We start from the raw sequence: 72,089 nt of genomic DNA, 5'->3' as shown, positions 1-72,089 counted from the left end.
ATTGAGGGTCTGTGCACCAGTCTTCGCTTGGGACTACATGCTAGAACAGCTAATGATTGTGTTCCTATCCTTGAAGCCATTGAGGGTCAATGACACACAGTTTGTGTAATGTTGCATTGGCCCACTTCATTGATACGCTGTCATAGGCTGAGGCCTTTTATTCAGTGGAGTCCTGTACAATGTATCATCATGTTGTCTTATTTATCCTATGCCACACAGTAATGGTCTATCAATTATAGGTCTTTTTATACTTTAGGTGTTTGAGTTATTTAAATGTTTGAGCAATTTACTTACAGTAATATTCATCACAAAGCAAGTCGCTATGGGCAACAAAACATATCATACATCAAACATGTCATATGGGCCAGGAGTTTAAGGCCACTGCAATAGAGGCTTGATCCGATCACTGGGTTTGATGAAACACGCTGAGAGTTTGCCTTACAAGAATAAAAAGCCACTTAACTATTCTGCTTGTTGGTCTCTGAGTCTTGCTGTAAGTTGAATTATGACATTTCAGAATGACTGAAGAATGTGCAACCTGTCATTAAATGAAAGCCCATTCTGGTATGTAGTGTTTGTTGTACAAACAACAAACAGAATTTGTTCTGATGAAATAGTTTATCAAAACTTTTGCCTGAAACACGCCATCATCCAAAAAGGCTATCAATGTCACAACAATCACAACTATAGCCTCTAGTGATACACCATGATTGATAATGATATGCTTGACATTTGCAGTCCAAGAATCTATTTTGTTGTTCCATTAAAGCTTAATCCAATTACCATACATTCTTTGTCCAACAAGTCCATTTAAAACCGTTCTGGCATTGCTCCAGCCAGTGGTGTGGTGAACTTCACAGTGCATAATCCTTGATACCTGCGGAGAATAATCCCTTCTCCTCGTAGTATCAGTAGTAGCTCATTCAAAGCATGGGAAGCAAAGCCTTTAAAGTCCACAGCCACATCTTGCCACACAGTTACAGATTTCTACAGACAGGGGTGGGCCAAGGGCAGATCACTGGTGATAGAGAAACTAAAAGGCAAAAGCACCCTAATGGTGGAAAAATAATAACACGAGCGCTGGGGATTTCAAAAAGACTCTGTATTTCTATCTCCTCGCTCGGCTCAGAACACAACCGATAGAACACATCAGCCTGTGGCTCTCTGTGTGGACCGTACGGAGTGATTAGAGCATTCTAAAGATGTCGCTGAAATCAAAGGCATGTCATGCAGGGCCCCGTCTCTCCTCGTCTCCGACAAGAGAGGGAGGAGAGGACGGCTCCGTGGGGCTCGGAGGCAGATGGACGAGGCAGCGAGGGCCGGGGTGGACCCTCAGGCCCACAGAGAGCCTCCTGGGCCGCCGATGGAAGCGGACCATGGTAATTAATCCATCCTCAGTGGCTCTCTGTCCCTCTCTCTCTCTCTCTCTCTCTCTCTCTCTCTCTCTCTCTCTCTCTCTCCTCCCTCCCTCTCTGTTTCCCTTTCTCTCTGTCTCCTGCTCTACAGGGTGTGCCCACTCCAGGCAGGAGTCACTGCATGGATTCTCACACAAACAAAGAAGAGAGCACCCTGGAAAAATAACACTGAGGGCATGTTGCTGTTGTTTTATTATGGATACCAACACATTGTGTTGTAGTCACACTCAGGTTGGCTCATGAGCTTTTTGAGTATAATGCCATTTTTCCACTTTTGTGTAGAGACAATATCAAACAAATCAGACTGTGATCAAATCAGTGTAACATTTAAATGTAAATGTACTCCTAAGCTAATAAACATTAGTATTTTGGTAGAGGTGGTAAAACTTGAGGATTCTTTTAATATTTCTCTATTAAGAAACATTTTATCTTAGTAAAACCAGTAGCACAAAAATCACCTATTTGCATCATCTTAGAAAAGTATGTTGCTATTAAAAGTATGTATTGCATGAAATACTGGGTTAGAAACGTATGATTCCAGAGTGAGCATTTTAGCTCCCGGCATGAATTTCTATTTGTAACCAGGTCTTGTGAACGTAGCAGGTAGACAAGCTTACATTTTTGTCACCAGACAAACAAACAACAACAAAAAAGAAACGATGAACAGCACCGACAGACATCAAAGCAATCTGGTAGAAAATCTCCTCCAAGTACTCTGCTACCAGCTGCTCTGTTGTCGCCTCTTTGTTGCTCTGACAGAAGCTCAGCATTGTGATGGCGTCTTTTGAAAGATTCACTCACTGTCAAGTGACTGACATTTGTGGTGGTGGCACAAACAGCTTGCCATTTGCACCAAATGACACGCCACTCGGCTGCTCCGCTTGTTTGATGTCCCCTCTGCCCTTGAACATCCCCTATAACCTCCATTCACCTGAAAATGTTTGCATAGATTTTTTTTTTTTTTTTTTTTTAGAGATGTTTGCCAGCTGTTTGTTTGAGGCAAATAACAATTAGGCTATGCACTGCCTGGCTTTGGCTCAGAGAGCAGCAGTCCCTGACCTTGGACCGCCCGCTACGGTTATTGCACGATTGGCTCAAGGGTCATCTTACGGGGACCACATTTATAAATGTACTGGCGTTTGCAAAAGAACACATCTTCAGAAACACATTGAGCCATGTCTCTGGCCTATACTAGTAGAACACAAACAAATGGCCATAGGGTAACGCTGATTTTTTTCCCCTTCTTCAGCGTAATTTGGTTCTGTCCAGTCAACCAATTTGTACATTTTGTGTAATTATGTACGAATAGGCGGCATATGTCTGAACACTTTAGATATGGCAGTAGATGTGTCAGTCTTTAAACATGACTCCCCTTCAGCTATAGAATTAGTGTGTCTGATTCATCTTCACAAGCTGTTATATACTGTTTCTGAAATCACAGCTGGTAGGATTAAAGGATCTGAGGCATTTAGTCTTGGCTTTTTAACCGTGCTGCTAGAACAATGGCCAGCGAACACAGGGCTCCGCATCCTCTGTGCATACTAACTGAACACAGGGTCCACAAGCCTGCAGGAAACCAAACACTATTTAGTGGAAATACCTATTTAGGGATATAAACCCAGGACATAAGCATAATTAGATACCGATTATAATTCCAAGTGTCTTCAAAGTGTCTCTAAAGTTGTGTTGAGATGTCACTGTGTGTGTGTGTGTGTGTGTGTGTGTGTGTGTGTGTGTGTGTGTGTGTGTGTGTGTGTGTGTGTGTGTGTGTGTGTGTGTGTGTGTGTGTGTGTGTGTGGTGCATATTAACTCTTAGCATCTGTTGTGGCTACTCAGAGTTGCAATACTTATTATGGCAAACCCCCTGCTTAAAGCAATTCTTTTCATTGCTCATTAAAATGAGCCTCTTTGGCAGGAGAGGTTTTTGCGATAGACTCATGTGAACCCCATATCACTGGAAATACTTTTGATGCAGGATAAGATTAGATAAGTTCATATGGACTCCGAAAAATAAGAAATTCAAATGCTACAGTACAGCAGCAGACTGTAGACAACATTTAACCACTGAACGTAAACAGTTCAAACAAATAACACACATGACCACACATGACCACACATGGCGATGTAACTGTTTCTATCATTGAAAAGACAGATGCCGGGTGATTTCGCCTAGGATCAACCTGCAGTGATGCTGGTATGGCTAAATTCCCAACTGGACTTGTTCAATCTGGCGCCCTAATCATCCACCAATGTAATTGGCTCATTTATTCATTCCACTCTACGCATCAAGTTGGTGTGTGGTGACTGTTCTGGCGCATAATGGCTACCATGCATCATCCATGTGGGTGCTACACATTGGTGGTGTCGGTGATGTTGTTTATAAAAAAAATACGCACACACACAGACCCTGGGGTCAGTGGCTTCAGTGTGGGTGAAAGTTCCGGACTGAGTGAAGCGCTTGGCTCATTGGCGACATGAGTGCGGCACACTTCACTTTCGACATTCGATTCAAATTCATTGTTTTCAATACACGTCCACACCCCAACTGTCACACTTTGCCGCCGCCGCCCTGTAGATTACTGTACGATTCAGTTCTATTTTGTCGTCGCTGCTAAATCAAATTAATTGTTTATCGAATGCTTGCCAGTTTAAAATGTTGTCACTGATGTATATGACAAGTGACAGAGCATGCTTGTCGGTGCCTATTTGAGGAGTGCTTGAAAAGATTGGAGAATTTTAAAGGTGCACTAAGCGATGTCACACATTTTTTATGCAAAAACATTTGTTGGCAATTACAGAAAACATCGCTTCACCATCTGCAAGCTGTCTGTGCCCTCAACAGACTGTTAAAAAACACGGTCTCTGTGGGACAGTCCAGGCTTCAAAAAATGGCAACAAAAACAACCTGGGCCATAAAAGCATGACAAACTGTTCCAGCAAATTACTGACAAGATGCATTTTTAGGAGAGTTTCGATTGAAAGGGAGGGAGGAGGAGGGTGTAGTGAGCTACAGTAGCTCTCTGTTTTGTTTGGACATCAATGGAAGTGATGCCACCCAGCATGGCTTATAGTGCCTTTAAGACATGTAGGCCTAAATATGCTACAGTTTCTCTCTCCCACAAAAAACATAGTTAGAAACACAACAACCCCGGAAGACCTGCACACACTCGCAGTACCCTGTACGCACACCGGATATTGGAACAGTAAAAGTGACCCACTAGTTCATTGGTCTTCCTTGTGTTAGGCTGGAGGCCATTCAGCTCGCACCACTCTGTGAAGTTAATTACGAGACCCCTTTACTCACTTTAAATCCACCAGTGATACGGCCGACAATTGCTGTGTCGTCTGAAAGTTTTTGGATGTGACAGCTGTTTGAGAAGTCTGCAGACAGTGTCCATAGCGAACATAAATGGAGCCAGAACAGAGGTGTGTGCAAATGTGCAAACATCATCAGATATCAGCCAACTCTCGCAACAATCACAACAAACCAGCTGAGCTCTTATTAGCTTAGTTCTTCATGAAAGTAGACAAGCTTATTAGTGAAATCACCCGTTTTAGGTGGACAGGTACAATGCTTACTTTCTGAAGCTGGGTTTTCCAACCGGGACTTGCTCCAGGAATAGTTTGGATCAAAATAGAGTTTAGATATTTCACAACACACTGTGTGAATATGTGATTTATAGTCACAGAATAGTAACAAATTAAGACAATATGTTGAGGCTTTAAACGTTTGTATTTTGATCCATCATCATATCAGCAACCTTAGATCAAGATCTACTAGTCGCTTATTAATAATTGACAACCTTTTTTGATTTGCTGAAGAAATTGCTGAATAAAGACCTAATTAATGTCTAATGACGCTTACACAGACCTTATGGTGCACTGGTACATACCGATATTAGTCATACTCATGTATTAATGGTTAACATGTGTTCCCCAAAAATTAAGTGTCACCGCTCACCATATTATCTCATCAACCTTCACTGATGAGCTCTTCTTTAGAAACATTACAGTAGGTCACACATCTTACAAAATTTATCTTGATTAAATATGAAAACTAAAACTAAACGTGATTTATTGATCCACGAGACAAGTAATACTGTATTTTGCAACAATTCCTCTGTTTGATAAGAAAACAAGATTCTGCAACCATAAGGAAAAGAGCTAAAAGTGTGTTTAGTTCTCTGCTTCCAGGAGGCGCCAGGTTGGCTTGGCGCCATGTTTTCCAAGAAGGTTTACAGCAGCTCACGCACTTGTGGAGCCAGAACAGTCGCTCTAGAGCGGAAACTGAAACAGTGGGTGAAGCAGTGGGGAGAAAACGTGCTGGCTCAACTAATTCATCTTTACATTAGCTCATTTAAGCATTAAGTACCTCTCTGATGTATATCATTGGCAGACATTGCGTTGTGCTTGGCCCTCAGGCCCATGCTGACATTATGTGAATTTGCTCCAGAAATTCTTGAGTATTAAAACAGGTGGATAATATCTGTTGAACCTGTCCAAAAAAAATATAGTTCATCTCAAAATAATTCTAAAAAGGAATGAATCTTAAAGAAATAAACATACCTAGGAAGTCTTAGACTAGCAACAAACATTAATCATGTTATGCTTGCAATGTCACAATAGATTATTGTGCTATTTATTTTTAATTTATTTATGATTTACCATTTAATGGCAGGTTGCTTCTCTATTAAATGGTAAATGAACACTTTTCTACTGCTCCGAGCACTCTGAGCAAATACTTTATGGTTTCATATTTACCCATTCTCTCTCACACACTCTCTCTCTCTCTCTCTCTCTCTCTCACACACACACACACACACATTCACCAATGGAGGTCACCATGCATGGCGCCAACCTGCACATCGGGAGCAGTTTGGAGTTCAGTGTCTTGCTCAAGGACACTTCAACAGAGCTCAAACAGCAACCTCCTGGTTGCTCAATGGCTCATCTACCTCCTGAGCCACCCCATTTAAATATATATATATATATATATATATATATATATATATATATTAGGGGTGTCAACAATAATCGATTCGGCGATGCATCGCAATGCGGGGCATGCACGATTCAGCATCGATGCGGCAACGTGCCATAATCGATTACGTCACTATTTATTTTCTGGCCTCGACTACAATAAAGTTGACATTTCAATTAATTCCGGAGGCATTTCCAGAGCAATGTTGCAATGACATGCGCCGCCTGTAGCCTAACAGTGTTTCCCGCACATAGACTAATTTGTGGCAGTGCACCACAGATTCAACACGGCCGCCACATATGCGTTTTCTTATTCATTATTTTTTTTAACGCAATTTAAAACACGCATCGTATTCGTAAAGCTGCATTTCCTTCCCCTGCTCTCCCTTCGTCTCATACTCACGCACACACAGCCACAGCCCCTCCCCTCAGTGCACACCGCGTCTGTCTCCATGAAAGATTTCCATTGTAGACTATGCGTGCAACTTTACTGAACAGTAGAAGTAAAGCCCCTCTCCACACTTTTTTGGTAAACAAGCCTACTCATAGCGCTTTGATGTAGTCAGATCTTTCCATAACACTTGTTGTAACGCTAACAAGACTAGCCTAAGCTAGACCTACATGATGCCAACATTATTTTTTTATTTAGGCCTGTAGGTCATTAAGGAAACGTAACAAATGTGTTGCTGTTTGTGTAACCCAGACATCAGTAACTTTCATTTTATACGACCAATCACTTCTCGTGGCAGCTCCCTGTACTCACGACTGCACTTGTGCTTTTTTTTTTTAGCCATAGGCTACGTCAACAATGAATGAGAAATTATTATCAATTCGCGCAAGTAGGCTAGGCTATGCTACACACATTTCCCCCCCTAAACATACAGGCAATGGGAAGCCTTGAATTAATAGTTTTTAATGTATCATACAATAACTATAGGGACAATTTTGGGGACAATTAAGGCAGGATTCGGGATTCGGGACAACTGCTTGTATTTCGTGACTGTCCCGAATTTTTTGGTCACCCTAAGGCAACTGAACAGTCCAACCAGTAGACTATGATAAGCTAGCCAACTATGCTTCTTGTTTACAATATTATTTTGAGGCTTTAACCAGACAGCTGATTTAAAGAGGTGGAGTTGTAATATGAATAGTAGGCCTAGATGCATAACGTGAGCTGTCATGAATATCAGAATTTCAGTATTCTCTCTTTTTATATCAGGATATAATATAATACTCCAAGGTTTGAAATGTTATTTCATACAATTTCTAGGTTCCTCCCCACATAACAACCAATACAATCTTTTGTTCAATATCTGACTGCTTGTATTGCCTCATGTCTGATGACAAATTTGCCTTGTTGTGTGCAGTAGAATTTTGATGCATCGCAATGCATCGCAATGCATCGTAGAATCGAATTGAATCGAATCGTTACCTGGTGAATCGTAATCGAATCGAATCGTGAGGGCAGTGCCAATGCACACCCCTATAGACAGGTCATTTGCTCAACTTTTTGGGCCTAGTTTTCTGTCAAAGTTTTCTCAATGGATTCCTGGTCAGAACCCCTATTGAAACAGATTAAGACTTGGGGCATGTTAAATTTTGTCCAAAAATTCAAGATGGCCGCCGTATGGGCAATTCCATATCAGTTGGAACAGGTCCGACACCATGGTCCTCAGTTTTTCCTGATTTTTGGTCAAATTGTTCCTCCATGTCTCATTAGAGGAAAACCAAAATTTTAGCTTGGTATCTTGTTTAGTTTCTGAGATATGGCTCTTCAAATGTGGATAGATGTGTCCTAAAAAAAGGCTGAAAATGCCTGTATTTAATGAGCACCACTTTTTTTTAAACCCCTCTCCTGTCTTAAGCCTACCATATTATTTTCTAAAAATTTGAACACTGGGGCAGTACCCTGTTTAGTTGTCCAATATCACAAAGGAATTATAGTCCTTCCCACCATTGAAGACTTATTCATCGAAACAAACCCATATTTTTTTTAAAGCAATGAAAAACAAAAAAAACTGTTTTTGTTCTCTTATGGTCATGAATGGATAGCACTCACATTTTTAAAACTGTACATATATATAGTCCATGAGTAAGAGAACATGTTGAAAAAAAATTGACATGGTAAGTTTTCGTATTTCGAGGCTATGGGCCTTCAAAGATGGCCAAAATGGTGTTTTTTCCTAAAAATGCCAATTTCATTGCCTTTTTTCAAGGACAAGATGAAATGCAAATCCAACAGTTCTTTTCTCCTGCAATAGTATGCCACTTTGTAGACCATGTGAATGTGGTAGATACGACCTGTCCATTTTAATATCCCCTCAGTACATGTCTGAAGTTAGAAAAAATGAAAAATTGTCTTGGCTGAAGGAGGTGTTGGTTCGATTTTTATGAACCTCTTAGAAGGACAATATGGGGTTTAAACCCATTTCTTTCTGTTTGAGGGATCGGAATGCCATCCTATAAACAGGATAAAAATGTTATATCCCATTTTTACTCTTTATTGACCCCTTAGAATATGTCCAAAAGTTGTCAAAAATGATAAAGGCGACTAAATTGAGGGGCTTAAAATGGCCAAGTGGATCAAGTCACACAAGGCTAAAAATGTAATATAAGACAGATGAGATACTGAGGGAGAACACTGTGAAATGTATAACCCCTGTTACGATGGCCTTTGAACCCACTGTTATAAATGAGGTTAAGGGCTAAAAACCACCAACCACCGATCCGGTGGTCTCCAACTTTTTCCTATCTCTTGATAGAAAATTTGAGACTTGAAACTCATACATGTTGTTCATCTCTTCAAAGCGGCTTTTTGAGACCATCCATGACTTCCTGTGATAAACGGAAGTTGGTTTAAAACAGGAAGTACACTTTAAAAAGGCTGTATCTCTGGGGGGAAAAAAACAAGGTTAAAAAACAGTTAAACCCTATGGGCGATTTTTTTTTATGTCATACAAAGTGGGTACCACTCAACTCCAAATGGTCTGAAACATACTCCTACACAATCTCTCAAACCATGATTTTGGCCTCAACACTTTGGCCCCAACAGCTTTTTGTTTTTTTTCCCTCAATTTAGTCGCCTTTTTCATTTTTGACAACTTTTGGACATATTCTAAGGGATCAATAAAGAGTAAAAATGGGATATAACATTTTTATCCTGTTTACAGGATGGCAATCTGATCCCTCAGACATAAAAAATGGGGTTAAACCCCATAATGTCCTTCTAGGAGGTTCATACAAATCAAACCAACACCTCCTTCAGCCAAGACATTTTTTCATTTTTTCTAACTTCAGACATGTACTGAGGGGATATTAAAATGGACATGTCGGATCTACCACATTCACATGGTCTTACAAAGTGGCATACTATTGCAGGAAAAAATAAATGTTGGATTTGCATTTCATCTTGTCCTTGAAAAAAGGCAATGAAATTGGCATTTTTAGGAAAAAACACCATTTTGGCCATCTTTGAAGGCCCATAGCCTCGAAATACGAAAACTTACCATCTCATTTTTTTTTCAACATGTTCTCTTACTCATGGACTATATATATGTAAAGTTTTAAAAATGTGAGTGCTATCCATTCATGACCATAAGAGAACAAACACAGGTTTTTTGTTTTTCATTGCTTTAAAAAAAAATATGGGTTTGTTTCGATGAATAAGTCTTCAATGGTGGGAAGGACTATAATTCCTTTGTGATATTGGACAACTAAACAGGGTACTGCCCCAGTGTTCAAATTTTTAGAAAATAATATGGTAGGCTTAAGACAGGAGAGGGGTTTAAAAAAAAGTGGTGCTCATTAAATACAGGCATTTTCAGCCTTTTTTTAGGACACGTCTATCCACATTTGAAGAGCCATATCTCAGAAACTAAACAAGACACCAAGCTAACATTTTGGTTTTCCTCTAATGAGACATGGAGGAACATTTTGACCAAAAATCAGGAAAAACTGAGGACCATGGTGTCGGACCTGTTCCAACTGATATGGAATTGCCCATACGGCGGCCATCTTGAATTTTTGGACAAAATTTAACATGCCCCAAGTCTTAATCTGTTTCAATAGGGGTTCTGACCAGGAATCCATTGAGAACACTTTGACAGAAAACTAGGCCCAAAAAGTTGAGCAAATGACCTGTCTACTAATATATATATATATATATATATAAATTCATTACCCTCCATGCTCACAAAAATAACAAGTATTCCATAGGACCATCCTGCATTGTTTTTGAAGCCGTACACTGCAAACTTAGCCTCCAGGCGGTTTGATGTGGGCTAGCCTCGTCCCAGGTAGCAACCTCGTGTGGCCTGCTCACGCCAGCCAGCGCCGGGTCAGCCAGAGTGTGTTTGGGAGATGAAAGGGAAGCCAGGGGAAAAAGAGAATCAGGAATGGAGAGGAGACTAACATTTTATGCAGCGCTGCGTCAACAGGGATAGGGCTTCGGTGAGCGTTGCGCAGTTGTGTGCGTTTGGAGTTCCAATGCAAGGAGAAGGAATGAGTTTAGGTCTATATAGATGAGGTGGAGTGCACAGGCCTACTGAATGAGAGAGGGAATTTGAATGGGGTTGGGGTGGTGGGGTGGTGGGCGGTGGGCGGTAGGAGGGTGGGGGGTCTTGAGTTCTCTTGTTGCAAAATATTGACAAAAGGCAGGTCTACAGTATATAGCAATATGCAAGGTGCATCTGCCAACTCTTCTGTATTTACTGTGCTCATTCTGTATAGCTCAACACATTTAACATGCACTTCCCATGTACTTACTATGCACTTATCATACACTTCCCTTTTCCATTCCTTCTTCTACTTTCTCCTTCCACTACACTTGGATCAGTACTTAAAACTTGTGCTCGTTCATCCTCTGGTAATAGTATTGATTGATGTAATATTAATGGCTAGCTAGGTCTCCTCTGCATTGTAGCTTGATGGATAAAGCTTTTGATTAAAACGTCTGTGTTAGGAAAATCTTCCCAATATTATGACACAAGAACCACAGACAAGTAGTATAATTTCCAGTATACTCTGGCGCCAAGAGGAGAGACATAGAGAGGAGGTGCTTTACCTCTCCGAAACAGTCTCTGAGCTCTTGGACGCAAAGAGGCTCTTTTATTAAAGAAAAGCAGAGAGCAAAACAAGTCAGCATGACCTTGGTCGAAACCTCCCTAAAATCCTCCTCTCGCTCATGCCCAGTTTCTTATCTGCAGGTGCATAGCGTTCCTGTGAGGTTCCCATGTGAAACTGTGAATAGCAACTTTGAACACACATATGAAAGTGTGGATTATAACTTTGACGCACACAAATGAAGTTCATAATGATAAATATATTAATTTCTTTGTCATTTCCCTCCTGTTTATCATTAGTAAACTTCACAATCATTTGTTCCATTGCTACATACTGTAGATTCAACCATAAATCAAATCAAAGCGTGTAGTAATTATTACCAACTCGAATAGCAAGTTTCAAACCTTTTGATGGAAGCGAAAACCTTACCGGAAAACCTCAGTCATGATTGATCTTAATTTGAGGAGAAAACCGTTGAAGGAAAAATTCTTCCATTACCCTGCTATAGCAGCGGCACTTGTTTACACAAGCAAAAGGAGAAAAACTCACCTTCTACTACACATATGTTTTTCCCAGCCCCATATTATCACAACAATCAAGCAAGCAAATTCACATCAACATTTTGATGGGCTATATGCAATGAGGGCTAGTCCTCAAATAATCAAAGCTTAATTCTACAAAATGTAGGGCTACATTCTAAACTTCACTGATAACACCTGTAGAGAGGCAAACTCCCCACCGGCACAGAACCATCTCTGAAAAAAAACAGTGGGAATCTTGTTCTAGGTTTAACAGTGGCATACAGTAAGGGGTCAATGTTACACTACACTTTATGTACTTCAAAGGGTGTGTCCCTGCACAAGGTTCACAGATCATGTTAATACCATTTTTATGTATTGTCATGTGGGATGAATTATAAGAGTCATATTTGCTAGACTTCCCTTCACCTATACACAAGCTCTGTCCATGAGGAATTGTACGGCTGTTAAACGGGAATGATAAACAGATATTGGCATCAGAGAACACACATGGCAATCAGACACATTATTCAAATCAGCCAGCATTTGAGCATAACGATACCATGAATTTAAGTGATACACATGTGTGATGTAGGTATGCACATACTCTGACAAAATCAATCTCTTTTTTCCGGCTTCCTTTGTCTTTCAAGAAAAAAGTCTTTGTTCAGTCCTTAACAAAATTGTCAGCAAGGTGAGAGTGATAGCCGCTCCAAGGACCATCCTCCACACTAAAAGTCTGTTATCTCAAGGCATCGTCACTAAGCTTAGGAGGATCCAAAATCTTCACCGACGTTGAGACGACTAGATTCTAAACCTCTAATCCCCTTTGGAGTCGGGCTTCCCCTCCTCAGCGGTTGACTGGAACCTTACAGTGAGAGAGATGTGTCCAGCGGTCCGGCCCTCCACCTTCACTGCAGTGGGTGTAGATAGGATGATTCGGTGGGGTCCTTCCCAACGCGAGTCAGACCAGCACTTTTTCTTTATGACTTTGATGAACACCCAATCTTCTGGTTTCACTCTGGGATCCTGTGGAAAAACAGAGAGAGAGGGAGCAGTATCCGTGTCCACATATTCCTTTGAACACAGTGTTTTAATTAGTTGCTCCACTACTCCTCATCAATACAGTACATATGATGCACTGATAACAAACATTTTGTGAGTAGTTTGTAAATCTATATGTTATAGTGTTTGTCTACTAGTTCACACATCCCTCCTGTTGAGACATGGCTCTGCCCATGACTCAATATTGCTACCCATTTGTACATTGATTTCAGCAATGTGAGACACAGCAAAGGCATATTGGCTGTCTGTGTATATTGTCACTTTCTTCTTGGCAAAAAGCTCACATGCTACCTGTGCAGAGCATGTGGCAGACAAAAGTTTAACTTCTAATTTAGCAGTTAGTCACTGCATAAGCTGCTTTGTTTACACCATATTTAATGTGCGGTTGTGATAACAATACTATCATACGAGATAAGAATGTCATGTTAGTTTGTAACAGCAGTTGGGAGACGGCATGTGGGATTTTCACAGTGAATGGGTGAAAAAACACAACTTAGAAGAAGCAGAATTTAAATATCTAATTTAAATGTTCAGTTTAAATATGTAGGCTATCACTTTCTTAGTTATTTAAACACACATCAGCTCTAGTCTAAACATTCCTCACACATTTCTAGCTCTTCTCCTTCTCCACTTACATACTGATCACTATCGTATCTTTGTTCTTTCTCATCTTCGGTGGCGCAGTCACGAGACCAATGCCCGCGACCCCCACACCAGAACCAGTTGTTGCTATCATCACCTTCATTTTCATAATCTCTCTGTTCTGACCCATTTCTGCCTTGTAATGCCATCACAAATGCTTCCACTACTTTCTCTGAGTCTTTCTTTTCTCTTACTTTCTTTTTATTCTTCACTGTTTTCTCTGCATGTTTAGCATGTTCCATAAAATCTGGCAGTTCTGCTGTTTTGAAAGAAACAAAATATTTCTCTATCCAGCCTTTTATCTCTGGTCTAAAACTCTGGAGTAATGCTTGTTTTAATTGCTGTCCATAAATTATCTTATCTTCTGCACTCTCTGACTTCAGGCCGCTATAGGCTTTAAACACTTTTTCAAATCTGTCTCTAAACTCCCAGACATCTTCATCATCTTTCTGTGTGGTGGCGTGTATTTTGGTGTAATCGCAATGTTTTTTAAACACGTCTTTACATTTACTCTCTAGGCTTTGGACTTGTTGATTTAAATCCAGAGAACCAGGCGCATACGCTGTACCAGCCTGATGGGCTACAAAGCTGTCTTTAACACGGCTCCAATCAGAGCCCATTTTAAAGCGGAACATCCTTTCGACCTCGAAACCATTCAGGTGGTACACCGCTATTATGTTTTTCATTTCGTCGCAAAATTCTTCAATTTGGGCTTTATGAGATGGAATTCCCTCCACTGCTTTTTTTACGTCGTCCTGTGTCCATGTCCTATAGACATACATTAACCGTGGATTATTTTAACCCTCAGCCACGTCTGGCTTAAATGTTGGATTGGGCAGTTCTACCATTGGAAATGCCTCCACCGGAGGCGGCGGTGGGGGCCAATTTGGAGTTTTACCGTAATCATCATCATCGTCATACAGGTGCACTTCTGCATGGCATGATGATAATTTTGGTTTTAGTTTGCAAATTCGAATTTATCTTTCCATCGTAATAGCCAATTTTCAGTTCCTGGATGGACTCTAGCTATGAATTTGGCATCGCCTTTCAAAAGTTGTCCTTTATCTTGAGTATTCTCCATTTTGCACAAATAAGAGATTGTTCTGTGTCGTCCTCTTAGGGCAAACAACAAGCCTGGGAAGCGAGCTTCTAGACCTTAGTCCGGCTTCCCCTGGGTGTTTTATCTCTCACAGGCTCTGTTGTTCGTTTTAACTCACAGACAATCCCTTCACACACACTTCTCAGTCACACTCCTTCTTTGATAGCTTAGGTGGGACTTCAGGCCCCCCAGCTCAGGTGGGACTTCAGGCCCCCTTTTTGATAGTTCAGGACTCTTTCTTTCCCTCTATTATCAATATAGTGGACTCGAACCCCTATTTGATAGTTCAGGCGGGACTCTAACCCCCTATTTTTAAGGTGGGACTCGAACCCCCTTTTTTTTTAAGGTGGGACTCGAACCCCCTTTTTTTTTAGGTGGGACTCGAACCCCCTATTTTTAAGGTGGGACTCGAACCCCCTTTTTTTTTTAGGTGGGACTCGAACCCCCTATTTTTAAGGTGGGACTCGAACCCCCTTTTTAGATAAACCTCAGGCGGGACTCGAACCCCCCTGGAAAGTTTATCTTTTATACAGCTGTATTAAGAGAACGGCAACTTAATGCGACTTTTCCCTACTAGGCCTATGAAATTATACTCACACTGTTATGGTTCTGCTCTGTAGTTCGGAAGTCGTCAATCCAGTCTAGGAGCTGGTCGCCGTCGGCTGGCCTGCACGGAATTCACCGTACGGGGCTTTTCCACGGTTGTAGTCCGCGGGCTGCTGCAGTCTTCAACTTCCGACGATCAGTTCCAGAAAGGATATATTGACAACCGGCTTCGAAGGACCAAAGAATGTTAGGAAAATCTTCCCAATATTATGACACAAGAACCACAGACAAGTAGTATAATTTCCAGTATACTCTGGCGCCAAGAGGAGAGACATAGAGAGGAGGTGCTTTACCTCTCCGAAACAGTCTCTGAGCTCTTGGACGCAAAGAGGCTCTTTTATTAAAGAAAAGCAGAGAGCAAAACAAGTCAGCATGACCTTGGTCGAAACCTCCCTAAAATCCTCCTCTCGCTCATGCCCAGTTTCTTATCTGCAGGTGCATAGCGTTCCTGTGAGGTTCCCATGTGAAACTGTGAATAGCAACTTTGAACACACATATGAAAGTGTGGATTATAACTTTGACGCACACAAATGAAGTTCATAATGATAAATATATTAATTTCTTTGTCAGTCTGCTAAATGAATTCATGTACATGAAATGACACATCACATTAAAAGCTTTTTTTTTCAATCAGTGAATACTTTGAGAGAGCCTTGTGTAGAGAGACTGAGACAAATCTATCAAACTAATCAGGGAGAACAGGCTACTATTCTCCCATCATATTTTAACATTTCATCCACACCGCAAGCAAGAGTTGCCCCATGGAGTATCTGTTCATCCTCAATATTACATGAGCAAATATTACACTGAACACAAAATATTACAATACAAACAATATTGCTACATTATATAAACAATATGGCATATCTATCTGCTAGTTAGCACACATACTGTAGCAAACAGGAGTTTTAGTTTTTGGCTATATACGGATGTCACTGAGACAAGGCAATTATGGTTCTGTGGGCTAGATTAAAATGCATCACCCAGACAACACGTCAAACAAATAGCCAATCAACCCGGTAGCCACACAATAGAACAGATCTCAAAAAGAGATTTGTATTGAACACCAATTTACTGACATAAATGTTTCCCATTAAAGCAAGTTCTTCCCTTAATAGTGATTTCATTTCCTGTGCTGAGTGAGAGATAGGCCTATTCTGTTTATTCCTGACGTCGCCCATAAAGAATAGCCAGTCGAGGAGATGGAGGGTTTACAGTATGTTGTAAGGACTCTCCAAAGCGTAAGAAACAGGCTTAACACATACTTTATGCTGTCCCTACATGTACATAACATTCCAGTGATCAGAGGTGGAAAAACCCAGTATCAGTGAGTAAAAGTCCTACCACATATATGTGCCAACCATTAATTTAAACCAGCTGATCTAATTACCACAACTCTTCATATACAGTAGAGCAGCTAATTGATGAGATCACCTGTGTTAAGTGCACAGGTACTGTAGAACCAATAAATTATGAGACTTTTACTCACTGAAACTGGATTTTTCCACCTCTGCCAGTGATACCATACCACCATACATCAGTCTTTCCCTTTTCTTCCTATACCCACAACCAGAGCCATAGAAAGAGAGAGTTGCGACACTCTTTGATGTAGCCACTACACAATCAAAAGTTCCAAAAAAATCTCTGCTGAATGGCTGATTCGCAGGAGGGTGGAATGTACTTCTGGATGCTGGAAGGTGTAATCAATTAACGCTTTTTCCAGGCTGGAAATAGCTTGGAAAAAGCACTGTCATTTTTCCCTATGGAGGTCTATGGGAGTGTCGCCACTCTGTTTTATCTACCGCTCTGGTCATCACCATGTCACTGCTCATCTCAAATCTTTTCTTAATAAGCGTCATCATTCTGCCTGTCTCTCGTAAGCCTGGTTATTCTCACTGTCCAGTTCAATGCCACTGTCCACTTCAAACCTGCGTTTGAAATCAATGATTGTGTCACCTCCCTCTTGATAGAGAGGATCATGTCACTGTCCTTCTCCATTGTGTGTTGCCAGTGTCAGTGACAGACAGTGTCAGGAACAGAGGCCTCTTTGTAGGCCGAGAAGTGATACTGTAGCATCACTGAACTACGACTTACGGTGTCATCACAATATGTTTACTGTACATCTCTTTCCTGCCAGATAGAATATAATGGACTTGTTAATGGCATGTTAATGGTATGCTTAATGCCTGATCTCATACTTTGCCTTCTGGTTTCTTCAGTATTTCTGTAAAAAAAGGTCACTGATACTAATGTTATTTTAATGTTTTAAGCTCAGTCCAACACTGAAAGTGTAATGGAGATGTTGATTAAAGTCCTGTTTTAGTCTAGGACTAGGCTCAATCCTGTATGGAAAATGAGGTATGGAGTTGGAAAAAGGAGTGATTGAGATGCCTAGAGCTGATCTCAGGGCAGTGGCAGCAGCAGCAGCACAGCATCGAACTCAGTCATCTGGAGGAGAGAGGGGAGTCTGTGTGTGGAGAGAGACTGATGTAGCCAATCTCCGCTGTCTATTCTCTCTCTCTCACTCTCTCCCTCTCTCCCTCTCTCTTTTGATTGAAGTTCTCTTTCAGTCTAGGACTAGGCTTAATCCATTCACTGCAAACCAGGACATAGAGTTACAGTACAAAGAAGTATTATAAAGCTACTCTGAGTCTGGCTGCACTTATGTTAATGCAGGGTTGCTTATCTTTATCACCAGAGTATTGAAGACGTGCGTGGTTATGGGGTAGAGGAAGAAGTCTAATAGTTCTGTTGTGATTGGACTTATGGAGATGGCTTCAGCACGAGTCCATCGCAAGCCATCGTCTGGAGATGAAAAGGGAGTGTGAATGTGCGTGTGTGTGTGTGTGTGTGTGTGTTTGTGTGTGCGCATCTATGAGTGTGTGTGTGTGTGTCTTTCTCTCTGTGTGTGTGTGTGTGTGTGTGTGTGTGTGTGCGTGTGAATGAGTGTGTGGGTGTTTATGAGTGTGTGTGTGTGTGTGTGTGTGTGTGTGTGTGTGTGTGTGTGTGTGTGTGTGTGTGTGTGTGCGTGCGTGCGTGCGTGTATGTGTGTGTGTATAAGTGAGTGTGTTTGCTTTACATACTGTGTGTGTGTGTGTGTGTGTCTAGCTGTGCGTGTGTGTGTGTGCGTGTGTGTGTGTGTGTTTGCTTCAACACTGATTCAGCCCAGACCAGTCCCTGCATGGCAGGGTGCCACTTGGGTTACAGGCGGGCTTCTCGTTGCAGGAGGGGAACTGGAGACTGGAGTAAGACAAGACAGGATGTGCCCTTTAGCTGAGCGAGGAGCCGCAGCCCACATCACACACAGGGAGACACAGAGACGGAGAGCTGGAGCTGATGGAGGAGCTCTCCAGCCTGGACATGTCCACACCGCCTCCACACTGCTGTCTGCCCCAGCTCATCACAGGACACCCATGCATGCCATTGTTGGGTAGGAGTTGCTTGTATTGTTCCTGAGCCTCCATATGGATTAAAAGCTATTTTTTTTAAGTGGGAGATTTTCAGAATGCCATTGATGGTATGCAGAATGATTTACCTGAAAATTAGCTTCTGCTGAGGTGTCCATTTTCAGAATATTTAAAGAATGGTATGCAGAATGACTGGTTTGTATTTACTGAAAATGAGCTTTTTTTGAGGTGTCCATTTTCATTTGACTACTGCTTTACTGAACCATTATGAACCACACACACACACACACACACACACACACACACACACACACACACACACACACACACACACACACACACACACACACACACACACACACACACACACACACACACACACACACACACACACACACACACACACACACACACACACACACACAGTGAATACCCTCCCTTTCTCTCCAGACTGTATTTACTTTTCTTCTGCTGATCGGTTAAGTGGTGAGTGAGTCAGTGGGCTGAGTACTGTGTGTGAGTGTAAGTACGGGGACGTGGATTCCGTTCTGTCTGTGCCTGCTTGTGTGCACGGATTCTGTGCATTTATATGACATCAACGGAGACTCCCTTATTGTTCACAACCTTGATGAACTGTGAAGTTTCCATGGCAACTGTGCTTCACAGGTCGGCTTGGCCGCCTCACAGAGGCTGCAAAAAGCGCCTCCCGGATGGCAGGTGAGGCCGGCGCGGGTCTGGCGTCGACCCGGCCCCGTTCCGGTCCTGATGCGGCGGCACCGCTCCAGATCGGGGGGCCAAATCCCTTTCACAGTCGGCAGCCAGCTGAGAGCACTGAGAGGACTTTACTCTACTGATTCCCACGAAATTTCACAAGCCCATTTTCCAGAGAGCCTCTATACTCTTTGTTGTCATAAACTTGGGCTCATTTCAGACGGGTAGCATAACACCCAAAGGTACCCGAGGAAAATTGATTTCATCCAGTCTATTTCCAATATGAACACTCATTCATACTGAACACAGATATTCAGTAGCAACAACATAAAAACAAATGGATGCATATGTCATAAAAAGCTCTGCTATTAGCGTAATAGCTTAACTTTACTGGAGAGCTTCCCTATACTTCATGGCTGAAGATGGTGTTCTATCCATCTACCACAACAGGTAAACATAAATATGACTATGTACAGTATATGTATGTTGTTCAGTTATTTATTTAAGAGTATTATTCACCATTTAAGCAAAATTAGGCTCATAGCAAAAGAGCATGGTTTTAGAATCCCAGATCATTGCTGGTACTGTGGGAGAGATCATGTCACCATAGATGTATGTGTGGACATTAAATAATTGAAGTGGATTAAAATAGATTCCTGCTGCCTGTGAGCAAAGTTCATTGAGGAATGAGGATCATGAAGTGAGACATATCACTGCCCCCTACTGGAGAAAAGAGGAGTTTATTTCTCTCCATCACCACTAATCCATCACCACTTTGAGATTTAGGTCACTCTCTCTTTCCCTTTCTCTTTCTGTCTATCTGTCTTTGTCATTGTCTTTCTCTCCCTCCCTCCCCCCTCTCTCTCACTCTCATTCTGTCCGTCTGTGTGTGTGTCTCTTTCTCACTCACACAGACACAGCTATGCATGCACCCCCCCACCACCCCCCCCCCCCCCCACACACACACATACACACAAACACACACACACACACACACACACACACACACACACACACACACCAACAGAGACACGCACAAAGTGCATAGACACACTTAAAATAGCATCATTATTTTGTCCTGTAATCTCATCCCCTTTTAATAAGTCAGGGTATACAGTATGTCTTGCTGCTATTCTGTTGGATGACGTTTGGTTGCTTACCATATGTTTTCACACAACCCAAAGTAGAGCAGGTCTTGGGAAATCTACCACTAATTTAGAATGTACTAACACTGCCACCTAATGTCCAAGAACCAGACTTACAACATGTGAAGGACTGCACTAGGCATCACATAGCAATGCATTGTTGCCAGAGCAATGTGTCTGACTGAAATATGTTAGAACACATTCTTGTGCAATTTTTATGTTACTGTTTTTTTTGCCATTGATTTTTGCTTTACAGAAATCATAATTGGCTGTTTTGTGCCTCATGTGCAGGTGTTCTGGAGTGACGTTAGTCATAAAGTTTCACACAACTGGTGATGCAGATGAATAGCGTAGCAACACCATGGAAACAAGCAAACAGCATCAGTGACTAAGACAAAACACTTTGAGAACTGAGAGCAAAACACATCTGTTCATTTACCTCAGCCACTCGAGTGTGCTCTCAGATGTCTCTAGGTAGCATGGCAGAGGACTTACTTAAATTGCTCACTTCAGAAAGTTGTGACAGACACCGGCAGAACGCTTCCATAACGTGTACTGTAGGTAGGTAGGGTGAAAGAAAGATTGATAAATACATATGATAGATAGATAGATAGACAGATAGATAGATAGATAGATAGATAGATAGATAGATGGATAGATAGAGATAGATAGATAGTCAGCTTGGGACTTACTCTGGTATGACATCACTGCAAGCTGTCTAGTTGTTTCATACCAGTTGCAGTCAGTAAAAAATAATACACAATTAAAGAGTACAGTCACAAATTTGTAATTAAAATGTTTGCAAACCGTCTGTTCCGCACTATGATGCAACATTTACCCTCAGAGAAAAAGAACACTGAAACTATAGATTGTTTGCATAGAATTGTAGAAGAAACTAAGAAAATAATTCACTCCTCAACAGGTTAAAGTGTATCTCTCAACTTCAGCTTTATGAAAATTATTACTTGTTGGATCCATAATGGTTTTACTTCCTACTACCCTGGGGCAAAGACAAATCACCCAGGAAGTCATGGATGATTTAAAGGCTCTCGGATGTCATCCACGGTCTCATATTCAGCTGCAAATAGAGTCAGTTCTGGTCTTCTCTTTTGGCTTTGTTTCAATTCCTGCTGCAATCGAAGAGAAATTCATTGGAAATGAAGAAATGAACAAACAAATGAAAGAATGAAGGAATGATATAAATATGCTAAATCCAGCCAAGCCGCTGATGAAAAACGACTGAGAAGGCTTCGCACTCACTTTTGGCATTTAATTGAGCCGGGTGTCTGTCATGTTCCTGCCTTCCTGGAAATTCATCATTTGAATTGGGAGAGAGATTCCTTTCCGATAGACCGTCAGCTGGGAAGAGCAGAGTGTGTTAATGCCACTGACTTTCTTTGCCAAATATGTGTCATGTTTCGTCTGAAAGCCACATTAAGTGGCACCCACAGTACCTGAGGTGTCTTGACTTCAATGTCAAGGCTTTGTGGCGATTCTCTCACAATGGAGGCAGAAACCTCATGGCCAGGGTTGGCTTCACGTCTTTGGTAGAACCCGAGAAGCAAAGACATGCCAGGAATGTAGTCCTCAATGCTGCGAGGAGAAAAAGAAAGAAGTTTAATAAACAAAGACGTCAGACCTCCAGTAACTCAGCAAATTGACAAACTTGTAAAAAGTCAAAGTTGGCCTTGATTGGCTATGTTCAATGCCTCTCCAATCATGTCCTCTGTGCACTGGTAACTGTATGAATGCCTGCATTCCTGTGTATTCAGTAAAAGCAAGCCCTTGCCAGCTATAGTTTTGTTCTCCATGGATCTCGTACGAAGACTAAAAGCAGACCTGTCCTTTCATGTCTTTGGTTAAAAGCAAACATACGAACCTGTGCTGCCGAGGCTGTAGTTTTACTCTTTTAGTGTCTAACGGTGATTTAGTCTTGTGAGACCCTGTAATTACCTTTAGGGTCAGCAATGGCAATCAGTCACAATTAAGGGATAGAGACAAAAGTACATTTGGATACCCGTAATTTCCCGACTATTAGCCGCGGCTTATACATTGATTTTGCAAAATTTCTTCCGCTATGAGGTTAATACAGGGGGGCAGTTAATATGGTTTTAATTGGTTTTGTTTCTTTTAACTTGCATAAAACACTGACCTGCGGCTTATACACAATGTGGCTTATATGCGGGAAATTACTGTATTCAAAAAGCAAATAACTTCTTTTGTATTCTTGAATAAAGAGCAAAAATATAATGTGGGAGCACAATTTTGAAAACAGGGCCCTTTTTTCTAAACACTACACACTATTAACACAATGCCAATTAGCAGCATCCCTTTGCTCTTTCGCAAAATGAAACACTTTAGTCAAAACTATGCAACACTCTATTCTTTCGTCATATCACAAACACATCCATCATATGATCTGATTATGTTGATTCAGTTCCACACTAATGTAACTGAGATTTTTTCAGAAATGTTGTTCATGTGGGATTAGAGCAGTGGTTCTTAACTGGTTTGGCCAAGGGACCCACAATTCCCTATGGTTAGGCTACTAGGCCGCGACCCACTTTTTTAAATATATAAAGAACATATTTTATTTCTCAAAATATATTACAATCGACAAAATACAAACATTTAGATTTACAAAACAAACATTTCAACATTTAGATCCATTTAGATCTGACATCACACTGTAACTGGATGTGAACACAGCAAATAACACGAGGGGCCTATAGGCCGGGTTTACGATGAAAAGACCAGAGAACAATGTGCAAAGTAGACCTATATGCGTTTTAGGAGCATTAATGAGAGAACTGGAGATGTTTTTTTAGATCTGATCAGAGACTCGAGCCCCGTTCTCACTTTCACTGGTATCTTGATAAACAGAGACTTTTCCCTTCGTTTGTGCCTTCCGTGTAGCCTACACACAAACGGCGGTTTTGCCTCTGAATTCTTTCTGAAAACTCCGACAAAAGTGGAGATTCGTGGACTCGTTTCGCGTATGAATGTGAACTGAGAAAAACTAAGTAGGCTACTTGCATCTGCGCAAAAAGTGTGGCCAATGTTTACATTTTCATTTGGCTTTGGTGATCATGGATACATTCCGAGTAGCAGTTGCAAAATAATCTAATGTTGGTGCCAACCCTTTTCGTTTTTTGCATTTGCAAATACAGTTGAAATGAAACAAGGAAGTGATTCGTTGATGTTATTGATTTTTTCGGGATTCTGATAGCTAACGTCGGCTCAAACTTCTTGTTACACCACTAAGATTTGGCATGCTCTTGGCGGCATGAACATGGGTGTCAACGAAAACTTTTCTGAAAACTGACAAGTGTGCACGATGTTAAATGTTAAAATGTTGAAAACGGAGGAAATATTCGTTTATCAACTTGTAACCTAGTCCATGGTAGCATATCTCTGTGGCTGGGGTCAACCTTAAGTGGTTGCATGAAAAAATATACATAGCCTATATTTTTTACAACATCCCTTCGCGACCCACCCAGGACACCTCCGCGACCCACTTTTGGGTCGCGACCCACCAGTTAAGAAACACTGGATTAGAGGACAATCTAGAGAACCGGAATATACTGATCAGACCCGGCACATAAAGGCCGGCACCCACTGGACAGGGCGTTCTGCGGTGTGGGCTTGACGCACAGGATTTTAGAACAGTTTTCTAGCGCTCTGTAGGCAATTACCGACCTAGCAATTTTCTCGTTTTGAGTAGGATCATAGGCATACAGTATGTACCTGTATACTCTTGTTCATTCATGCCTTCATAAAATATCAACATGCCATGTAGCTTTGCTTTTAGAGTATCGAACCATTTGCCAAAGCAGTGTGAAATAGCTAAAAAGTGGGTCAGAAGTGATGGTTCGATATCACTGCAAAAAATGAAATCTAACCAAGTGTAATTATCTTATATTAAGGTAAATAATCTATTTTGTATTGTTTTAAGTATGAAAATACTTACCTAGTGCTCTCTCAAAAGATAATTTCACTTAATTTAAGGAGACTTTGACTTACAGTATTTCAAGGAGTCTTATCAAGATAAATTGACTTACTGCACTGGCAGATAAATTTGCTTGTTTTACGACAAATTTACTTACTGTACTGGCAGATAATTTTTTCTTATTTTCAGGAAGAATTGACTTAAAATAAGACAATTTTTTCTTAAATTAAGTGAAATTATATCAAAAGAAAGCACTAGGTAAGTGTTTTCGTACTGAAAACAATACAAATGAGTTTTTTTTGCCTTGATATAAGATTAAAACACTTGGTTAGATTTTATTAGACAAGCCATTTTTTGCAGTGTGGAAGCCTGATTTCACTACATGGGTTTTTCTCACAATTTGATCCCTGTCTCTTTGAAAATGTCTCCTGCGCCCCTAAATGTGCTGGTTTGCAAAAAGTGTGATGCTGATAATGTGCAAATCTGGGCTGATATTTCGCTCCTTGAGTGTGAGGTTGCGCTAACTGTGGGATACTTTTGATTTTAGTGTTCAAACAATTGTAAAAAACTGTAATATTGTAGCGCGGCTCGGATGTGCTGATGCCGGTGTTGCGTTCATGCAGGGGGTTATGGGGGAAATGTAGCCTACGGCTAAGATTCTGGTTAAGTTGCCTGTTGTTATAAGATAGTTGACGGTTACGCATTATATAGGTGTACTAGACTAGTTATCTGATGTGTTGTGGGATAAGGGGTTTATGTTACGGGATGCCACCCATGTTGTGAGATATAGCCACTGGGATCTTAAACAGGCCATTTCCATGCAATGTCATTCTTCATGTACATCTGATAATAAACAACTCAGAACAAAGTAATTCTTGCCTTCGTTACAATATCATGAAATTGTCTGCGCCCACCTGTGTGTGCGTGTGTGTGCGTGTGTGCTGAGTGCGTGTGTGCGTGTGTGTGTGTGTGTGTGTGTGTGTGTGTGTGTTTGAGAGAGAGAGAGAGAGAGAGAGAGAGAGAGAGAGAGAGAGAGAGAGAGAGAGAGAGAGAGAGAGAGAGAGAGAGAGAGAGAGAGAGAGAGAGAGAGAGAGAGAGAGAGAGAGAGAGAGAGAGTCTGTGTACCTTTTCGCAGCATTTCTGATGTATTCTGGCAAGTTGCCCCACTTGACTTTGGCATTAACGGCTGGTTTTGCTTCGGCCTGATGGGTCTTGGTGGCTACCGCGGCCACATCATATGACTGGCACTCGGCACCCCACCTCAAATGAACCTAAAACAAACATTACAACAATTAAGCTGTGATCATTTAAAAAACACATGTAATTGAATTTATAGATAGTTTCTTACAGAAAACTCTAGCCTGCACTGAATATATACACTAAATATATGTATCATTGAACAATTTTGTTTTTCAGCTGACTCATTTCTTCTGATAAGGTGGGCACAAGGACTTACTGTACAGTACATTTTGTGTTATACAACACATATTAGAAATTTACATCTTAGAGATGTACTATAAACGGCATAAACTGTGTACAGCAAAGTCAGAGATGGATAGGGATTCAAGTTTGTAACAACATGTACAGTAAACATATGAATATACAGTACTGTATATGCGTGGTACCGCAGTGAATTTGAATATGAATATATATTCAGTATATATATACTGTATAATTTGCTATCTCTGCATGCATTTGGTTAGCCTGGCCCTGCCCATACTAGATCTCCTTTCAGGGAGATACCAGTCCGGGACACGACTATCACTGATAGTCTTTAAAGTAAAACTATATAGGAGTTACATTTTTCCTGGGTATTCATTTAGCGCGCAAGAAAGTGCCCAGTTGGTCTGGAAATGGTCATGCTCCTACTCTCGACAGCAACGTACATAGACCAACACCAGGCCTTCCAAGTGGACCCTGACACTGTCAAGGACTTTGCTATTCTCCGTATTGTGACTCGGTGTCGCATCTAAATGATTATTTCAGGGTAAAAGTAGGACATTGCGTTGCTTTAGAATGTCGTGTCACCTTTGCAGACTCCTCTGCTTTGTCCAGGTGGGCGTCTCCGCACATCTTCCAGTTGGCCTCCTCTCCCACCTGGGAGACGATGAGCTCAGCGCTGTCTTTCTGGACGGTGGGCTGGTAGTACACGGCACCTTCGTACCCTTCAGGCTTCACACCCGTTCCCAACGCCAGGGCCTTCAACACCAGCATGGGATCGGGAGTGGCCTCCAGAGACTCCTGCACGTCCGTTAAACACAGGAGAACTCGTTTACAGTATGGTAATAGTTATGCTATTTGGCAGACACCTTTGTCCAAAGCCACCTACAGATTTCAGACCATTTCAGATGAACAAGTAAGGTGAACAAACAGTAAAAACTAGACAACCCAACACTATGACTCTACCTTTAATTAGTCACTGTTGTATATGACTATTATATTATATAAGTGATTGCTTTATGTGCGGTAGGATTTTACTTTTACAATTTTTACACACACTTTTATATTTCTATGTTATGTTGTATTGTGCAGTGTTGTCAAATTAATATTAAAAAAATGGTCAGAGTTTGAAGTACTGTATCTTCTAAGTCTACAACACATTGAATAATCTCTGTGTAGGACCATGATCTTTAGAAATCAATTTGAACTCGGGCTTTGGACTTGAGTGAGACCTGCATATGCTGTACCTGTGACTCAGAGGACTGGTCATCATCAGCTCCTGCAGTGGAATTCTTTATAGGGAGACATAGACATGAATGCCTGATTCAATACATAAACTATATAAAGTGTTATAGCTGTTTCACTGATGCTAAGATATATTACAATTTCATTTTCATTGATTATTGATCATCTTTTATTATACCTTTGACGCCTGGTGAATCAATTCCATTATCTGGCGAAGGCTTGGGATGTTGTCCTTAGGCCCAGGGTTGATTTTAATCTGGATCTTGTCAACAGGTTTCTTTGTCTTTACTGTTCAAAAGTAAACAAAGCCCAACTTACTTGCACTGAATCCATTAAAAGCAGCCACTAATAAGACTGAGCACTTAAATGATTTTAGCTTTAAAGCAACACTAAAGAGTTTTTCGTTCCTTAAAATAATGTTTCCAAAATCATTTCAGCGGTTCATCAACTCGTAACAGGGTAAAAGGCACTTCTGTTTTCACTTCGCGGCCCTCTATCTGCTATAACCGCACTATGTACAGTAACTTTACGAGGTGGGGTAGTGTATCTGTAGTTCGATTAAATGAGACATCAGAAACTACAAATTTGACTTCCTTCGGTGTCGTTATACATCATTTCATAAAATCATGCAACATATTCTACCTTGTCTGTTATTTGCTGGATAAACAAATAGTGTGTGTGCGACAGAGGAAAAGCGATTTAGTGTTGCTTTAAGTGAAATGCATGAAGATGAATAAATGAATGAATTTCAGTCTTTTCTCATACCTGGTTCCAGCTGAATGGCTAGATGGGTGTACCCCAAGAAATAGTAGAGAGGATATTCACTGGCATAGTGTGTTCTTTTGATCTCCGTTTCCACGCAGAGTGCAGTTCCGTAGAGGCTCGACTCTAAACAAGCCTTTGACTGCGGGTGGTAAACATCAGTCTACAGGGCACAAGAGAGCGGGTCAAAGGGGAGCACATTTTGGTTGAAAGGAATTCCTCAGGCTCTCTTGATGGACACCAAAAACCCAAACCCAATGTGAGCTTGCCTCATGAATATGGACTTGCGAGAGTGGAAAGTCATTTGGAGACGAATTATCATCTGGAGGTTGATTTACATATTAATGTGAGATAAAATTATTTATATAGTTTTAGCACTGTGAAGCCAAAAGAGACCCGATAAGTAATTAAAAGTCTGAATAAAGCTTTAACCAGACACTGATTCATGCTATCCAGCAATCATTAAACGGAATGGATAAACTTGACTATACCAGCTCAAATTCATTTTCGGGCGTCTTGGGGAAATGAGGGGGCAGATAGGTCACTACTGAATTTGGCATCATTGGTGTCATCTTAGACAAAGATGGCTCCTCAATATTTCTTGACACTGCATATACGTTGAAGCTGGTAAGAAAGTAAAGCATTGATTAATACTATCTCTATTTATTTAAATATTGTTAATAAGTTAATTCATTAGTAAATGAAAATACACTTACTTTACTGCAAACAGTTCTGTGACCTTCTTGGGGGGATTAAAATCTATGTCAAATTTCCTCTGTTTGATGTTCATTTTCAGTGTGAATTGCCATGGCATGTTGATGGGGGTCTTACTTTTCAGTTCGGAGCCACACTGAAAGAACTCTGTGTTTATGCCATGAAAAATAAAATGGTCTTTTGTCACTCTGCAAAGGAAAGTAATAAATGTCATCACTACAACATGGCACAATAATATCAAAACACAAAATAGTTGATAGTACGATATCTGTCCTAACTTGTTTAATCTAGTCATGATTTTTTACACTGATGTTCAGATGAAACATATGTCTTCCAATTAGTTGTGAAAATCATAAGGGAGTATTGTATTATGCAGACTTAGGGGGTATTCACACCTGCCTTGTTTAGTTCGATTAAAACAAACTCAAGTTCGTTTCTTGCTTGGTTCGGACCTTTTTGACTGGTGTGAATACAATCACTCGAACTCTAGTGCGGACCAAACAAGCGGACCGAGACCCAGCTGAGGAGGTGGTCTCGGAGCGGTTCCTACCGAACCCTGGTGCGGTTCGTTTATGGTGTGAAAGCAGACCGACCTCGATCCGACCCAGTTACAGAAATCTACCTTTTTTGGATTTGACGAGCTCCCGTAGTTTTTGCGCATTATGGGAAATGTAGGATAGCTCCGTGACGCACAACAGCTATAAGCAGCAGTGGGCTAACGCTTTTTTGCCAACAATAATTTGATTTTGCATTTGCCTACCCGTTCCGTCTTCCGTAGGCCTGCTGTTAGCATGTTGGACACACATGAGAGCTCTTCTCAGCTGTTTTGTTGCACGTCTTCGTCGTTGCAAAATTACCAGCATGATATTGTTAAACTTGCATCAAACGGTCTTGACGCTCAAGCACTTCTGCAAAGCTGTAACTGTATAAACTATATTGCTAGGATAATAACGAGTACAGTACGCAAACATAGTATTTACGCGGGCCAACTTTGACTTTGGCTTCCTATTCTTTACCCCACCTACACGTTTACCAGCCAATGGTTGAACGACCTTAGCACATGTGCTTTTGTTTATAAATTCTGGTCCGGTTGCAATTAATCACGGTGTGAAAGCGAACCGCACTAAAAAAGAAAAAAAGAAAAAAAAATTGGTCCGGACCAAATAAGTGAACCAACGGACCTTCCTGGTGTGAATACGCCCTTAGTAGTGCTGAGAAACTGGAGCAGTTAGGGAGTAGTTTCCCACACCAACACATTCAAATTAAGGGAGTCTATTTGGAAATTAGGAGCTGCAGAGCGCACATTAAGGGAAGTAGTCGGGGGAAATTGAGGACAAGAACATCAGAATATATTACAGAAATCGGGGGACTTAGTGTCTCAAAATGGATGTCTGTTTTCTTTGTGGTGACTGGACAAACATGATGTGTTTCTTGGTGGCCCAGATATGAACATTTCTTGCCTTTTTGTGAAGTTTTGTTTTGTATACAACCAGCAAAAACCTCCTGAAGACCCAACTCTTCTGAGAGTACCTCTTCTCCTTACTAACAACTGGACTTGCACTAACCACAGCCTTTTTCTCTATTCTGACTACTATGGCTCCTCTTTTGCCATGAACTAACTTCACTTGAACTGTCATTCTACGCAAAGTTGGACTGTCTGCAGCACTAATTTGTAGTCACAACGAACCTTGGTTGTCCTCATTCGGATAAAAGCGTCAACTAAATGATTAAATGTAAATGTAACAGGAATGACTAACAATTTTGAATCCAAATAAAATCACTGGGTCCACTCCTTCTTTCCCAGGAGAAATGTTTTGCATACATCCCTGCTTTGAAGCTTCCTGCAAATACATGATATGCTGTAGCATTTGGCTTTCAAACTGTGTAATCATGACTTATGTCTGTACCCAGCAAATCCATCAGTCTCCAGAGTGATGTCTGATGACAGAAGCTCTCCAAGATGTTCTTTCAGTGGGGGGCTAATGGTGGCTTTTGCTGTTGAACACAATGTTGCAGAATATCAAAAGGAGTGAGAACTTCATAGTATAATTGAAATAGACATTGCATCTGTATTCTTTTATTATCTTTGTCAAGAATATAAAAACAGTAATAAAAAAGACAGAAATGTATACACTGTTAAAATGAATGTGTTGACACATCCCTGTGTCCATCTATCTAGCAAGGAACGTCTGTCTGTGTGTCACTCTGTCTGTCTGTCTGTCTGTCTGTCTGTCTGTCCCACGCATAACTCTCGAACCGCTCATCCGACTGACCTAAAATTTGACACGGGTATTGCTAATGCCATGCGTGAGTGCAGTGCGAAGTTTGGTCGTTGTTGGACAACAAATTACAAAGATATCGTTAAATTAAGCGAAATACAACTCTACCGCAATCCCACAATGCCACTCCCCCTCACTCTCACTTACTCCAGCATAGAAACAAAAAAGCCCATTTCGCTGACACTCACGTTGCCAATCATGGAAATTACTATGTCTCACGTAAACAACGGACCGTTTCAATATTGTTCATGTTGGATAAACATGCTGAGTCTGACACACATGCACCCGGCTGTTACAGTCACATGCACCAGGCTGTTACAGTCACGTAACGTTGCATGGCTACTCAACAACCGTGGTTGCCTAGCGCTTCTGTTGCCTGATCAGGCCGACACACACGTCGGTAGCATTCTGTTAAAATTTGCATTTAAAACAGCGGCTCTTCACTCTATCTGGACATCGGCTACAGGCATAACCAGGGGTTAAATTGGGATTGGTTATGTGGGGGGGCTCTGCCCCGTACCCGCCTAGCTCCGGCCTGCCCAAATATACATTTGTAAAATACCCTCTAATTTGATAACCATACCATATTGCCCCCCATACCGTATTGTTATTGTTTATTATTGTGTAGCCTATATTGTTTTGAAGAAAATTCTGTGGGGGTCTGGGGGTCCTCCCCCAGAATTTTTTTACTATCATACATGTTATTTGCTACATTCTAGTGCATTTTAATGGGTTGTTAGCTGACTTTACAGAGGTAGGTTGAGCCATAATATTTAAAATCATGTCACAATGTTAAGGTGAAAAATCAGCATGTGGAGAAATGTTCAATATGTTGGTGTAAATATTGATCCCTCCACAAACAGACACATAATTACTAGTAGCTAAAAATGTTTTGTCATTTGTGTACTGAATTCAAGACTATTACACTTAGTCATATCTTTAATGGGGTGTGTAGGTCTCTAATACATAGATTTCTCGAAAACATGCGCGCGCACGCAAGGGGCAGAAAGCACCATGAACAGCATTAAGCAGCTGCTCTCCGTGAAAAGATTAAAATGAATTTTAGTGCCGAAAACAGCACTATTCGAAATGACGATGGTTAGAGAATGTTCAGGAATGTAAAGTAATGCATATATTAGCCAGCAACCACCAAAATCGCCAAAAAGAGGATGTTTTATAAATAATGAAAACGAACGACAAACTCTGAAATAAGCTCATAAATGAGATGTTATCATCATTTAGACAACAGTGGCATACAAAAAATGCCGATTATAGCGTACAGCAGCTGGTTATTAGGTTAACTTTATAACGTTAAGACCGGCCATTCGGCGTCTTCTGCCCCGTGGGTGCGCGCGCATCTAGTTTTGTTAGTAAACAGGAAATCTGTGTATTGATTGCACATTAGTGGTGTGTGCAATTGAGTGCCTGTCGCTTTAAGAAATACGTGAGGGTGATTAGCCTTCATTCTCACGGTTTTACGCGAGTGAAACAAAGTTGCATAGTGCATGACAAGGATATTTGGATGCAATTCTTTATGCTTTCTGTGTCATTAGATAAAATACATGTTCAAAACACTAACAAGTCGAAGAAAATCGTTCTGGGATCATATGAGATGAGTGTTTTGCAGTGTTCCTTTATGATTTTAGTGATATGACTTTAGTTAGCAAGCTCTTTCCAGGTACAGTTGCTAGAACGCGGTGGGCAGCACAGATAAACGTGCCGCACCACTAGCCTCAACTACTCGCTGAGGAGCAAGTATCAAATCAGTCGCGAGTGTTTAGTGTTCTAGAATCTCTGATCGCGAATGCCCTACTGAGCTTTGAGAGGTCGTCTTGCTATCAGGAAAACTAGACGGTTTTTGTCAATTGTTAAAAATAGATTGTTTAATCAGAACTGAAAAGCGTGAAAAAGGTTCGTTGCTTGTGAGTTGTGATCATGTGTCAAAGTCTTATGTGCCGGGGCTCAGCCCCGGAGAGCCCCGGCCCAATTTAATCACTGGGCATAACATTCATTCAAACATCACTCCGAGTTCATAGCACTGGCATATGGCCATGGTCATGCGGTTAACTTTAGACTATAATTTACCAACAACAGCAAAAACACACGGATATGTAACATGTGTCTAATATTGCCATTAGCTGCAACTCAAACGCCTTTCCCCTTCACTTTTTTACTTTGCAAAGACAGTAAAAAGCTCTAACTGCACGGGCCTGATTCTACATCATCACCAATCTAACATGATCTACCTGCATCAACGTCATTGGGTAACATGTTCTTGGAAAACATTGTTTGCACGGGCACTGCCCTAGTATAGATTAGATTAGCCTAGATAAGAATAGTTTCTACTTTATTGTCACTTCTAGGGACAACATACTGTAGTTTGTGTTGTCTCCTTTTTATACTGTACTTGTTACACAGTATGTGTTGAAAATAACAGAATTTACATTTTAAAAAATATATAAAAAACACCTCTGTCTCCAGATAGGACCAACACATTCATTTTGAAAATGTACTATGACCCTGGTTAGGCTATCTGCTTCTGCTACTCCCCTCTTTAATGTTTAAAAACACATTATTATGTGATATTATCAAATATGAACTTCATGCTCTAACTGACCTCATACTAGTTTTGCAAGGGAAAATATGGCGCCATATGCTCACCATTTGCTGTTATGGCCGTCACTGTGGGATAATTCTTGCTAATTTCTACAGGGAGTCCCAGGGTTGTGGCTTGTATGAGGCGGGTTTCATACACCATGTAGGGCTTCGTCCAGTGCCATGATATGCCCTTCTGGAGATCTTGAATCATTTGCCAAGCTGGGCTCTCCTTCCCTGCGGTGGGACTCAGAGCCTGTGCGTAAACAGAGGGATAAAGGGGAGAAGGGATCAATCCTTCTTCTCTCTAATACGCTAAGTCACATGTACTGTACTGCATGATATGGGCTTTAATTAGCATTAGCAGATATGGGTTTTTAATGAGTGTTACTTGTGATGTGGCTAAAGACATTTGATGAAATAGCCTACACATTCAACACCAGAGAATATGGATTTAGACTTACTTTAATGACCTGCTGAATAATGTCTTTGTTCAAATCAGCAAAGAACCATTCCTGTCCGAAGGCCCTTGAGTAGAGAGTGAGCAGAGGCTTGTCTTTCGGAAGAGACTTCATATCGGACAGCTGAAAACACAGCGATGAAAATTAATTGAAGTGGTAGGAAAGTGTTAGCACAGCTCTGAAACTGTCTGAAGAACTCACAATTTTCATGATTGCAGCATAGTCAGTGGCGTCGATATCCCTGAGCTCTGAGTTGGTCTCAGAGAAAAGCTCCTTGAGTCCTTCAGCACGCACACCAAGCTGAGGACATTAAAAAAGAAAAATCTGAAAAATGTTGCACAGCAAGAATGTATATGATGTAACAGTATCTTTAGCATCTCTATAGACTCAGACTGCAACAGCAAACTGTTGTCTGTGTCTATTTCAGCACAATGTAATGCAAAAGGCAGACAATCATGACTCATACTAGCATACAATTTCAACCCACATCAATAATTAAGCCTGGAAACACGGTCAACAGACTATCAACAAATGCTGTACTGTTATCAATCCTCAATATTTTACTGGACGTCTTTTAGCAAAGTGCCTATTTCTACTTAGTGGGGTTTACCTCTAAAAGCTGCAGAATTCGTCCGATGAAGTGGAATTTTCCTTTGATCATAAGGGCAGTCGGTATTTTGTCATTGGAGTCTTTGATCATATAGCCCTCGGTGCTGGTGCCCAACAACAGATCACCTAGACAATGAAAGGTGATGTGCTCAATCAGGACAGTCAGTGAGCTTTCTGCACTTAATTCATGATGACATGTTGTTGTTGTTGTTGTTGTTATGTTATGAAAGAGCAAGGAGAAGGAATGCACTCCCAAGCACAGGGGGCTGGCCAGGAGGATATCAGAATAATGCTCTTTTATATTACACCCTTTTAACACTCACACCTTTTTTATATTATTCATTCAAAGCGACATTTCAGCAAACCTTGATAAAGGCTGTTTGCCAAAAGTCGTCTTGAATAAATAATATGAAAAAAGATATGTTAGAGTAAAGCAAAACATACTAATGTTCACTTAATGTGAAATATAAAGTAATGTTAAACATACCACTAAACCAGTCCAAGTGCAGGTACTTGCTGTTGTAAAAACTGAACCGTCCAAGTTTTGGTTCAAGGATTTTAACAGCAATATTACAAGCTGTTGACCTTACATAAAAAAAGAGAGAGAAAAAGAAAAAACATGATGGTCAAAAACTGGTCAACCTGAACGAATGGTTGAAGATTGGACAATAAGGGCTACCCTAATTTCCAAACCATTAGTCTCGGCTTATACATTGATTTTGCTAAATTTATTTAGCTATGAGGTTAATACACAGGGACAGTTAATAGGGTATTAATATATGGTTTGGTTTCTTTTAACTTGTATAAAACACTGCCCTACGGCTTATACACAACAGCTTATTCACGGGAAATGACTGTATAACTGGAGCTCACAGCTGATGGTTTTCTGGGGTGTGGGATCTTGACAGACTTCTGATCAGAGAGAAGGCAAAGCTGACCACTTGGGCATCTTTCTCCTCCAGCAGGAAGGAAGTGACCGTCAGCAGCAGGGGGAGCGGGGGCTTGGTCTCGAACAGGATGATGGCGGCGTGGATGCGGATTTCAGCAGGCAAGGACTTGGTCACAAACAAACTCAGGGCAATATCCTGAACCTGTAACGCCCCAAACCAACACACAAAGACGTGAGAAGGACGGAAACGCATAAAAAGTTATGACAGTGTACTGATACTGTAATTTCCCGAATTTATTAGCTGTGGCTTATACATTGATTTTGCTAAATTTCTCCCGCTATGAGGTTACAGTAATACAGGGGGGGGGGGGGGGGGGGGCAGTTAATATGGTGTTAATATGGTTTTGTTTCTTTTAACTTGCATAAAACACTGTCCTGCAGCTTATACACAATGCGGCTTATACAGTATGCGGGAAATTACTGTACTTCATGATCTAAAGCACATTCCAGAACTAATCAGTGTAAGTAATCAGTGTTATCAACGACAATCAATGCTATAATCAATGTTTTCATAGCACATTATATGAAACAATGCAAAATATACTGAAAATGATTTTCATTATTATTAACAAGATACACATACAGGACAATATAGATTGCAGATACACTGTGTTTGCCTTTATCTAATTGGTTGCCATACTTTTCTTCTAAAACTGTGTGTGAGGTATAAGCACCATGTGACTTACAGTGTGAGGATCCCTGACAGTAATGTGGCGAAGCGACTGGACCGCAGAGATGACCACCCTGTTGGGAAGCTCCACCGCCTTAGGGGAGATCCCTGGCAGGAACTTGATGATGGTCTTAATGCTGGAGGGATGACCTGCGTTTCCGATGGCCTCCAGGGCCTCCACCATCTCCTCTTCGCTGTTCCTCTCCAGTGCACCCGTGGCCAGGTCCAGCAGGGGCTGTTGGTCAGTCAGAGGACACGTTAGTGGAGGAGGTGATCAGGCTGTTCTGAGTACAGATTTTAGTTCATCGTTACAGATGCTCATTTCAGTGGTGTGAACACATAACATAATTTTATGAATAAAACAATGAGTACATATCATTGCATGTCACTAATTCTGAACCAACCCATAATTATGCACATATTATTACAAATATATGCTAATATCACCATGTAAGCCCTTGAGCAAGGCACCTAATCCCCAACTGCTACTGTACCGCAGCAGTGGCTGCCCACTGCTCTAGGGTTTGTGTGTGTACACTGCACACTATGTGTGCTCACTGTGTGTGTGTGTGTGTGTGTGTGTGTGTGTGTGTGTTGTTCACAATAAAATGCAGAGAAAGAATTTCCCTCAAGGTCAATGGTAGTGTCTACCATCATCTATCATGCTAAATGCAGGCAAGTCTTTGTCACTGTACAGTACCTGAATTGCAGTGGCTGGACAGAGCTGGACGTAGGCACACAGTTTGTAGACGAGAGAGCCGTAGGAGAGGACAACCGTGTGCCAAAGGATGTGGTTAGACTTACTGAAGGGAATCTTTAGGAACTCCTGGGGTGATAGAGGGAGAGGGAGGGAGGGAGAGAGAGAAGAGAGAGAGAGAGAATTTGTTCATCTCATAAAATTTGATCACTCGAGTGTCATGACATCTCTATGAGTCCAAAGTTGAGGTAAGTGATTTGACTGAAAGAGAGATCCACGATCTCACCTTGGACATCTCGACGAGTTCAGGAGTGACCGTTAAGTGGTTTAGAGACACCAGTAATGTCTGTCCTGCTTCGTTGGGAGACACATCCCCAGCCTTGAATCTGTTCAGGAGGAACTTCACCACCCTCTCATCAGTCACTTCAATAATCAGGTCCAGAAACCATCTCCTGAAGGTCCACAAGAACAGGACACCGTGGAGAGATGACACATGAATATTTCACACAAAAATACAATCTATGAAAACATACACTCCCAACAGCAGCACAAGTGGTTCCCCTTTCTTTACCTGTGTTCTGCGTTCCCTGAGAGCTGCTTCCACAGGGTTTCAAGATCCTCGAGTGTTACAGTTCTGAGGAGCTGAAACACGTTGACGGTGTCTTCACTGGTGGGGCTGTCCACCTGGTAGATATTGGCCTGAGCCAGCTTCTTAATCATCTCTGCAATCTAAGGATGGAGAGGAAACATACTCTATAGCATATGACAGCTAACTACCTTGTGTGAAGCATCATGTCATAACAGAACATAATGTAACGTACAGTATAATGTAACGTAGGGTAACATGAAAACAATATTAAAAACCTGGTTAGCTGATTAATTGACAAATTCACTGTTCATTGTCTATCTAATCTATTTAATCTATATATTCTATATATTTCACTTTTTATTCAGATGTGTGTACTAATAGTTTGGCTATGATACCCACTAAGGCACAGCTCACATCACATCAAAAGCATTAAACATACAATTTACACCCGCACATATTTTATATCTTGTCTGACAATCTCAATCCCCTCACACTTACTCTGGGCAGTGGGTTGTCCAGTTTCATGAGAACGATGGGCATCTGCTTCAGGTTCGTTCCAAACTTGTACACCAGATTACCTCTGCTCTGGGCAGGTGGAGCTGAGGGGCTCCCAGTCGAATCAGTCACTTTCAGCAGCTCTATGGATTTCCTGGAGGGAAAAAAACACATGAGTCATGACCCACAGTAAACACTTATTTTATGCTGTTATTGACTTACTCGTCACTACTGTAAACAACACATCTATCTCTTCAGCAGAGAACTAACATGGTCTATCTGACATATGCGATCCAATCCATAATTTGTTTGCACCAACTGATATAAAAACACGGGTTGGTTCAAAATAATGTATTACATTAAATATACAAAATACTTTGACTTTGATTTCTTTGCTAAATTACATCAGTGTTAAAACATACTGTATGTATACATGCATATTTTTAATATTAAACCAAAGACAGGATGGTGACAGAAGTCTTACGTGGCGAGTAGTTTAGAGTTGCCTCCCTTGATGTCAAATGGGGAGAAGTTTTGGTACTCCTGTGCCCGGGCCTTAGTGATCAGCCCTCCATCAGCAGTCCCTTTGACAGTGTAGATGTACTGAACACCTGCCACGATCCTCTCGCCTCTCTACAGTTGGTTCACACCATTGTGTTAATGGAGATACAGCCATCACAATTCACAGGTTCCACTATACATTAAATCAACACTAAAGCTCTTTTCCTATGTTGCACACATGCTATTTGTTTATCCAGTAATGATTGTCCACAGACAAGATAGAGTATGTTGCATGATTTTATGCAAGTCAAATTTGTAGTTTCTTATGTCTCATTCCATTGAACTACAGATCCGCTAACCAATCTGGTAAACATAGTGCGGTTAAAGCCGATAGAGGGCTGCAAAGCGAATGCAGAAGTGCCATTCACCCTGTTACAAGTTGATGAATCACTGAAATGATTTTGGAAACATTATTTTAAGGTACAAAAAAACTCTTTAGTGTTGTTTTAAATTCCATTTAGTTCCGTATAGTTGATATGTCACTAAAATGTAATAACAGTAGAATTCACCTTGCTATCAATATCAAACAAAGTAATAAAAGTATGCTCTTGTGAAGTAAGACATCCTGCCTCTTAGACTGTAAACCTAGTTTACCTATGGGTACCAATAAATAACCTGAATTGTTTTCTTATACATACGGTTACTAATGTGTTATGATATGTTCTTAATATAATGCGGAAACAACAATTTGTGCATTAGTTTAGACAGTGCTGATGCACCATGTTGAAGGCTGACCTGTTTGCTAAGCTCATTCTCAATTGCCAGAGCCATTCCTGTGGAGATCTCCGCTCTCTGCCGGCAGGCACGGACATCCACCGCTTGGTTTATAGTCAGCTCTGTGGAGTGCTCATCTTCCTCAATGACGTAGCTGCTCTTGCAGAGTCCATGAATACCTAGCTGACCAGATGTAGGAGAACACTTTTACTACCGTGACCAACGTTTCAAGGGCAGTCAGTCAATCAAAAAAAAAAAAGAAATCAAATGAATTGCATACTCTGTGATTAATAATTCTAAATTCTCATATATATTTTTTTGCTGTGAAAGTATTTTAAATACTTAAATTCAAATAAATCAATGAATAATCATCAGCATCAAGCAGCACATTCTTCTCTCTCCTTCATTTTGCAATCTACTGACTAGAAGGACTCTGGGTAAAAGGTCGTATGGAATCAATTGATCTGCGTTATTTTTTAAATCATATTTTTTTCTCAAATGAATTAATCAAAATAGTTTCAAGTAAAAATGATATCACATTTAACATGAACTCTGTTAGCATTAAAAAAGAATAATTATCACAAGAAGAAGAAGATGAACGACAACAACAGCCAACAATAATAAAGTTGCAGAATACCTCTTCAAGTTCATACACTTTTTGTGTCGTCTTCACTGTTACTTGAAAAAAGCCCAGGATTCCCCTTACAATGTTGACGACGGTATCAGACACTCCAGCTGCAGACTGGATGTCCACTACACGGCCTTTGGCATACTCAAACATGAGGGGTTTGGTGAGTTCAGACGCCATCCTCTGGGTCAGTTTTGGAGAGGCATAGAAGACATTCTTCCCAGGAATGCCATTGAACTCCTCAAAGACCAGATTGGACACCTTAGAAGGGGATGACAGGATTCATCAGTCATATATGTGGAATGATCCTGCATGTTACCAGAACCAAATGTAGCAATTTGTGTGTTTTTTCTTGTTTGAATGCAGTGTAGTGTTAAAAAAAAAAAAAAAATAGATGGGTTACACAGCGACATATAACAAAGCATTGTCATTTTTCCAGGTTTCCTGTCTTAAGGTCAGTTAAATATGCCAATATAAAGTGTACATTTGTTTTGACGGCAGTCATTGTGATTTTCCTTCTTTTTAATATTGGTTGTGACAAGCCCAATAATTTTAGCACAAGTAATGCAGCAATGACAGGGTATCTGTGCCAAAATACCATTGGTGAGGCAAACCATTATCATAATGTTTTTTCTCTCTCTCTCTCTTTGGCTAAACAGTGATATGGACATAACTGCTGTTTAGCATATTGTACATCTGTAGTTGTAGTGCTTAATGGACAACATGCTGCTCTGCTCAAAAGCAGATTAGTTCACAATATAACAAAGGTCATCTCTATGGCGTGAGTGTTGCGTCTATGGGGAGGAACTCTCTTCATAAAGAGGAAGGTCACTGCTCCAAACAGGTGCGAACTAACTGGCAAATGTTTGTGTATTTAATACTCGGATCCAGATTGAGACATACAGTATAATTGATCTTTAATGCATTATTTTGCGATGACCTTAGTTATTCTAGGAGAGGGTGTTACAATACATTTGAATCATTTAGTGAAGGCCAGATCGAGTGGTGCGAACCATTCAGCAAGTTCAGCGTGGGTCAATGTGCTCCGCCAAGAGCCACACAGCAGCTGGCTGGACTCATTGATCTCTGCATGTCATGCTGCAGGCTTATTGGAACAGAACCAGTCTCTAGACTACAACTGTTTTTACATCTACCGTACCTGTAAAATACCAGTGACTTCTTACAATAATATTTGTCCTCTGCGGTATAACCCAGGCGCTTGTGTTTTGTGTTCACCTGCAGAAGGAACATCTGTGCAGATTTTCCGGTTATTTTGGCATTGCATGTCAGTCTCACACCAGATTCAGCCAGATCTGGCATGCCTCGTCCGATGTTAACGGCCCCCTCATACTGGAATTCATACGTTTTCTTTGGGTTCAAGGTGGGCTCTGAAATATACACACACACACACACACACGATTGATTTGATTTTCAATATGGGTAGTTCTCAATTCAGGACATGTTGTTTGTTCTAAATAATGATCATATTTGGCTTGAAAGATACACTTTTTGACACTTAATTTGGCCCCTCTGTAAAAAAAAAACTAATTACCATGTCATAAAAAATAATAAATGATACCAGGCACTTTCAAAAAAGACGAATTCTTTTCAGTGTCTGTGTTCCTGAGAATTCCCCAAATGCACTTAAATTTCAAATTTCCATGGCCTTGAATTGAAACCACGGAAAGCCTCTGTGTCTGTCATGAGCGTTCTCATGGTGTTATGCCACACCCATTAATAACTATGTGATGGTTATGGCATGAAACATTATGAGAGCATTCATGACAGGTATCTACAAGTGTAATATGACACTTTTCCATTGGACACAACTCTTAATATATGGCATCTACAGGGACAGTGTTGTTATTATCATGATGACGGTCTGACGGGAAGTATTTTTGTTGTTGTCATAGTCAATATTTACTCACCGAAATTTAAAGACTGGCATACTGAATGGAAAGATAAATGTAATTGTTAATTTCAACAGAAACATGATCTTCAATTTAAGCATGTCACATCAAAAATGCTCATTTTTAATATCTTAATTTATTGTGTGCACAGTATGTGTCTGTGAGTGTGTGTGTGTGTGTGTGTGTGTGTGTGTGTCTGTGTGTGTATATGTGAGTGTGTGAGAGAGAGAGAACGAGAGAGAGTGTACAGTATGTAGCTTACCTGCCAGGCCAAAGAGGACACACAGAACCAGTCCCCGCATAGTGGATTCCTGCAGAACGATTGTGACACTGAACAGGTCTTTTTATATGGACACGTAGGCTTAAACCTCTGATGTCAAATTTTGGCCAGTCATTTTTTCTCAATCCAAGAGTACCCTTGCTTGCAGAGCGGAGCAAGGTGACCCTGCTCAAAGTCACCTGACCACTGTTTACTGTTATATTTCTAGGCAACGCTTGTTTGCAGACAACACCACCAACAACATCAAATCAAACTGTTGACATTTTGCAAACATGCAATACATTAATATGCTGACTGAATAGCTTATGTGGTATATATATATGCTACGCGGCCATACTGCTATGTAGCAGAATAAATAGACATGAAGCCGACTCAACCACTGAGATAAAAGTGCAGCGAGGTTTACAGTGACCCACGGAAGTGTCACGGAGACCTGGCACGAGGAGAGGACTCTGGGAAAAGTACACAGTACACTGCATGAACAGATAGATAACCTTTATTCGGACGGTTCTGCACACAATATTTATTCTTTGCCACATATGAAGAGATCAGTATAGTTTTGTGTAAAAATGTTTCCATAGAAAGTCCTGCATTTGTGCAGCATTAAAAATGTCGGTGTGCTATCGTGCTGTGTGGTCTGATAAGAACAACAGTCTTATTGAAAAATCAAGGAAGATCCTAAAATAGATTGTATACAAGCATATGGAAAGGTGCATGTCTAGCATTGTAGTACTCTCAAAGACGATGTTAATAATCTAAAAACACAAGTCAAAATAAACAACACTACTAAAAGTATAGAAAATAAAACCTGCTCAACAGTACTCAAAATGTTTTATATCAAACATCATATATAGAGACTTTTAGCTTTTAGCTGTTTAAGTGGTAGCCATATGGTGCTGTACTCAATATTACAAGCAATATAAATACGTATAAACATACACACACACAGATAGAGAGATAGAGATGGATAGAGAGAGTTAATCATTATTGAAATCTTTATGTCAAGAAGAGTTGACACAGAAGAGGACACAGGGAAGGCACATTATGTGCACATTGCTTGTAGTCACACACAGTATTTGTTATAATATAAAGATGTGCATTGGATTCCTCCAGTGTTGTTCTTCAGCATATTAAATTCTCTCTCTCTCTCTCTCTCTCTCTCTCTCTCTCTCTCTCACACACACACACACACACACACACACACACACACACACACACACACACACACACACACACACACACACACACACACACACACACACACACACACACACACACACACACAAAGTTGCACATAAAAGAATCTTCAGGCCAACGGTAGAAATGAAAGACTCTTCTTAATTGTCCAATACTCATCTGAAGCATTCAAAACAACATGGGACGTTTTTGAACAGCCTGTAGTACTCCTCTTGAATCTGAGTAAAAGAAACATGCACAGGGGAAGGGTGAATGCATTTTAGAAAACAGCTAGCTTCTGTCCTTAATGACGATTGCCACATCAAAGTAGTTGTAAAATACTCTACACACACACACACACACACACACACACATTTGCCATAACATTCAATCAGTATTACTGCACCAAACAAATGGACAAACTGTGTCAATTGTTCCTCTAGCCATACAGTATGTCTCTGAAGACCTAGACTACTTTGCGGTAGAAAGATGGGTAACACTTTATTTGAAGGGGTCTACATAAGGGTGTCATGTAACCGTCATAAGAATGACATGACACATGTCATGCACATTAATGACACATTATTGATGTTTATGACTGTTGTCATAATGTGTCATTCGGTTTTTGTTATGTCAAGTTGACATTGTTTGAGCGTCATCATTATGACAACTTGACATTAGGCAAGATGACATTATCTGACGGCATCTTTGTCATGACAACTTGACATTAGGCAAGAAAATGTAATCTGTTTACAATATTGTCATGACAACTTGACATATAACTGTGTTTGGCCTGACTTATCTTCTAGGTTTTTTAAATGATGAGCCTGAACAATTGGCTGTCATGACACCATTATGAATTGGTCATGAATACTTTTCTTGACCTCAACTACAGTGGTACAGTTTTGACTTGTCATTAAGCTGTCACAAAGAACTATTACTGACCAAAATAGTTTTCTGACAGTGTCATGAATGCTTACCTTTGACCTCAAGTACAGTGAACCATCTGAGATGTTTCCTGAACATGTCATGAAGTGTCATTACACTGTCATGTAGGTTTCATTTCTGTACAATTTACATTTCTGGAACATTGAGTCTAATTTCAAGTATAATAACAACAAACACCATACTCAAGTCATGACTTCAAAGAGTTTATTTCAGCAATGAATTTTGCAAAACCATAATACATTGTAGCGCCTCGTTGCCATGGGTAGCTATCCTGAGTTCTTTAAAGTATTAAATAAACAAATTAATCCAAGCGTTCATTCATCACCTCTATTTGAAATATAACCACTTAGCTTAGTGATCCCTAAATTATATGCAAATTCTATTTACTCTTATTTACACATTCATCACACATGCACTCAATCTTCAATAGTTTTCAATAGGCTAACTTTCAGTTTCAGGTATCAAATGTAATACAACCAACATCCAAGCAAAGAATGGTTTTCTTTTCCATCAAAATAAAATATCAAACCCTATACTATAGCCGGCAGTTATTAAGTAAATAAATAAAAAATGAGTAGGCTACCCAACCAGCTGTCAGAGTTCGTGTGGCAGGCCTGTAAACGTTGCTGGTGTGCGTTGAAGCCTAAAACCAAAATGGCTCTTTCACGCCACTCCAGCACATAGCTCCGGCAGCGCAACAAAGAAAACTCAGCGTGTAGGCTAGATGTCATGGATGGACCAGATGGACAGAAGTCTTCAGCAAGGCTCTTGTAGGTTCCAAGAGAGAGTGGCCGTGCAGGCTTTAACGCAAAGTCATTGACAAGTCGCATCGTGCTAGCAGCTAGCTAGGTCTTGCTGACTAGCTGAAGGAAATACTCGTAGGAAATTCTCGTCTCGAAGTTTTCACTTCCAACACAACTTCCCTGTCTAGCAGTAATGTTTAAGTAAGTGTTATACCCACTAAACACAAAGGCTATATTTGTTTTAGGCTGCGGTAAACCTTTCCCTCTCAGCAGTCATTCTCCCTTCTTCTCCCTGGTGTTGTTTCTTATTTCCTGATTACCCTTGACCTCTAGCTGAATTCTCATTGGCTCAAATAATACAAATGTAACATAAACTACACATTTCCATCCTTTTCACTTTTAGAATCAAAACATAATATCTTGACAACATTTCAGTAACTAGGAAATTATAAACAAAATATATTCATAGCCTACCCATAGGCCTTCTGGAAACGTTGACTCTTGTGCACGCAACTCATGTTTATTAAATTTCATGGTTATGCATTGCTTTAGATTAATATTTAGTTTATAGTTTCCTAGTTACTGAAATGTTGTAAAGATATTATGTTTTGATTCTAAAAGTGAAAAGAATGGAAATGTGTAGTTTGTTACATTTGTATTGTTTGAGCCAATGACAATTGACCTAGAGGTCAAGGGTAATCAGGAAATAAGAAACAACACCAGGGAGAAGAAGGGAGAAGAAGGGAGAAGACAACTGCCGAGCGGGAAAGATTTACCGCAGACTAACACAATTATAGCCTTTGTGTTTAGTGGGTAAAACACTTACTTAAACATTACTGCTAGACGGTGAAGTTGTGTTGGAAGTGAAAACTTTGAGACGAGAATTTCCCACGAGTATAAAGCCTTCAGCTAGTCAGCAAGACCTAGCTAGCTGCTAGCACGATGCGACTTGTCAATGACTTTGCGTGAGATAGCCTGCACGGCCACTCTCTTGGAACCTCCACGAGCCTCGCTGAAGACGTCTGTCCATCTGGTCCATCCATTACATCTAGCCTACACGCTGAGTTTTCTTTGTTGCGCTGCCAGAGCTATGTGCTGGAGTGGCGTGAAAGAGCCATTTTGGTTTTAGGCTTCAACGCACACCAGCAACGTTACAGGCCTGCCACACGAACTCTGACAGCTGGTTGGGTAGCCTACTCATTTTTTTTAAAATTTATTTACTTAATAACTGCCGGCTATAGTATAGGGTTTGGTATTTTATTTTGATGAAAAAGAAAACCATTGTTTGCTTGGATGTTGTATTGCATTGATACCTGAAATTGAAAGTTAGCCTATTGAAAACTATTGAAGATTGAGTGTAATGCATGTGTGGTGAATGTGTAAATAAGAGTAAATAGAATTTGCATATAATTGTGGGATCACAAAGCGAAGTGGTTTTAAAGAACTCAGGATAGCTACCCATGGCAACGAGGCTCTACAATATATGGTTTTGCAAAATTCATTGCTGAAATAAACTCTTTGAAGTCATGACTTGAGTATGGTGTTTGTTGTTATTATACTTGAAATTAGACTCTCTGTTCCAGAAATGTAAATTTACAGAAATGAAACCTACATGACAGTGTAATGACACTTCATGACATGTTCCGGAAACATCTCAGATGGTTTACTGTACTTGAGGTCAAAGTTAAGCATTCATGACACTGTCAGAAAACTATTTTGGTCAGTAATAGTTCTTTGTGACAGCTTAATGACAAGTCAAAACTGTACCACTGTAGCTGAGGTCAAGAAAAGTATTCACGACCAATTCATAATGGTGTCATGACAGCCAATTGCTCAGGCTCATCATTTAAAAAACCTAGAAGATAAGTCAGGCCAAACACAGTTATATGTCAAGTTGTCACGACAATATTGTAAACAGATTACATTTTCTTGCCTAATGTCAAGTTGTCATGGCAAAGATGCCGTCAGATAATGTCATCTTGCCTAATGTCAAGTTGTCATAATGATGACGCTCAAACAATGTCAACTTGACATAACAAAAACCGAATGACACATTATGACAACAGTCATAAACATCAATAATGTGTCATTAATGTGCATGACATGTGTCATGTCATTCTTATGACGGTTACATGACACCCTTATGTAGACCCCTTCAAATAAAGTGTTACCGAAAGATGATTTGTTATCGACATGTTTTTCTTTTACATTTTGGCTGTTATGTGTTTATTACCTTGCCATGTATATGTACTGTAGTGACCATTTCAAAAAGCATAAGTCTAACTAAACCAGCTTTATTCTGCTCTGCTTTGCATTCCAAAATGGCCCCTTAACGGTTATAAAGTCACTGTAAACCATGGCCTCTTGAGCCTTATTGCTAAATTCCTAGGGGCATTGCAGAGTTTATGTAAGGGCTTACAAGAACATAAAAATATGGATATTAAACATTATAGTGGTGTATACTTTGGTTTTACCTTTCTGGATAACACACACAAGAAGATGAAGATAAACATCCCTTGGAATGCGTTGGCGAATGTGAAAAGGTATGCAGTCAGCGTGGTCTCGTTGAGGATGTGCAGAACTCCGAATGTCCATGTGGCCCCGAGCACAAACAGGAGGGCCAGAGCCCCTCTGGCACAAGACCTGAGAGTAACATGTAGAGCAGACCTCAGTGAGATAGAAAGATACTGTAGATACTTTATTGATCCCCAAGAGGGAAATTCAAGACGGACATAGCATTGACCAGAAGACCACACATACAAAACTTAAAGCAACACAATGCAGTTCTTTTATCTTAACATAACGACTCATTCTGATGAGACGTTTTTTCACCCTACTCCCATCTGGCCGCAGATACTGAGCCCTGACCTGGAAAAAAGCGCACTTTAAGAAAAGTTTTGTACCCTCAGCCATCACTGCACTAAACAAACTCCGGTGACAATAATCCATCCCCTCTATTATTTTGTGTTTATGTTGTCTGCACTGTCCACTTTTGCTTGCCCTGTGTTGGGGAGGGAGGGCAACTAGAGGGGAGGGGGGGGTATGATGTGTGTAATATTATATGTTATATGTTATATGTGATGTGTGATATGTTATATGTATGAGACTGTGATGTGAACATCCAATGCTGCTGTCTTTTTATGGAATGGAGTGACATGTGTGAAGAAGAATATCCTTTATATGACAATAAAGACTTTGCACTGACTTCTAATACGGAGTATGAAGTCTATGACATTGGCAAAGCATGACAGGGACATTTAGTTTTATGAAACTTTGTTGATCAGGTAGGAGGATCATGACCCTTTCAGGTGAATTCTGACTAACTGGGTACCGTCTTAGCACTAAAAGGTGTTGAATATTCACACCAAGGGGCATATATATCAATTCTTCCATGGTGTTTCATTAAATAAGTTCAAAATTGAAACATCCTCAATTTATTACAATTTCATGGACAGAAAATGACTGAATCTCTTCTCAGAAGGACATCTGGTGGAAATGACTTGCAGCTTAACACTAGAAGCGCCGCGCCGTTCTGACCCACTTATACCTAGAAGCGCCGCGCCCCGGTCATTTGACCGCTTTGACGACCTACTAGAAGCGCCGTGCTGTTGTGAACTACTTAAAGCGCGGCGAGGCGGTCAAATGACCGCTGAGTCCTTAGACTGGGAGGCTTTTACTTACACATAATGATCGCAAGATGGCGCTTCGTGCACGAATGAAATCGTTTGGTCATAAATTCAGTTTGCACTAAGCCATGTCATTCGTGTCAGACCGTGTTGTTGATAATCTGTGGTTGTTTGTTTCATTATGACATACAGCACGTTTGAGTTATCTGTTAATGTATTTGTGTTGATTTGTGTTGTTAAAAACTTTGGAAGAGTTCTTGAACAAACCTTAAGCAAACTTGACTTTCAACTAAAATGCTCTAAAAGTGAATGTGGCTAGTTCTAATTCACTCCCCAAATTCACTTCTATTCATTTAATAGGTAGCCTATGTTCGCGCTGCCGAAAATGATCGGACCTGGTCACCTGGAACAAAGAGCCTAATAGTCTGGTTTCAATTACACAGTAGCCAGGATTTCATGCCGCATTTTACAGGCTACCGTGGCTACTTTCTAAAACAACTTTCATTCATTTAGGGAGAAGATCTGGGTCTAGCTACATTGGAGGGAGGGAGATAGAGAGAGCTATGCTGAGCAGGCATAGGCGTGAGAAGTAGCATAATTTAAAATAATGAGTGAATGATATTCTCTGTTTTGCGAATGTGTAGGCTATGTTTGCGATGTCTGCTGAAAAAAAAGCTAGGCCTATTGTTTCTACAATATAAGCTAACTTCTATGTGAATTCGAGATTCAGCATTGAGACACACATTTTCTCCTAGTTAACAAGCGGAGTCGTAGCTCACTGGTTAGAGCATCGGCTTGATCACCTAAGGCTTGCTGGTTCGATCCCCAACCTATTCCTGACGGAAGTTCTTTTGAACAAGGCATCAATAAAGTAGGCTATATTTATATTCTTTTCGATTCACATAACTACACGCACGCAGGCGAATTCGAACATTCTGAAACGCGCATATGCGATGAAACATGATTGCGCATTCTTCCACGGGTTGCCTAAACAGCCAGCTTACAGCCTAGTCTATGCAGGGGACAGATAGATGGGGTGGGGGTGGGGAGGCAGTTCCTCAATGCCTCGGTGATATCTGTAGCCTAAGTATCCTAGACGAGTGTATGGGGGAGGGGGATGATCGGTTTCAAATAGGCTGCAATGGATAGTGTGTTGTATAGACCCCGAAGCCATTTGCTTTGAGAACGGCTGGCTAATGAAGTTGTTGGCTGGCTAGCTGGCTCAGCCAAAACCTTAATGCAGCCGCCACAGTTTTCATGACTGATAATGGCTTTAGTTGCCACTTCATGTCTACAGATGTGTATATTGTATTAGATATCAACACACAATGTTATTGTATTGTTTTGGACAACGTTCTGCACGTTTCACTTCAATGTAGACTGCATGCGTTCATTGCGTTGTGAACAGCGAAACGGTGGAAGTCGCATCAGTAGGCTAGCTAATAGCCTATCACGTTCAATGCTGTTTTCCATCTGTTCCAGAATATTTGGTTCATATCATCAATCTTTGGTTTTGGTGTTTGTGCAACCGGGCCCTGACGATTTAACAAAAGTCTGAGTAGCCTATGTAAGGTGAGATCAAAATCAGGCTACTTTGTTTGCTGCTTTTCCCCATGTCATTTTCATTGGTCGTCAACTCACTGGGAGTCCTGTGTGTCGTAGCAACGAGCACAATACTGATGTGGTGTGTCCAGTGGGAAAATCTCATGTAGGCCTAGTTTCTAGGCTATCGTTTATTTTTTCGCGTGTCACTATGATATAATTATTTTTAGATGCAAAAAGTCTAACTGGCTTTGTCAAAGTTTGTCAGTTGGCGGCAGAAAATGATTGGCTGGCGAAATTATTTTTCGTTAATGGTAGGCCTAAACATATTGCGATTCATCCGTTTATTTCAGATAGGTTGTTATTAAAAAACCATTAACAAAAAATAATTGTTCATCGACGTTGAAAAACGGTCAGTAAATTCTATCGATATAAGATTTTACATGTCGCCCCTGCCGAGATGTGAACACGGGTCTCCGGCGTTGCAGACAGGAGTGTTAACGCTGCGCCAATTGACATTATACAACAAGTGCGTTAGGATAGGTCCTTGACTTGACGTAACTCAGTCAGTCCAGCAAATATGTAAGAAAATGCTTATACATTAGTCTGAGCTTTAAAAGATAGCCTACAAATAGAAGATAAGATGTAGGCTACAACTATGAATGTACGTAGGCATACGCGCCCTACGTACATAAATAGGCTACGACGAAAATTACACATGTAGGCCTGTCGCAACGTTTTCAAAACAAACTCGCATTTTACCACTGTAAATCGCCTCCATAGACTATGCCATGTAAATGAAAAATAGTTATTAAAATAAAGCACATATATAATACATGTTGCACATATATAAACGATATGTTTTATGGTAAAATATTATTCTCATGCCCGACTGACAGGAAATCCTTGCGACATCTGCTGTGAGAAAAGAGAATAGCAGCCTGAACAAAAATGGCCGAACGCGAGACAACATAGTGTTGTCACATAAGTGAGCGCAAAATAGCTCTAAACTAGCTTGTACCGGTGTGCTTTTGATCATGTAAAAATTCTGGGTGACAAAACACGCGTATTTAGGAAAAGTCGTGAACGTAGGGTCCTGGAATTTAATCGAGTGAAAAGATTTTTTTTTTTTTTGTAATCGCTGCGGTCAAATGACCGCAGCCCGGCAGTTCTAGGTATATCTAGGTCAAACCCCCACGGCGCTTCTAGGAATACGCGTCAGCGGTCAAATGACCGGCGCTTGGCGCTTCTAGTGTTAACACCATACAAGATTGGAGCCTCTGAACCTGTCTCATTTTTCTATTGGATGTACAGTAAAGATGGCTAGTAAACACACTTGTCATTAATATAATGGACCTCCTACGGGGTGGCCTGCAGGGGATCTTTACTTTGGTTACAAAATTGCATTGCCTACACATTTGATATTATGGAATGAAAAAGCAACAACACTAATCAAAAAAAAAGTTTCTGATAGCTTTTGTCACTACAAAAAAAAAAAACATTGAAATGTCATGTGAGCATACTCTTACCGTATATTTTCATAATGACTTATTTCAGGTTTCTTCACAGCTGTATGCCGATATACTTTATAGATGATAACAGCAAACGCCATCAAGTTTACCTACACATAGTGCACAAGTATACAGTTAGTTTTTAATACATCAATTCTAAATGATCAGATAAGTGAATGAATGAGGTCATGAGCATTTCTTTGAGTGACGGGAGAAGTCAGATTTGTTTTGGTGTTTGGCGTACATTAAATAATGTGTCTCACCAGGATAATCAAACAAGCTGGGCCAATGAAACTCCAGATGAAGTTATTTTCAGTGCTCAGCCAACACCTGAAAACAAGAAGAATTGATTCAATAAGCTCTTTATGTTACTCAAACATACTGCTTTGTAACTTCAACCAGAATTTAACCAGTTGTACTTACACTGTGTTGGTTCCATAGTATTTATAGCCAAGTGTGGCGGATATGGCAACTACAATAGCTGGGCTAGCATATCCGAATATGTAGAAATTGCGATGCAAGAAGCCCTTGTTATAGATGACACCAACGACTATCAAGTAGAGATGAATGCCCTCGATACACATCCATGCAAACGCAGCCAGGAAGAAATAATGCAGCAACCCAGCAATCACAGAACAAAACAGCTAGAAAAGAAAAGAAAAGAAAACACAATGGCAATTAGGGTCTACGCTGTATGCAGCTTTCATAATGAAGTCAAATGCAATAATTTAGTCAGTGGTGGTCAGTTATTTGATGCAAAACAAAACACCAACTGTGCATTGCGCTAAAAGTAAGCATATGCTTTTAATACAGTAGCAATGTTCTGTGGATAAAGTGACATAAAGCAGTGGGATTTATAAAGTGACATAAAGCAGTAGGATTTATAAAATAACTCAATCAAAGCAGATATGACATACAGTATGTAAACCCATGCGAGTGCTTGAACCTGCTGCGGTGCTCACCTTGTGGGAGTGCATGTTGATCCCGACTAAGAAGATGAACTCGGCCATGAAGAGGCTGCAGCACAGGTTCTTGTGGATGGTGGTTCTGGTGCTCTGGATCTCGCTGAAGAACCAGAAGGTGAAGATGCACATGGACAGGCAGATGAGGGAGATCACCATACCCAGCTGCGTGATCCGCGTCAGGATGTTGTAGTGGGCCACAAGCTGAGGAGAGAGACACCAAATATGAGGTTGTGTCTGAGATTCACTTAGTTGTGCTCGCAATAAGAGGTCCTTTTTTTATTTTAAAGAGATAGACAGACAGATATACTTTACTAGCACACAATGTTGGTGCTGATTGTTATTTCAGAGGTAGCTCAACCCAGTAAAGGAGAAATATCAGATACAGTATGTTATGATTCTGTTCTTTATCCAGAACTGGAATAGTTTACTGGGGTCTTAATAAAACATCTGTGTCATTGTTTAAAAGAAGAAGCACCACAGAACTCCCCTTTTAAACTGAATAGCCCAGTTCAAAAAAGCCCATTTGTTGCCATGTTCATTCACAAGTATGAGAATACAGCATGATAGCTTCAACGCAAATGTGTTGCTAACAGGCCAGCTTGTGAGGTGCACTACTGTTCTTCAGTCATGAGCAGAGACTTGGTTTAGGAGGTTTAATTTAACAAGCTGGCAGACATGCAAATCTGAATAGACCTTGGCAGCCCATAAACAAAGCCATCCCAGATACCCAAATATGTGTGTAAAAGGATAGATAGCCATCCCAGATACCCAAATATGTGTGTAAAAGGACAGAAACCCTTTTACATGGTATGCTGTTCCAAACTGTGTACATTTTCTATGAATGGCTCATGATGAATGTTGTAAGTGATCTTTTATTGACTTCAGCAACAATTTAAGACAAAATAAAAGCTATCTTGTACAGTACTTAAAAATGAATTAAGTGTTTACAGCACAGGACCTAAGGAGAGTTAATTGTGGGCATAACTATAGTCATATCCAAACTAGAACTTTAACTAATGGCAGAGGGAACACGCCTCCGGCGAGGACTCACGTTCGCCCGTCCTGAGGACATGAGGATGGCAAAATGGGTCAGGTGATTGCAGGTGCACGTGGTGTGGGAGCTGTTGACGTGAGAGCGCTGGCACCCTGCCAATGCCCAGCGGCCCTCCATAGTGTCCAGAGAATACTCCCAGAACGCACACTTCGTCATGTCAGCCACAGGATCGATGGGCTATACACAATGGGCAAGGGAGGACACAGAAAAACAAATATTTTGAAAAAAAAGAGAAAAACTCAAATGAAATGCAGTAAAACAAAATGCCTAGTAACCTCTAATTATTCCATTTTTATTCAAGACAATCCATCACAAGCATGCAATTTTTACTGTATGCAAAGAGCACATAAAACGCTGCATTTACAGATAATGAATGGCTAATGACTATTACTGTGGCTTTTCGTGTTGTCTAGTCTTGTTTCCATCTCCTCTAAACTCCGCTAAAACAGCAAAAGCAGAAACTGAGAAAGGAAGTACCTCTGAATGCTTCAAAGTAAAAGACACTTCTTTAAGTGGGTACAAGTGAGGAGAACCTATGGCAGCTGCTAAGACCTCTGAGTTCACGATCACCGGACCAGCTGCAGCAAACCTTGTATAATCAACCAGTCCTGGGTCAATTTTGGGCTCCAAGACCACCCCAATATGCTTGTATTGGACAAACACCACGGGGACACTTCCTAATAAATACAACAAATACACCAGGGATGTATTGAAAATCCATATACTGTACTGTATGTGAAATATCATTAGTACTATCTATGTTGTTCAACTGGAAGACATAAAAAATACACTGGAATGTCATTATTGTACTGCAATACTAACACACAAGCTATTTATTCATTTCAGTGCAATACAGTAGGTCTAAAATTATTGGGTCTATTGAATGGCATAATGACATATTTTTAAAAAAATGCAGATTTTGTCAAGCCTTACCACTGGAAGCTGTTTCTACTTTTTTGGGTGTTAAAACAATGGAATTTACTCCCAGGGAGACAGAGACTTTCTTCTTCCTCTCCAGACCCTTCAGCATGTAGAGCTTTAATTCTGCAAAATGAGAACAGAAAACAGGTTGTAGTACATCACAACAGATAACCATAAAACCATGGCGAGAAAGATACCGTAGTGTACTTCGAGCGGGCCCACTTCATTAAAACCTTTTACTAAAGCAGGTTCCCGATAAGTACAACCAAACAACCAAAAAAACAACCAAATAAACAAAAAAAAAAAAAAAAAAAAAAACTCCCACACAAAATCATGGCATTCAAAGGAAAATATGCGCAAAGATATCCAGTAGACATGATGTTGTTTGCGGTCACCACGGACGTATCTGCACCAAGGACACTACAGTCCACTAGAGTGCAGCAAAGTACAAGTACCAGTAGAGGCCTATAAGTAGAAAATCAGGGCCCGTATTCACAAAGCATTTTATGTTACTGCTAAAGCACTCTTCAATGAAATGAAAAGTTACTAGCTAACTATCACCTAACTAACAAGATACTGAGATCAAGTTTTAGTGAGAGAAAAATGACAACTCCTTGGAGAAGACAAAAACATTGTTGGCAGGGCTGATATCAACTCTCCTGCTCCAGCTTTGCTTGCTGTTACCTCGGTGATTGGCTTGTGAGTGACAGGTCTATGCTGCTAAGTAGGCATGCGCTGCATAAGCAGGCTACCTACCTTAAGGTATGAGAGGTAAAATAAATAAACAAACAAGTAAACAAACAAATACAAATAAGTAACAAGGAATAAACCAGTAACAGAGTACACTGCGGATTGACACAATATTTTTGCAAAATGTACAAAATGCAACTAATGCTTGCAAACAGTAGACAGGAATAAAATGTGAGACTATATTTAGCCTAGTTTTTTGTTTTGTTTTGTTTTGTTTTGTTCATACATATTTGTTTTATTATTATTATTCTTGGTTCAAGTTTGAAGGAGACAAACAATTCTGTTGAATGGTAATGGTTGGTGGTGGTGGTGTAATTGTGTCCCTGACAAGCTGCACAATTATTCCTGTGTGATTGAGTGACTGCATGTGTATTAGTTTCAAAACATTGCATCATGGAATGATTCGAAGTGATGGTTTCCAATCTTTTGTGAATTGGTCTTGGTGAGTCAGGAGTCCGCTTGCCTACTCCTAAGAATTTCACAGACGAGCTGTTAGCATTAACATGCTTTGTGAATTACAGAATTGAATAATTTGGAGTATTCATGAGTTTCTCCTTAAAGGTAGGGTTGGAGATCCTGGAAAACGATTCCAGCAAAGCTGCATTTTGAAAATACACAGGTCAAAAGTACCAGCCCCTTTCTTCAGACTTCCCCCCGAAGCCACGCCTCCAGAGTACAGGAACGCGCAATGCTTGTTCACGAGCAGGAAAGTGCACGAGCTCTGTTCTGGTTCACGAGCACGAAGGTGCACGAGCGCTGTTCTGACCTGTCCATGGTTCTGAAAGCAAGCATCGATTGGCTTTGGCTAACTTTTGCTAACTTTTTCTCATGGCGAATTCACAGGTAAGAAAATACCTTTCAACATCATAATGAACCTAACTAACGACTATGATTATCATTTCAAGTTATATTTATGAGTATATTAGATTAGAAGTTTGGCTATTCACTTAGTTACTTTGATACGTGTCATAGGCTATAACCTAAAAACTAGCTCTGGCTAATAATCATTAGCAAGACTAGCCACCCGCTAGCAGCTACCCAAAGTTAGCTAGTTAGTTTACTTTTGACGCTGTAATGTGCATTTCATGCATGCATCCATTTCATGCATATGCATGCATTTCGTACATATGTGTTTCGACGTAACAGTCCTATTTCATACATAGCAGGCTAACGTTACATTCCGTAATGATTTATGTAGTAACAACACTGCTTGCCAGCGAACTTTACACGAATGTTTGCCCGTGTTGACGATTTATTCAAGTTTACAGTCTGTAACTTACCAACGAAAGTGTGATTCGTTTGAGTTTTAGCTGTATGTATTATATCATTTATTTAGAGCTCCCATGATGAGAGCCTCGCTGGCTCTGATTGTGATTACACGCCGCCGGAGCCATCCACATCCAGAGGGCAACGTCAGCGACAGGTGAGAGGAGCACGGGGGGGCTGAGGAGGAGGCAGAGGCAAGGCACGCGGAGATCTGACAGTCTAGAGTCTAGAGTTGAAGAGTTGAAGAGCTACAAGCCCAAAGGATGGCAAGAGAGGAGGTGTTTATCACATTTATTATCAAAAATAATATTTGCCTCTGATAAAAGTACAAACCATTTTCTTTATCTTGAAGAGTGATTAGTGTGTGCTCACCTGCCATGCACTGTATAATATTTTAAAGACAGAGCTGATCTTTATTAATCTATTGTATTTATCTGTTGCTTTACAGGCCAGGATTGAAACACTAAGTCTAGAACAGAGCCTTCAGCTGCTACGGCTCAGCCTGAGACGTGACCCCAGTCAGATGTTTGATCTGCTAGACCAAACATTTGGTACCCCTCCACCAGGCCTCCCAGTTCCAGGCCAACCCACCTGGTGTGTCTGCTCAAACTGCTGGGAAATGCCCACTGATCTAGAGAGAAAATGCTGTGGACAACATCCAGATTCATGCATCTCAATGCTGCCACACCTATTTATTTTGTCGGAGGGGGTTCTTCGCCTTGCTAGAAGAATCTGGAACGATGTCCGGGCAGAGGCAGATGCTCCAGAAGCAGGCGAGAGCAACCGTCAGTTCTGTTACGCAGCATACAGACAGTATGTTGTGTGGCAGTATGGCGCACTTGGTCATGGTCGGCGTGTCGTCATACCCAGTTGCTGCGTTTGGAGGATTCAGCAGTGTTTTCCAGATCCACTTGGGCAATATAAAGGGTTTGTCCCGAGTAGAGTTTAGTAAATCTGGTAGCTATGTACATAGTTAGCTTTATTTATTTCATTTATGCACATCTCAGTTTTGTTCTGCACCCTGTTTGACTTTGTTTGGTCATCGTTCTTAAATCATCAATGCATAGGCAATAAATCTCTGTTTATTTCAAAGAACTATCTGATTGTGTTCTTCTGAACATACATTTTACCTTGCCATCCCTGCTCATTCATTAGAAATGATCAAAAAAGCCAAACAACCAAAATTGTGTTAACAACTGTTTATTGAGATATTTGGGGGGAAACAAACAAACAAAAACAACCATATAATACTAATAAAAAAAATACAAAATCTTAAATACAACTATGTACAATTTCAGGGAAACTGTTTCCTCATAGCTGATGCATCTGGTCAGTGCTGGCTGGTAGGTCAGGCACATGCTGCAACACTGTGGGGCCTAGTCTGTGGGTGGAGAGGCCTGTGCTGTATAAAAAATACCAGTCACAACCACATATCTGAGAGTAATAACATTTGCAACTTTTAGAATACCAAAGGGGCATTATTATAGAGGAAGTCTTGTGAATATTTGCAGGTGTACCTGAAACGCAGATACTTGACGATGTTCTTCAGCCAGCCTGCCTCAAGAACAATTTCCCACAATCTCTGGTGTGCCAAACTGCCCTGTTGTATCCAGTCTTTCTCTCTGCTGTCCTCCAAAGGGCCGTGGTGGCAGGCACCAAGGGCCCACTCATGTTCTCCTGTGACGTGGTGCAGGAGTCCCATCCACAGGTCCTGAGGAGAAATAGTTACAAAATGACTTTAAATAAGGGATCTCACAAACACAGAGTGTGCACAATGACAAGTCTGACAAGGGGTCCAAGCTGTTGGCCAAAGTAGAGATTGTTCAAGACATAAAATGACAGTTGGTTATTAGTATGACTGTGTAACCCATGTTACAGTTCATATTACTACTCCATTCAGAAACACACAAATTACATCATCTGTGATAGGTTACTTACCATGAACTCTTCATAACAGCTTGCAGCTTTGCAACAATGCCAGAAATGGTTGCAGACATCTTTGCTCCATGTCAGTAAGTCACAGCATCCCTTTTGCTGCCCTGCCTGGACATTGAACAACAAAGGTTTTAAAAGGATGTCAACAAAAGTTCACATCAAAAGGTTGATGTAGGTAACGTACAAAGCATACAATTGGAAAGGAGATCCAGAACATACCGCTACAAGTCTTTTGCTCAAGTTCTTTGATCCATGCCAGATGTCTAAACTAAGAATGGTGTATGCCACTGTCTTTGAACGGTCCTTTAGCTAAAGTTGAAAAAAGAAATCATGGTAAATAAACCACTGAACAATCATAGCAATATGGTGATGCATGTAGTGTAGCAGAAATGTATTAGAGCTGTGAAATCCTACAACCTAGGCATGGATAAGGAAAACCTTACTATACCCTATACAGGTGAAAAGTTGTAAACTGTGTAAACATTGTAGTCAAAAAGCTTGATCTGGTGCGTACAGCTGGCATTGCCTGATAGTATATACTTTTCATTTCTCAAGGCTAGCTTTAGCCCTGGTCGAACAATTTTGACAATAGAAATAAACAGCAATCAAACCTATATCAGTATCACTGCAACATTCTTAGACAGCAAGCATTTGAAACCCAAGCAATCTAATGTTAGCACGTATAATGTTAGATAAATACGAGCTATAGAACAACTGCAAAAGGCAAAACTTGTGTTCAACAAGCCCACTTGGCCAGAGCTGTAGTAAGACTAGGGAAGCGGTACTCTAAGTAAAAGATAAACTGACCAACATATTTCAAATCGTTAGCCTACATTGACCATCCAGCTTGTTGTCAACATAAAGTTCGGATACTCACGTGTCAGAGGGGGTTTCTGTCAGAATTGTGGATACGGGGGAGGAGGGGGTCTCTTGAAACCTTGTTTCACGGGTGTAGATGTTGTGCCCTTCACGTAACTAACAAAACAATAAATAAGAGTCATCAAGTTAGTAAATAGTTTAGAAGCATGAAATAAATGCCATGGGGAAAAATCTTCACGGATATACAAATAACTTTGATTAGCGATTGAAAGCAGTAACGTTGACATACTTCGGTGTTAGCTAACTTAGCCAAACATGCCGGGGCATTGCAGCTCGTCTACATCGTTTTATCCTCTCACTGGCTGAATACTTGTTAGAAACGACAACATACTGTCCTAAAGCATTAACAAGTGCTCTCAAACATTATAAAGACATAATGTAATCTTACCTATCCAGTAGAAATAGGGCCACCATGGCATCCGTTTGCAGCTCTTGCTGTTCCTTTAGCTGACGCCATCGAACAAATGCAGCAGCACCGATGGCCACTCGGGTCTTGGCTGTCTTCGTCTGCCCTTTTTTTTGGCAGAAGCCTTCTCAAAACAGTCTTTCTTTTTCGGCCCGTTGTTGGCACCTTTTCTGCCATAATGTTCAAATCGTCGTTGCCGTATCTTGTATGCTAACTATACGTTTAGGAATGCTACGTGCTAACCAAGCTGGCTCTAGCTTCCTGGCAAGCTTCAGGGCGAGCACACGCAATCAGCACGTTCACGAAGAAGGGTACGCGCAGAGGGAGAGGGAGGGGGAGGGAGGAGCAGAGTGCAGTTTGATAGACGTAATCAGAATCCAATCATTGTCAACGGTCCGCTCAGTATGATTGGATAGTGTTTTTCCTAGATTTCTCGTTCTAGACGCCACTAATTTTTTTCATTTTTGTGTCAAAACTTTTAATTAATTGGTTGCAATGGGGGTGTGAAGAGTATTTCAAGCAATATATTAAAAAATGCTCCAGAGAGTATGCTCCAAACAACTCCTACCCCACCTTTAATGTCCCAGTTAGGAACGTCTTTTAACCTCAACATTTTTTGTAAATGTATGACCCTGATTTAGCCTAGATAACTCAACACTCAACATTTAAAACATCATTGCTTATAGGCCTACTATGAAGGCATAGGGATAGTCTGAACAACATATGATTTTTATAATCATAATGTTAATTTTCTATTATGGTTCATATTTTGGTGACAGTTTTGTAGACAGGGTGTAATACTTCCCCGGTTAATGCCAATTCAGTCAATCCAGCTATGAAGTGCTCTGAAGTTTTGCATGGAGTAGATGAGAGTAGCAGAAATAGGCCTACCTTAATAACTTTCACGCTTGATTGATTAATTAAATTAAGTAGGAAACTGACTTCTGCTAAAAAAAAAAAAAAAAAAGTGTTACTCGGGCGAAAATGGACAAAAAAGTGTTCTTCTGAATGAAAATATAATACATCAACTAAGCCATGGAAGATGTATTTTTGTTAACACACTGCAGAGCTAGCACGGGCAAAAGCTACAGCCCTCTTCTACAAGTCGCAAACAGTGGATTAGGATGGGGCCAAGATCGAGCCAAAGATTTCATCCAGGAAGTAAACGCGTATACCTTGAAGTTCGTGGCAGTTTGGCCAAGTATAAGTTAATAACAGCCGCTAAAAACTCTGAATCAGATCAGACCGCAACCCTATCTGAAGCACAGAAATGTAACGCGAGATCTCACACGGAAGAACGCGAGAGCTCTTGCCGGAAAGGACTACGGGTAGTCAGGTGTTGGTTGGCTCAGAGCAAAGCCATGAGATCGATGGCTTTGGCTCAGAGTAGAGTGAGATAGGCTACATGCTACATACAGGAGAAAACTATCAAGAAAGATAGGATGGTTGTTTGTTCCTTTCCCAGCTGCGAAACAAAACGAAAAGTCACAATCCAGAAAGTTTTCATCAGCTGTCAATGCGATATGATGTCTCTAGTGAACCAGTGACTTATTCTTTTGAATTTGGACATTGACACGTCAATCGAAACTAAAGTGATGGATTACCTTGACTGCAGTAATACTTTTGAGAAGGACAACTTCATTATTCCGAGGAGAGCTGTTCTGACCCAAAGAAGTCAAAGAAAGTTTGCTTGAAGAAGCACTCCAACTGACTGGATAGACTGGAGGTAAAGCTGTTTCCTTATTTCTCGTGTAGATGGTTCATGATTGGTGTTGGGGTAGTAGGCTAATGTTTAACAGAATTCAGGTGAATGTGTTGTTAGCTTGTTAGCATATACCCACATGACCCAGCTTCATAGCTTTAGGTTATAAAGTTATAGCTGAAAGTTCACAAACCATGCCAACGTTTTTGCCGACTGTCATTAACTTATATTTGGGCAAACTGCCACGAACAACAACGTTTACTTGTTTTTTTTTTAATGGACTATTGCATTGCGTTCAATAATCGACACAGACTTTCCTTTGTGAGGAGCTCCTCTGTTAAACTTCGGGTTCGTGAACTGCTTCTATGGGTTGACACCTACAGCAAACTGCTGACGAGGTGTTTGGCGGTGTTTTGAGCATTGGGCTTAGTTGATGTATTTTCATTTAGAAAACCACATTTTTGTCCATTTTCGCCAGAGTTACATTTGACAATTGACCCTGACCAGACCACCTGTATCCTTAAAAGAGATGGATAATTAAGCACACGAACACATGCACACACTTGTCTAGATGGTCTTACCTATGTCACCCTCATTGACCTCCACGCTGGTAACGTTGCTGTTGATTTTGGACAAGGCCAGAGTTCCCTGCTCCACTGAGTGGAAGAGCTTGGTCAGGGTCAGCTCTCGCTGGTGTTCCTCTATTCTGTTCCATGCCTCCAACTCATTATATTCTACCAGATTGTTCACTGTCTCAACAAAGTCCTGCAAGGCAATATGGAGGGAAACCTAGATTAGCACTTGCAATAATAATAATAATAATAATGATAATAGTAATAATAATGATGATAAACTGAATGTTGGCCCAAAAAATAACCCCTAAATGAAAACAGCTCTGCAAATACAAATATCAAGACAAATCTGACAAACTCTGACAACTAATATCCCTTTAGTTGAAGAGCATATAGTCTGATTGGAGCAAATGAGGGTTACTGACCATAATGGCTTCCTTCACGGGAACTTGATCATCAGAGTAACTTTTACTCCCACTTTTATTGAAGTTCATGGCTGCAGCAGAGAGAGCCTCTGTGTAGGCGATTACATCAACTGAGTTTAATTCTCCTGATGTTTGCTTCTTCATCTCCCCCAACAGCTGCTGGGGAGGGCTTAGACTGCTGATCTGCAAAAGCAAGGAAGAAATATAATAATAGCAAACTCCGAAGAGAAAACCGTATTGAGAACCTGAGCCACCACAGCCAGGAAGTGAAAATATTGGATTATCTTCTGGCTTTATACTCTCATGAGCGCCTTTTTTTCAGTGAATATAATAAGCTAGTGAACAAATATTTGCACCCATTTTCCCTGGTTGTTTACAAAAGGATTTATTGCCATGTTTTATAAATAATGTTTCTTCTCGTACTATTTCTTCTAAGTTATGAATTAATCTTCTAAAATAAGTTATATGACTCAAAAGTACTACAAGGGACCAACTTTTATTATACAATCATTTTTTGTTCTCTAAAAATCAACTATGAAATATGAATGATAGCCATTTGATATTTATAACTTCTGGATCTTAGCCTGCAGGTTTTCTTTCATTTTAGTTCTTTCATTTTAGTTGTGTCTGTGCCTGTGACTGTGGCATTGACTGAAGTTAGTATTTCCTAACACCAGAGGGCAGCACTTGCATATCAAATTGTCAAATGTTCACAATCACATCCATGAACTACTTTGATGTTTGGTCCTCTACAATAAGATCACAGTTTATATATGATTTCAAAACGTTCATCCTCTCTGGCTGAGAAACTCACATTGTGTAGGGTGGCTCTGATTCGACTTGATAAACACTGTCTGTCTTCATGACAGTTAGGGACAGGGTTCTCTGAAACATAGGATGACAAGCAGGGTAATATGAATAGATACAAATTCACAAATTTGACCTTTGAGCAGAAATACATGTACATGTTTGATTAACATTCAGAAAATGACACGTACCTAAGCAAGTTGTCCGTGAGTCTGGCTGAAATAACTTGGCCCCAGTTGTTGAAACATAATTTCTTTGACACGAGCAGTGAAAGGACCCGTTAGTGTTATAGCAGTTGGAAAACGGCCCACATATTTCAGTCTGCTGGCATTCATTGATATCTAGAACAAAGAAACATCTCAGTCAGAATTTTTTGATGATCAATTAACCCAAAGTTATTTTTCAAGATTCCACACATAAGGCACGGCGTGGGCTATTGTCAGTGTTCCGAGTAAACTCAGACTTTGCTTTGGCAGGAGTGCTGTTTATTAAGTACACACAGGGAACATTTCAGATCACTGATACAGAACGGCAGAGGAAGTCGGTTCTTATGCGTAAATACATCAGACTTAGACAGGGAGAACAAAGACGCTAAAACCTACCAAAACCTACAGTACACTATTATACACCTAGACTATGCACAGGAAAGCTGAGCTGCTAAATGCCATTTTACTACATGTTTTTCTTTTGTAACTCTGTGTGTGTGACAAATGAAAATCCATATTTAAGTTGAGCAGCTAAATGCCATTTCACTAACTCCAATTCATGTTTTACAACAGTAACTCTATGTGACAAATGGAAATCTTTGAAATCCCTTGAACTAGGGCATTCACATAATATACTGGCTCATGGTCACTAAATAACATGAATACAATGGTCATTTTAACACCTACTGTATCTCAAATTTTACACATATAATGAAACACATAGAATGAGGAACTCCGATACACTCTTAAAACAAATGTGTTGGAAACTACACAAATTGCACTGTCCCTATCTGGATATGAAGATGTGTTAATAAACAACACAATTGTCAATACATACTGCGTACACTCTTGAAACGAATAACAAAAGCAATGTGTTGTAAACGACACAAACTCTGTTGTCCCAATCTGGATATAGAGATTGTGTTGCTGTGTTGTTTTCAACACATTTGTTTTGCACTAGCCAGAGCACACATGCACATCTCCCACTGTAATGCCACTTCACTAAACACAGTGGCACACCGCTGAAACATGTGTATCACGTGCGGTGGTGTGGATTTATTCTTCACCATAAGTGTCCAGTCTAGTTCCATCTCCCATCTGCCAACGGGAAAGTGGTGTCGTGCAATTTGCTGTCGAGATGTGCTTCTCTAGCCACATGTGGCCTGTGTAGTCTTACATTAATGTTTTTTTTTTTTTTTTTTTTTTTACCAGGTGCCTTGTCAGGCTTTAGCCACTGTATCATTGACACAGACAGAGTTCTCGGTCTACTGTTACAAGCTGCCATCTGTAGAGACACAGGCAATATGTCACAGCAAGTGTCTTTGAGACATCCATCATCAGTGTACTTGGACGTTTCGCAACCTCTGAACAGTTGGTCCAACCGCCTCCTGTCAGTACAGGCATTAATATAGGGGGGGGGGGATGTATGTGTCTGCTAAATATTCCATCACCATATAGGAGTGGACTGCAGATGCAGAGGTTTAAAGAGGATTATAAGGACTACATAAACAGTCAATAGTCATATCCATGAGGGGTTGTTTCGGATGGTGTTTCATATCTCAAAGCAGGGCTTTCAATCTTCGAGTCACTTATGGGTGGTTTGCTGCTGCGGGAAAAGAGATGATCAATCGGAAATAGTTTCCTTTCTGTGCTGTTCTCTCCTGGATCTGTTCTGCTGTGGTATAGATCACTCACTTCGACACTGAACAGCGTACACTGGCTAGCTCACACTGAACAGTTTATAGTGACTAATACTGAATAGCTCACACTAAACAACTGGCATTGACTAGCTAACAATGAAGAGCTCACACTGAGAAGCTAAAAGTGACTAGCTAACACTGAACAGCCCACATAAAACAGTTCACACTGGATTTCCCAATAAGTTTTTCAGCAGTTCAACCTCATATTTGTAGTCTTACAGTAAGTGTTTGACTTCTTCATAATATGTGATGTTTCCCAGCTGTGTCACATGCACCGGTCAAATCCTGTTCCAGCCAAAACATCTGTATGATTTCTGTATGATCTCGGATGCCCTGGGTGTTCCAGGAATCTCCACACCTATATGGTATGTCTCTTTCCTGCCCACCTGCTGTGACTATGTCCCGCCAACGCAGCATGACCCTGGACATCCTGTATGTGATGATGATGGTATCCAGGGGAAATCTCTCCTGCCTCCACCACATGCAGACAGGGGACATGCAGGGTGTGATGGTAATCTCATGGGCCACAGCACACACATGAAATCAGATGGCCTTATCGTTGTTTTGGAGAGAGGAGGTGAGGATATGCCTCCTTTGTGTCACTCTTATCAGCGAAAGACATGTTTGTGTTCATGATATGTAAATGGGCTGACAGGCTGCGGAATGTAAACAGAAGGGCGTGGAGCCCAAAACAATATATTCTAATCGAATTACATTTCTCTACGCACACAATACAATAAGGAAGCTTCGACATTCCACTGCTGCAAACAGGCGAGCCGAGAAATGTTGACATTTTTGCAAGCATACGTATGAAACTCTACAGTGACAGCATCAAGGCTGAGGGACCAATGTGTTGTTTCAGAATAGGATCTTAAATGCAAGATAGGGATGATGAATTATTATTAACTTATCGCATTTTGATAAAATAAAGCGAGCAGATGTTGCTGGGTGTACAGTAATAGCATTGCTCTAGTCAGAGGTGGAAAAGTCCAGCTTGAGAAAGTAAAAGTCCTACCACATACTGTACAGCCAACCATTTACTTAAACCAGCTGATTCTAATTAGCACAAGTCTTTGATGCAGGTAATTGATGAGATCACCTGTGTTAAGTGCACAGGTTGAACGAATACATGATTGGATTGGTGCTTTCTGATTCTGAAGCTGGGGTTTTCCATGTCTGTCTGTAGTCTAGACCAGCAGTCCTAGTGTTTTGAAAGAGGCCTGCCAGAGTACAAAGAGCCTAGAGCTCATATATAGGAACAAGAGAGCTCGCTCAGTTCTTGCTTAATCATAAAAGGGCCCTTTGGTGTTTTCTGGCTGTCTAGTATCCTTGGCCTCTTCCACTGTTTTGAAGCTTTCAGACTGGTAATGTTGGTTAAGGGCAGCTGTTCTCTAGAGTGCTGTGGAATCCCTTCAGCTCCTGAGGCGGAATCCTTCGTCTGACCTGTGTGACGATGCTCTTGACCTCAGTTAGCCTCAGCTGCATCATGCCAGAGCCCATTCATTCCGTCAACCTCAGTTCCGTCATGTCAGACCTCATCAGACCCCACTTACGTGAGTGAGCAGCTCAGCAATTTTACACACACACACACACACACACACACACACACACACACACACACACACACACACACACACACACCCACACACACACACTCACACTCACATTCACACACGCTACTCCAGGTTCCTGCTTCCTGAATGGATCACTACGGCTCTCCCCGTAGAGAGCTTTCACTTCCTGCTCTGGGCGCTCCCGTCTTCCGCTCCTTTTTTCTCCTGGCTGTCTTGAGGCATACACACACACACACACACACACACACACACACACACACACACACACAGACACACTCACACAACCAACAAAACACATTCGTGACAGCCTGATGTAAATAGTGCCTGCTTCCTGGTTTGTTCCCTGGCTTGCCTTAAGTTCTCTCCTCTCATCGTGCGGGGGTATCCGATGGCAACATTCCAAGCGCAGGCCACACAGCTGTGTCTGCTTAAAGTTCCACAACACTTCCTTCACTCTCTCCGTCCGCTCGGGCAGAGTCAACAGAGGCCACTCTAGATGTTTAGAGATGTGCTAAGACTTGATTTGAAGGGTCCAATAGAAACTGCCAGTATCTAAACAGCAGGCCCTAGAGACCTATAAGCCTGATGTGGCTTAAGCAAACGAATATGTCTGGTTTGGGCTTCTTGCAAGCCCTCACTACTGACTTCTAGAGAGTAGCAACATTTTTGGCTTAATCTGTATTGTCTGGCATATTGGCCCATTCAGAAAATACCTGGCCCATACATATAAAAGTTCTGGAGCCACCACTGGCTTGGTGCGATCTGTATACGCCATCCCTTGATTCAGGGCAGTTGGATTCACCTCCACAAAATGGCTGTACTGGGCTCATGCACTTGCTGACTACTTGGTCAAGACCCTTTTGGTTGAACTATGTGACAACAAGCAACCACAGATGTTGTTCTGTGATACATATCGGTATTGATTTACGTATTAAGGCACTATCCAGTCGTTAAAGGGATATTCCGCCATTTTTGGAAATACGCTCATTTTCCACCTCCCCTCGAGCAAAACAATCGATATTTACCTTGTTCCCGTTCATCCAGCCATTCTGTGAGTCTGGCGATACAACTTTTAGCTTCAGCCTAGCATAGATCACTGAATCGGATTAGACCATTAGCTTCTCGCCTGCTAGCTTCATGTTTAAAAGTGACTAAGATTTCTGATAATTTTCCCATTTAAAACGTGTCTCCTCTCAAGTTAGAAAGTGCAATAAGACCAACTGAAAATGAAACCTGGCGTTTTTCTAGGCTGATTTGACATGGAACTACACTCTCATCTGGCGTAATAATCAAGGCAACTTGCAAACGTACCATAGGCGCAGTGATATCGTACGCAGCATCTGAAAATAGTCCCCATAGACATCAAGCAGTAGTAGTGCCAGTAGCTGCAAGTTGCCTTGATTATTACGCCAGATGAGAATGTAGTTCCATGTCAAATCAGCCTAGAAAAACAGCAGGTTTCATTTTCAGTTGGTCTTATTGCACTTTCTAACTTGAGAGGACACACGTTTTAAATGGGAAAATTACCAGAAATATTAGTCACTTTTAAACATGAAGCTAGCAGGCGAGAGGCTAATGGTCTAATCCGATTCAATGATCTATGCTAGGCTGAAGCTAAAAGTTGTATCGCCAGACTCACAGAATGGCTGGATGAACGGGAACAAGGTAAATATCGATTGTTTTGCTCGAGGGAAGGTGGAAAATGAGCGTATTTCCACAAATGGCGGAATATCCCTTTAAGTCTAACATCAGGGGCCCAACAACCTTGTCACCATCACCTCCCATTCAGTGAGGGTAAAACAAAATAAAAAAAAGAGTTTATTTTACTGTCTATGCAGGAAAACGAGCAACCTTTCAGCCCATTACTGCATCGTCACTTGATAATCAAACGAGTCCCAACTTCAGAAAAGTGCAAACTCAGTCCATGAGTAAAGTGCATAATGCTTAAACTAAAGCTATGTCATGTGGGAGGCCTGAGATGACTTACTGGTTCTTACGTTTAGGGTATCACGGTTTTAAATTAGATTTTGTCTAGTTATTAAAGTAGCTGACGTTAAACTTGTCCATAATTTAAACTAAGGCCATGCAAAAGTATGGTGCAAAATGTATGAAATTATTGCTTTCATTCACTAATTCATTTCTAAATGTTGTTATTACTGTACCTTCACAGTGGGTTCCGTCGTTAGGCCAAAACTCTTTTGCCCCATTTGTAGAGCTGAAGCCTGCTTTACAGGTGCAGTGGTAGCTTCCCAGTGTGTTGGTGCAGGTGGCGTGGTCACCACATATGTAGGGCACCCTCTCACACTCATCATCATCTGTGTGCAAAACAGAGAGAGAAAAATATGTTTTCAAATATTCAGCAATATTAGTTTAATTAAAAGAAGTTTAGAATATTTAACAATTGACCAATCAGTAAGTACTATAAACAAACTTTCCAACTGTTATATTTAGCTTTTGTCTGCAAAGGTTTACCATCAATTGTCATCTAGCATTGCCTTAAAATAAGCCATATAATGTTAGTGTTAAGCAGTTTGCAAATTCCACTCTCAACTCCACTTTATGAGTCACTCCCAACTTACCTGAATTATTCATGCATTTCCGGCACACAGGAGAACTGTAATTTGCATTATATAGAAACTACATTACTGTACATTATTGCCTGATAGTCCTGACTCCTGACACAGGCTATCCTGTGTAAGGTATTCTTAGCTGTCCTTCCTGAATAGTCTTGAGAAGACGATGGAATGTCAGGAAATGTCTGACATAACAGATGTGGACTGAGGCTGACACGCATACAGTACATGGGAACAAGGAAGGAATGATAACCCAAAACACCATTGTTATCATGAGGGGTCCAAGCAGTCAAGCAGAATTTGTTGATGATAAACATTAGTATTCTTTCCTGAAAAAAAAAAGACTCCTCCTAGCAACTGTGATCATGGGTCAATGTGTAATGGCCCAAAGCAGTGGTCAGTCTGCTGAACAGGTCCAAGCTATTAAAAGCATGACAAGAGCTGTTATTTCAGGTCAAGATGTAAACAGCAGCAGGGTGTTTGATGAGTGTGTGTGTGGGGGGGATCAACACTGTTTCTCCTGGCAACCTCATACCAGTAACATGCTTCTGTAGACTGTATGGCACCTAAAGCTCACCCAATGACTCACCCAAACTCAAAGCAACAACCTTTCCCATTAAACACATAATTTTGCTTGCTATATACTAACAACTTCATTGAGGGAAGTTCAAGTATCATGGTTAATATTATTCCTAAGATGTACCAATACATAGTCTAAGCTATTACTAAAAGTCTGAACTCATAGATCTTTGTACACACCAACTCAAGCCAATCTTGTGTCACTACTTTACTCGCGAGAACAAGAACAGACACACACTCGTATATTTTACCGGACTATTTATCCTGACTCAGCAAAGTTTTGAGCTTTGTGTCAGAAACTCTCCAAAAATGTAAGGCACTTCGCATTAGACAGCTAGCTAGATTTCACCATTGTAAACAGTGCTGTTTTAGATCGTCCAAGACTATCAGCAGGTCTACTGGCTGTTAACTAACATTTTAAAAAATTGAGACAGCATCTACTAGGTACTCAATATTTTCCAGATATGTAAAGATATTTTGAATAGTGAACATATCATAATTGTCCCTATGTTTATGTTTAATTAGAGGTCATAGTACAACGTATGGTTGAACACAGGTTGAAAATAATAACTAGAATAATGTGTTATGCACCCTTTATTTGCCACAAATTAGTTAATGTTAAATGTAGCTCCTGTGTATCTTACCTTGACAGTTATTTATTCCATTACCAGTATAGCCATCTTTGCATTTGCAGGTCTTGTTCTCACACCTTGCTAGCTCATGACAGTGTGGGCAGGTGTCAGAAAATATCCCTTGTGTAAGGACACTGAATATCCATGCTAGGCGTGAAAAACGAAATGAGACAAAAATAGGGGTCATCATAGCATACAGCAAATGTTACACCATTATAACACAAACTTTAGATGACATTATTTTTTTATGATCATCATCAGGTAGTGTATAGCGTTCTTTGGACATTTAGGCAACAACAAAAAACATAATTTGAAAATATATATATATATTTTTACCTTCCAAAAGCACAAGCTTCATTGAGGAGTTTAGTAAATGCGACATTTTCCAACCCGAGACGACTTACAGTCAGTCGGGACTCGAGGGGTGGTGACGTCCACTACTTCCCTCCAGCTTTCCTGTTGTTCTAAACCTGACCCTTCCTGTTCTAATGCTCTATCAGTGATCACATAAATGTGGTCTCACAGGGACACACCTATTTACTGGAAACCGTATACAGGCTGGATGAGGAGTTTGTGTGTGATTTGATTACATATTTATACACTGTTTAAGCAATCTACCTAATATCGTAAACTCATTCAGATCATAGAAAGTGTGCTTTGCTTGAGCATAAGACTTTTAGAATTGCAGTTTTTGTTGAGTCCTAAATAAAACTGGCTACTAAAACCTGCTACTAAAACCTGTTACTAAACAAAACTGATTACTAAAGATAAAATGTGTAATGTCAGAACACACAACCAGACGGATAAACAGGACACCATTGAGGGACAGAACGAAAGCTAAAAACAGCAAAGACAAACGGAAGGCTATGTCGAGTTGCACAAAACAAATAATACAGGAATTGTTGAAAACCTGAGAAGTTATAGAAACTTGAAAATATTCTTTTTTTGTGTTGTATTGGTTTTCCACTTCCACTGACTGTACAGAGAGCCTGTAAAATAAACACAGGCCAAATCATAGTGAATAACTGCTAAGAGGATACTAATAGGAAGCTAATGAATGGTCCTAAAATGGGTGGAGGTCCCCTGGCACCACAATTCACCTTGGCTCTACACTTGGCTTTCAGGCAGTGAACGGAAAGGGCATACGCATACACATGGCTCTCCAAGGCTGCCTATTGCCCACACACTCTCAAGGAGTGAAGCACTGATTGCGAAATGGCGACCCTATTGTATCTGAACAATAGGTTACTGATATTATTACATCTGAACAGCATAATGTTTCTGTGTAGGGGCTGATAAATGCATTATGGTCTCGATGATTGAAGTATAAGCATTTTATGTTCAACATATTTCACTTGATATGTATATTCAGAAGAACTACTATTTGGTATTTTAAGTGTA

The 72,089-nt window shown here is 40.7% G+C and overlaps 2 protein-coding genes and 1 long non-coding RNA gene across 6 annotated transcripts; all 3 read right to left on the bottom strand.

Moving 5' to 3' along the window:
* Window positions 1-21,572: 21,572 nt before the first annotated feature.
* vtg3 (vitellogenin 3, phosvitinless) lies at window positions 21,573-42,306 on the bottom strand. 3 transcript variants are annotated; one of them, XM_062555382.1, is made up of 28 exons: window positions 42,179-42,306; window positions 41,935-41,955; window positions 41,243-41,394; window positions 40,016-40,267; window positions 39,400-39,561; window positions 38,588-38,736; window positions 38,107-38,257; window positions 37,591-37,748; window positions 37,306-37,471; window positions 37,023-37,148; window positions 36,339-36,557; window positions 35,577-35,794; window positions 35,191-35,288; window positions 34,705-34,829; window positions 34,296-34,394; window positions 34,098-34,217; window positions 33,700-33,889; window positions 30,667-30,754; window positions 28,762-28,947; window positions 28,537-28,669; window positions 28,049-28,208; window positions 27,462-27,571; window positions 27,286-27,330; window positions 26,627-26,839; window positions 25,724-25,869; window positions 22,104-22,242; window positions 21,910-22,008; window positions 21,573-21,779 (listed from the first exon to the last, which is right to left on the bottom strand). In XM_062555382.1, exons 1-27 carry the CDS (start codon window positions 42,216-42,218, stop codon window positions 21,919-21,921), a joined length of 3,756 nt encoding a protein of 1,251 aa, XP_062411366.1. In that variant the 5' UTR covers window positions 42,219-42,306; the 3' UTR covers window positions 21,573-21,779; window positions 21,910-21,918. The 3 variants fall into 3 exon arrangements, with proteins under 3 accessions (XP_062411366.1, XP_062411364.1, XP_062411365.1); XM_062555380.1 differs by having other exon boundaries at window positions 26,627-26,849; window positions 27,287-27,330; XM_062555381.1 differs by having other exon boundaries at window positions 21,573-21,776; window positions 26,627-26,849; window positions 27,287-27,330.
* A 370-nt stretch (window positions 42,307-42,676) lies between these two features.
* On the bottom strand, window positions 42,677-71,150 carry adgrl4 (adhesion G protein-coupled receptor L4). Its single transcript, XM_062556365.1, has 16 exons — window positions 71,025-71,150; window positions 70,701-70,835; window positions 69,067-69,219; window positions 63,616-63,765; window positions 63,432-63,502; window positions 62,618-62,800; window positions 62,202-62,385; window positions 54,695-54,805; window positions 54,239-54,438; window positions 53,759-53,938; window positions 52,705-52,908; window positions 52,166-52,386; window positions 52,006-52,072; window positions 51,761-51,852; window positions 47,538-47,706; window positions 42,677-43,611 (listed from the first exon to the last, which is right to left on the bottom strand). The coding sequence occupies exons 1-16, from the start codon at window positions 71,068-71,070 to the stop codon at window positions 43,549-43,551; spliced, it is 2,229 nt and encodes a 742-aa protein (XP_062412349.1). The 5' UTR covers window positions 71,071-71,150; the 3' UTR covers window positions 42,677-43,548.
* Window positions 57,997-60,972, bottom strand: LOC134102298 (uncharacterized). Of its 2 annotated transcripts, XR_009941506.1 has the most exons (6): window positions 59,901-60,972; window positions 59,511-59,608; window positions 58,853-58,942; window positions 58,637-58,741; window positions 58,216-58,409; window positions 57,997-58,100 (listed from the first exon to the last, which is right to left on the bottom strand). It is a non-coding gene; the product is annotated as an uncharacterized LOC134102298 (long non-coding RNA). The 2 variants fall into 2 exon arrangements; XR_009941505.1 differs by having other exon boundaries at window positions 59,511-60,972.
* Window positions 71,151-72,089: the final 939 nt, after the last annotated feature.

Source organism: Sardina pilchardus, chromosome 15, assembly GCF_963854185.1.
Source record: "Sardina pilchardus chromosome 15, fSarPil1.1, whole genome shotgun sequence".
NCBI lineage: Eukaryota > Metazoa > Chordata > Actinopteri > Clupeiformes > Clupeidae > Sardina > Sardina pilchardus.
This window is presented reverse-complemented; position numbering and strand designations above follow the sequence as displayed.

Bases quoted from the DNA above. Each gene is read 5' to 3' on its own strand.
- vtg3 (XM_062555380.1), bottom strand. From the start codon at position 42,218: ATGCGGGGACTGGTTCTGTGTGTCCTCTTTGGCCTGGCAG. The intron at 37,472-37,590 runs GTAAAGAAAGGG...GTGGACCTTCAG, and splicing joins TCAGGGAACGCAGAACACAG to GAGATGGTTTCTGGACCTGA. The intron at 28,670-28,761 runs GTAAGTGTATTT...CTTTCTTACCAG, and splicing joins ACAGAACTGTTTGCAGTAAA to CTTCAACGTATATGCAGTGT.
- adgrl4 (XM_062556365.1), bottom strand. From the start codon at position 71,070: ATGTCGCATTTACTAAACTCCTCAATGAAGCTTGTGCTTTTGGAAG. The intron at 52,073-52,165 runs GTAAGTACAACT...TCTTGTTTTCAG, and splicing joins TACTATGGAACCAACACAGT to GTGTTGGCTGAGCACTGAAA. The intron at 47,707-51,760 runs GTAAGAGTATGC...TGTTACTCTCAG, and splicing joins AGTCATTATGAAAATATACG to GTCTTGTGCCAGAGGGGCTC.